This window comes from Cetorhinus maximus, chromosome 12, assembly GCF_964194155.1.
Source record: "Cetorhinus maximus chromosome 12, sCetMax3.hap1.1, whole genome shotgun sequence".
Lineage (NCBI taxonomy): Eukaryota > Metazoa > Chordata > Chondrichthyes > Lamniformes > Cetorhinidae > Cetorhinus > Cetorhinus maximus.
The window spans coordinates 68583770-68649922 of record NC_135890.1 but is presented as its reverse complement, the minus strand read 5'-3'; the positions used below and the strand labels follow the sequence as shown (position 1 = coordinate 68649922).

The following is a 66153-nucleotide window of genomic DNA, read 5'->3' as shown; positions in this document are numbered from 1 at the left end:
GTTTGTCCTGAAGGAACTTGTCTTCAAAGATCTGGATTGATTTTCGCAGATCCTCCAGGGCCTCGTCCATTCTGTCCTTGGGAATTGGCTTCCCAGTTAAAGCTGGCAACAGGCTCTAGGATAAAACACATGAGGAGAGGTCAGCAGTCCAAGGTGCAATCACAGGAGGTAAGACACAGCCTTGAGGAACCTTAACACAGCAAAAGGCTGAATTCGGGCATTGGAATTGTGTTCAGTGAGTCTTCTAGCTCACTCACATTTTGCAAGTGTCCTTTAGAATATAACTGCTAAAAATATCCCTTTACTGTTGGTGTCTGCATGTCACTCTCCCTGGTCTGATTCTCCTCTCTCACTGGCTGTGGTATCAACATCCAACAAACATTCCCTCCATCTTGATCTCCTTGAAGCCCAACGGAATAACTACTCCCTCTCTCTGTACCTCTGTTGGCCAGAAATGATCATCTCCAAAGGCCAACAAATATCTCCTCTTACTCTCTGAAACCCACTAAACAGTCCCTCTCCCACTAAACAGCCTCTTCCCCACTAAACATCCCATCCTCCAATAATCATCCCCTGATAAACAATCCCTCTTTCCCAATAAACATTCCCTTCTAATAAACATCCTGTCCTTTCCCCAATAAAAATCCCCTCCTCCCCAATAAAAATCCCGTGCTTTCCCCAATAATTATTCCTCCCCAGTGTACAGTCATTCCCTCCTACGAGTGATCCCTCCTCCAATAAATGGTCACTCCCCAAAATGCATTATGTTACCTGCAATGAGCAAAGTTCCCCGCAACGTGTGACCAGTCCAATTAATGATCCCTTCCATTAATAACATCAGTCTCCCAGTGAGAAGCTCCACCCCAACAATCAGCCCCTCCTTCATTGAACAGGGCCTCCCCTGATGACTGACCCCTCCTTCACTGAATGGCATCTCCCCAATGAATAGCCCCATCCACCAATTAACAGATCTTCCTCTATTAAATGACAACTCCCTCCAATAAACAGCTCCTCCTCTCAGTGAATGACACCTCCCTCAATGATGGGCCCTCCCTCAATGATGGCCCCTCCCTCAATGCTTGACCCCTCCTTCAATGATGGTCCCTCCCTCAATGCTTGACCCCTCCTTCAATGATGGTCCCTCCCTCAATGCTTGACCCCTCCTTCAATGATGGCCCCTCCCTCAATGCCTGACCTCTCCTTCAATGATGGCCCCTCCCTCAATGCCTGACCTCTCCTTCAATGATAGCCCCGTCCCTCAATGCCTGACCCCTCTTCTTTATACTGAGTGGTGAGGCAGTGTGATTCACTTCTAGGGTTAAAGGTTGAGAGGCTGTAGTAATTATGTTTTTATTTAATGTGCAATGTACCTTTAAGAATAATATGTGTTACGAGAGATCACATGATCTGTAGTAACCAGTAGGAGAGTAGTGTGGGCTGCCTCAGCAGTCCGTGTAGAGATGGAGTTGGAGTTGAAAGCACACATGTAGTTGCTGCTGAGTATATTATAAATAAACTTTAAGTTTCCACCCAAGAAGTGTCTGCAGATCAACACTATCACTAATAGTACAACTCGGCCACCCTACAACAAACTGGCAACAAGGATAAAAACAGGATTGAACAGAAGAAATCAAGTTAGAAAGAAATTGGCACTGTACATCACTCGGTGATTGGAAGTAGCAAGCTCCGTTAGAATTGAAGAAGTAATCCCCTCTCAAAATGCCACAACTTAGGAGAATTGATCCTTTTGAACCTGCCACAGGTGATTGGTCTCAATACATGGAATGCCTCGCATTCCTTTTTCAAACGAACGAGATTACGGGGGAAGAGAAGAGGTGAGCGATCCTCTTGAGCACTTGTGGGAGTAAAATCTACAGCTTGATTCAAAGTTTGATGGCACCCAGTGCCTCAGATTTGAAGATTTTCAATGAGTTGGTGGACCTCGTGAAGGGTCATTTTCAACCAAAGCCCTCAGTCACGATGCAAAGGTTCAGGTTTAATTTGTGAAAAAGAGCCCCAGGTGAGACAATTGCATGCTATGTGGTAAATTTGAAGCAGCTAATGGAACATTGTGAGTTTGCTACGACTCTGAACGACATGCTCAGAGATTGTTTAGTGTGTGGTGTGAAAGAGGACACTATTCAGAAAAGATTATTTTCCAAAGTGAATCTGAATTTCAAGAAGGTGCTAGAGAGAGTGCTGGCCATGGAAAGCACTGTAAGAGATTGAAAAGCAATACAGGGTGCGCAAAATGGCGCCGTCCTCCACATCGGGCAGGAAACCTCAGCCGAAAGTGGCGGGAAAAAGTGAGACTCTGCCGAGAAGCAGGAAGAATAAAGAAAAATAACTTTGCAGCAAAATCAAAGAATAATTTTAATAGAGGTGGAAACAAGCAGTCTTTTAGCGATTGGCAGTTTAAAAAAATCGAATGCTTCTATTGTCACAGAAATGGACATATGATGAGACAATGCAAAGAAAGATTCAAGCAGGCTTGTAAACAAAAGAAGAAGCCCAATGAAATCTACAATGTAGAAGAGCCTGAAACAATGCATTCTGACATTTACTCATTGTTTAATCTGAAAGTTGGAAAGACAGAACCAATATTTGTCACAGTGAAAGTAAATGGCAAACCAGTTAGAATGGAAGTAGACATGGGAGCTTCCACTACTGTAATTGGGGAACATACCTTTAGATATTTGAATAATGGTGAACATCAATTAAGTTTAGGAGAAACAGGCACCAAGCTAAAGGTGTATACAGGTGAAGACATTCAAGTAAAAAGCATAAGCTGAGTAACTGTCCATTATGGAAGCCAATCAGCAAAGCTACTGGTGTTAGCATTGACAGGCAGAGGACCAAGCCTTCTCGGGTGAAATTGGCTAAGGGAAATCAACCTTGACTGGCCACTGAGAAGCTGGAAGTGTTCCTGTTTTGAAAAAAGTGTATGTAAAGACTCAACAACCTGAAGAAATGCAGACTGTCTTAAACCTGGAAGAACAGCAGAAGAAACTCAGAGACCCTACTTGATGACAGAGTTTGAGACAAAATGAACAACCTTCAAAGGAAGAAAGAAAACCTGTGAAAGACCTTCACAAATACAAGATACCCTCAGGTCAAAGTTGTACCTCTGGAAAAGTGTGAAGAGAAACAGAAAGAATTCAGCACCTCCCTGAACAAACTGAAGAATCAGTTGGCAGAGAAGACACAACAATGTTCAATTTTCCAGAGGCAGCAAACAAATATAAAATAGAGACGGGAGAGCTGAAGAATCAGCTAAATGAAGCCAAAGAAACTTTGGAAGCAAAAGTCACAGAATTTCCCAAGAAGCAGACAGATAATGAAATTTTGGGAGACTCAGCCACTAAGCTCTGAGTTGGGCGTGCATCTGAGAGAAGTCTGGCCAGTAGTGAAGTCAAAAAGAAGGCCGAGATTAAAGTCTGTGCTAGAAAGAAAAGTGCATGTTCCAAGTGAGGAAAGTAATTTATTTGGGTCACCGGGTAGATTCACAGGGCCTCCACCTGGTGGAAGAGAAAGTGAGAGCCATAAGAGAGGCACCTGCGCCAAAGAATGCCTCAGAGTTCAAATCATTCCTAGGAATGATTGACTATTATGGGTGATTCTTATCCAATTTATCTACAGTGCTGGCCCCCCTGCATTCTCTACTCAAAAAGAACCAATGTTGTTGGTCTTGGGAGGCACCCCAGAAAGAAGTTTACATAAAGATGAAACAATTGTTGCACTCGTCCAATCCATTAGTGCATTATGACCAGACAAAAGAATTGGTGCTGACATGTGACGCATCTCCCTATGGAATGGGAGCAGCGCTCTCTCATCGGATGGACGATAGCACGGAACGGCCAATAGGTTATGTATCAAGGATGTTCACCCCAGCAGAAAAGAGATACTCGCAGATAGAAAAAGGCCTGTCCATCATCTTTGGTGTCAAGAAATTTCACCAAAATGTACACAGCCACCATTTTACAATCACTTCAGGCCACAAACCATTGCTAGGATTGTTTAGTGAGGACAAGGCCATACCACCCATAGCGTCAGCAAGAATACAATGATGGGCTTTAATTCTGGCAGCATACAAATACACTTTCGTACATAGGCCTGGCAACCAAATCACAATTCCAATGTACTTACTCGTTTGCCTTTACAAGAAAATGATGAGCACGTCCCAGTTCCTCAGGAACTTGCCTTATTGTTAAATTTCTTAGATTCCTCGCTGATATGCGCTCGACAGATCAGAGACTGGACGTCAGGACCCAGTCCTATCTCAGGTACGAGATTAAGTGCTACACGGTTGGCCTCAGGAGCCCGTACCTGACAAAATGAAACCGTACTTCAACAGAAGACATGAAATAACCAGCCAGGATGGCATCTTATTGTGGGGAGCATGAGTGATAGTTCCTCCAAAGAGAAGGGAGCCATTGCTAATTGAACTACACAGCGCACATCCAGGAATTTCCCGAATGAAGACCATAGCACGCAGCTATCTATGGTGGCCTGGGATGGATGGCAAAATAGAGAGTTTAGTAAAGCCCTGTGTGCAATGTCAGCAACTGCAAAAGTTGCCAGTGACAGCTCCATTACACCTATGGGAGTGGCCAGGTAGACCCTGGGTGCGGTTACACATTTGCTACGTTGGACCTTTCCTGGGAACAATGTTTCTGCTCATTGTTGATATCCAATCAAAATGGTTGGATGTATGTGAGGTGAAGCCACCAACGTCGGCCACTACAGTTGAGAAACAACATCAGAGTTTTGCCATTCACGGACAACCAGAAGTAGTCGTTTCCGATAATGGCACGGCATTTACAAGTGCTGAGTTTCAACAGTTTATCAGCCCCAACTGTATCACTCATGTGAAAACTACACCGTACTACCCTTCCTCAAACAGTCTGGCCGAAAGGGCAATTCAAACGTTCAAGGCAGGCAAGAAAACACTATCTGGTGAATCCTTGGCAACCAAGCCAGCACGCTTTCTATTTCATTACAGGACCACCCCTCACACAACAACACGCGTCCCACCTGCGGAGTTATTGTTGAAACGCTGTCTCAGGATGAGATTGAGTTTAATAATGCCGAATTTAGAGGGGAAGGTGGAAAGGAGTCAGGGAAGTGAGAAAACTAGACACGACTGGCGTAGTTGTGAGAGGAGATTTACCGTGTGAGAGCCGGTATACGTGAAGAATTTTGGGGAAGGGCCAAAGTGGTTACCGGGTGAAATAAGTGCGGTGACTGGATGTCTATCTTACCACATGGAGGTGGGAGGCCGGATCATCCATAAACATGTGGACCATTTAAGGAAGAGAGACACAAATCACCAAGTTTTGGTTCTACCAGTGAACATGACCAGGTCTGCGTTTCCTGTTGAAGATACTCTACCCAGGACAGACATGTCTGATGTTCCTGTAAGAGTTGAGGATACAGAACTGCAAGTGCCACCGAAGCACCTGATGTTCAGGCAACTCCGGAAAAGGGGGTTCCTGACAAAGAATCTGAAGTTGTGGAGCTGCGACGTTCCACACATACCAGGAAACCACCTGAAAGACTGAACTTGTAAATTCCTCACCCAGTGTAAATATTATGTTGTCTTGAAAAATATGTTCTTGTAAATATATGTATATCCGAATTGTAGGGGGAGGAGTGTAATAATTATGGTTTTATTTAATGCACAATGTACCTTTTAAGAATAATGCTTGTTAGGGAAGATCACATGATCTGTAGTAACAAATAGGAGAGTAGTGTAGACTACCTCAGCAGTCAATGAGGAGATAGAGTTGGAGTTGAAAGCACAGGTGTAGTTGCTGCTGAGTATATTATAAATAAACTTAATGTTTCCACCCAAGAAGTGTCTGCGGATCAACTCTAAAATTAATAATACAACTTGGCCATCCTATGACAGAGGGAATCTATATTAAGATTCAAAATCAGATTGAAGAGTTGGATAAGGAAAATGTTGTCGATGAGACACAGGAGCAGTGAGTAAATATGATTAGAAACGTTTGCTCGTGAGGAGGATAAATGCCAACAACACTACAACAACTTCCATTCACAGAGCTCCATTAATGTAATAAAACAGCCCAAGGTGTTTTATAGTGAACATTATGGGACAAAGATTGACACCAAATCATGCAAGGCAGCATGTGTCGAAAATCTGGATCAAAGAAGAATGTTTTAAGGAGAGTTGTTGAGAGATGTTGAGACTCGGAGAGGTTTAGGGAAGGAATTTGAGAGCTTGGGGCTCGGCAGCTGAAGGTACAGCCACCAATGCTGGGTGAAGGAAATGAGGAATTCACAAAATGCCAAACAGGGCAGGGAGTCGTTTCAGAGAATAATGGAGGCCGGGAATAATTCCTGAGAGAGGAATTTAAAACTGGCTGCTTTGTGGATGAGGATTGAATCGATACTTTTCTAGAAATGTAGCAAGAAAATTGCTGACTTTACCCTGAACTTGAAAATCCTGGCTGCCTGATACCGAATGGTGGTGTGCTGCCAGGCTAGATATTCATCCACTCGAGCCCGTTTCTGGAGGTCAGCCGGGTACCAGTGGTCAGGGGCCTGGTATTTAAATGCCAGATATTTCAGAATCGCCACACTGTAAGAGAAAGAATTAGAGTCACTCTCCCTTTGACTCACCCTGCGTCAGACTCACCCTCCTTCAGTGCCACCCTCCTTCAGTGCCACCCTCCTTCAGTGCCACCCTCCTTCAGTGCCACCCTCCTTCAGTGCCACCCTCCTTCAGTGCCACCCTCCTTCAGTGCCACCCTCCTTCAGTGCCACCCTCCTTCAGTGCCACCCTCCTTCAGTGCCACCCTCCTTCAGTGCCACGCTCCATCCAGTGACTCCCCTGCACACCACCCCCCCCCCCTCCCCCCCCGCCCAAAGCACCCAGTACCAGCCCAGGTCATTGTCTCTATTCACTCACTCTCACTATGCTGTGTTAGCTCTGCAGTTGGATCTCTTTCTTCTGACCTTGTTTCTCTCTCATGCCTAAGGGTGGATAGGAGGTTGTGAATAATGTTTGTATGGTGCTGAGGGTTCTTATTTTCTGATTATCCTCAGTGTTTCCCTCTGCTTTTGGTTCTTAAAGTCCCAATCCACACCACACATCTCCCAACCCTATTCCATTAATCTTGAACACTTCTATGAAATCTCCCCTCAACCTTCATTTCTCCATGGAGGACGATACAGATTATCTAAACTCTCAACATTACTGAGGTCCCCAATCCCATGTACTATTCTGGTACATCTCCCCCACTTGCTCTCTAAGACACTGACATCCTTCCTTTCGCATAGAACATTAAACTAAGCCCTGTCTGCCCTCTCAGGTAGGTGTAAAAGTATTGAAGTATTTTGAAGAAGAGGAAGGGAGTTCTGCCTGGTATCCCAGCCAATAATTATCCTTCAACCAACATCGTTAAAGCAAATTGTCTGATCATTTCTCTCCTTGAATTTGAGGGATCTTGCTGTGTACAGATTCAGTGCCACGTTTCCTACATTACAACACGACTACACTTCTCACAAACTTTTCATTGGCGGCAAAATGCTTTGGGATATCCTGAGGCTCTGAAATGAGCTGTTGAAATGCTGCTCTTTCTTTCTTTCTTTCTGGCACAGAGGGCTGACCCACTCGAGCATGAAATAGCACCTGAGGTCAGTGCCTGTGTGAGGGCTTGCAGGTCCAAGCACAACCCCAGGAACCCCTGATTCTGTCCCTGGAACTGCCTGTCCATGAGAGTCGCCACTCTCACAATGGAGGAGGCAGTGCACTCAGCCATGATGGTCAATGCTGTGCTCACGCTCCACATGGACTCCTCGATCACGGAGACCATGGCACACAGACCCTCATGGATCTCCGCCAGATCCTCCCGCACATCCCACTGGACATCTGACATCTGCCACCTAATGGGTGAGTCCAGAGGCACATCATCTGCTTTTGACTCAGCATCGTCCTGGTCTCCAGCAGCCCTCCGACTGCTGGCGCCCTGGGCACTCTCTGCCTCCGCCTGCACCTGAAGTGAGTATGGAGTGCCCTCGCCGATGTACACCAACGTTCTAGCTGCCGATCCAACATCCCCTGAGGTGCTGGCATCTGTGCTGATGCCTGGTTCAGAGAGCGGGTGTGACGCAGGTGCATATGGAGCCTGGTGGTCCTCTGGCATCAGGGGTGGCCCCTCGGGGTCCAGAGAGTGAGTGCAAGCTGGTGAATCTAAGGGAGAAGAAGGACATGTCACTAGTTAAAGTTATCACACTGTCACTGTACATGCCAGGCACCCTGGTGAGACAATGAGATCTGCATCATGGTGCCATTGTACATTCCAATGATCAACATAGACTCCAGGTTTGAGGCTCCCATCAGTGAAGGGACTACACTAGAATGGTTGCACAATCCGAAACTCTCACCTCTGTGCACTGCACTCTTACCTTCATCTGGCACCCCCTCCTCTCCACACCTGGCTGCACGTGGAATGTGCGGGCTCTCTAGCTCTAGGGCGTCCTGCTCAAACCTGGTCAGCAGCAGCAGGTTGGGCGTGGCCTCCAACTGCATGTGACCTCTCTGATTGGTTATGGTTTGTCTTCTCCTGAAAGGGCAGAGGAGCATTGAATCGTCCACTCTCTACTTGCAGCGCCATCGCAGCCTGGCCAACCCCAGCTGAGGAACACCTCGCAGGGCACATCCAAGTCATGGCCCTCGAGCTGCAAGGCACTCAGTCCAAGCAGCCAGGGCTCACCCCCTTGGCCAGCTCCAGCGTGGTTGACAGTTGGCGCTCAGACTCTAACACCCCTGAGGTCCATGAGGGGATGGCCAGACCTTAACACATCTGCACACTGACCCATGCCAACATGGTACTCACCCTTCCTGAGTGCAGCAGGTCATTGAAGCACTTCCAGCGCTGCACCATGTCATGATTGCTGACTGGCACTGCCACCTCCTTGTGAACCGCGTTGGCCTCCTCCTCCCATCTCTGGGGACAAGGGTGTCCCTCCTGGCAGCCACCTCCTCCAGGATGATCGCGAGGCACTCATCAGAAAAGCGGGGGTCCAAGTGCCCACCCACCCTGCCCTCCTGCCTGGCATCTCCAGCCACACTCAACTCCATCACTTGAGTTTGCTAACACACAACAGACGTTTTTCCGTGGCAGCCTCCCAGGGGCTGCCTGTGACATGTTTAAACTGGCTGCCATTGGTCCCGGGGGCCGACAAGCCCCCGCCCCTGCTTAGCTCTTCCCAGCCAGTGGGGAGCGCTGTTTCACGCTGGGCTCGCCGGTGTGAAATGTGGTTGGGGGTGGAATGTGGGTAGCGGCTATTTTCCTGGCCAATCCCAGGCCCCCGCCAACTGCGCCTGCCCACCAAACTCAAAATTCTGCCCATAATGTCTATCCAAGGCAGCTTCACTTCCTCAGTTGCTCTGGTACAATAACCTTCATTAATTGACAAAAAAAAAACTTCCCCTTTTTCTCATCACCCACAAAGCCCTCTCCTTGGTCTGCACAGACTCTGTTTAGAGTTTGAGATTATCAGCATGCGCTCACCTCTCGCCCAGGGTGAAGTCTCCATCCTTTATCGCTGGCACCAGTCTCAGAGCATTAACTTTTCCAAATTCCTCACTGAACTGCTGACCTGCAGACAACACAAGAACATAAGAAACAGGACTTAGCATTGATCAGATATCACACTATGGTCACAGAATGGCACCACATATATCTAATTAAAGGCCTGATAGGTGGCAGAGGAAAGAGGAACGGTAAGAGGAGGAAAGGGCGAGAGGAAGAGGGAGAAAGGGAGAGAGGGAGAGGGAGAAAGGGCGAGAGGGAGAGGCGAGAGGGGGAAGGGAGAGAGGGATGTGGGAGAGAGGGTGACAGGGAGAGAAGGTGACTGGGAGAGAGGGAGAGGTGAGGAGAGGGACAGATGGAGAGAGGGTGACATGACAGGGGGAAGGAGAGACGAGAGGCAGGAGCTAAGGAAAGGGAAGAGGGAGAGGGGAGGGGGAGAGGGAGAGGGGAGAGGGAGAGGGGAGAGGGAGAGGGGAGAGGGGAAGGGGAGAGGAAGAAAAATGAATAATTATAAGTTCAAAGTGCAAACAAACTTTAGCAGACAGCAGACAGCCGTCTGATGGTGCCCAGTGGGGAATGTCCATTTGGCTGGCAGGGAGGCACCTGGAGCTGGTGACAGCTCAGCCCAGCTCAGCCTCCTGGACAGACACAGGTTCCTGGGACTACATGAGCCTGAAGGAAGCCACATGTTAATAATGTTTCTGCTTTTATTTCAAGTGTTATTAAATGGCAGACGGTAGACAGTAGTGTAAACTGAGTCCTGACATTCCACTGACCCTTACCTGCTAACAGATCAATAAACTTAAACTCAAACACAATGTTGTTCTTCTTGGCAAAAATGTAGACAGCTCGGCAGGGCTGAGAGAGGAGATCCAAGTACAGCTCCAGGCCCATTTTGTTCTTTAGACTTTTCAGAGTAACAGGACTAGAGGTATCGGTGGCACAGCCTTTGCTTATGTAAGGTCAATCCCTCCCCCTATTCCCAGGGAAACAATGGTTAGAGTCCAAAGATCAAGTGATATTAATCAATGAGGGAGTGTGTGTGTGTGTTCACTAAAGGAGTTCAAGTTGCTGTGGCAACATACACTTTGACACACCTGTTGTAGTCTGGGGTTATGGATTGTGACACTAATCAGCTACTGATTTATGTCTGCACTCTAATCAACTACAGAAGCTATCACAGCTGCTGAACACAGCCCTTCACTTCTGACAACCAACACTTCAACTACAAGCTACGGGCCTGCGATGATATCTTAAAGGACTAAACTGAATCTCACCTTTATCTGGTTTTAATCTTTGTGTCTGTATTTCAGTTAATATCTGTATTACTTTTACTTAAATAACTTACAGCAGTAGTTTGGTAATAAACTAATATTTATCTTGTTTAAGGATAAAGCTTCTCTGCTGGGCTTTTAAAAATTCAACCACACACATTAAAAAGAGGCGACACACACACATACTCACAGACACACACACAGTCATAGACACAGATACACATACACTCACAGACACACACACACACACACTCACAGACATACACACAGGCACACACAGACGCAGACATACACACACTCGCAGACACACAAATACACACGCACTCACAGACACACACACACACACACACACTCACAGACACACACACACACACAGACATACACACACTCAGACACAGTCACACACACACTCACACACACACACACACACGCGCACACAGACACACACAGGCACTCACAGACACACACAGACACAGACACACTCGCAGACACACACAGACACAGACACACACACTCACAGACACACACTCACACACACAAACACACACACTTACACTCACACACACACATACGCAAATTCTTAGCTCACAGACCACTTTGAGAGAACGTCTTTTATGTGGCCATGACACATTTAATAACAAAGACCCTCTGTTGATATCTGCCTGCTCAGCTATAGAGGTGAGGGCACAGTTCTGGACTTAGTTTTAGGGAATGGCGTTGGACAGGTGGAAGCAGTATCAGTTGGAGAGCACTTCGGTGGAAGTGATCATAATTCAGTTAGATTTAGGATTGTTATGGAAAAGGATAAAAGTAGACCAGGAATAAAAGTCCTCAGTTGTGGAAAAGCTAATTTTACTAGGCCAGGATGTGAGTTAGCTAAAGTGAACTGGAAACAGCTACTTGAAGGTAAATCAGTGTGAGATCAGTGGGAGGCATTCAAGGAAGAAATAGTAAGGGTTCAGAGCCAATATTTTCCCTTAAAAAGGGGGGTCAGACTAACAAATCCAGAGCCACCTGGATGTCGAGGGGCTTAAGGGAAAAAGGGAAGCTTATGATCAATACAGAGGGCTTAATCCTGAAGAAAACTTAGAGAAGAATAAACAATGTAGGGAAGAAATTAAAAATTAACATTTCAAAGAGGAGAAAGTGATAGACCAAGTAATTAGAGACCAGTCAGTCACTGGGGGAACTTTATTAGAAAAATTCTGAGGGACAGGATAAATCTTGATATGGAGAGACACAGATTGATCAAGGACAATCAGCATGGATTTGTTAAGGTAAGGTCGTGTCTGACTAACAATTGAATTTTTTGAGAAGATAACAGGAAGGGTTAATGAGGGTCATGTATTTGATGCAGTCTGTGTGGGTTTTAGCAAGGCTTTTGATAAGGTCCCACATGGCAGACTGATCAGAACAGCAAAGCCCATAGGATCGAAGGGCAAATGGCAAGTTGGACCCAAAATTAGATCAGAGACGGGAGGTAATGGTCAATGGGTGTTTTTGTGACTGAATTTTGTGTTTTTGTGGCTGTTTCCAGTGGTAATCCACAGGGCTCAGTGCTAGGTCCCTTGCTTTTTGTGATATACAGGTGCAGTGCCTCAAATCTGGCTATCCAAGAACTGGCAATGGCAAAAACCAGACATTTTTTCAAGCTGAAATGCATAAATTTTAATTATTATTAGAGGAATAAAATATTGGGCTAGGTGCTGCGTTGTTGCAGTGTTACGCTGACTAGTTATTCGCTTTGCACATCTGCTTTTCCTATGCTTCAAGTGGTTGGAGTGACCCTTGACCTGACCCGACCCAAACTGACCAACTCGAAAACTGGCAAGATCCAAAATCTGGCATCAACTCAACCTGATGTCGTCGATTTTGAGACACTGTATATCACCGATTTGGACCTGAATGTAAGGGGTATGCTTAAGAAGTTTGCAGATGATACAAAAATTGGCCGTGTGATTGATAACAATAGCAAAACTGGAATCAATGGAATCAGGGGGAAAACTTTCCACTGGTTGGAGCCATACTTAGCACAAAGGAAGATGGTTGTGGTTGTTGGAGGTCAATCATCTCAGCTCCAGGACATCACTGCAGGAGTTCCTCAGGGTAGTGTCCTCGGCCCAGCCATCCTCAGCTGCTTCATCAATGACCTTCCTTCCATCATAAGGAAAGAAGTGGGGATATTCACTGATGATTGCACAATGTTCAGCACTATTCACAACTCCTCAGATACTGAAGCAGTCCATGTCCAAATGTAGCAAGACCTGGACAAGGTCCAGGCTTGGGCTGACAAGTGGCAAGTAACATTTGTGCCCCATGAGTGACAGGCAATGACCATCTCCAACAAGAGAGAGTTCAACCATCACCCCTTGATGTTCAATGGCATTATCATCACTGAATCCCCCACTATCAATATCCAGGGGTTAGCATTGACCAGAAACTGAACTGGACTAGCCATATAAATACTGTGGCTACAATAGCAGGTCAGAGGCTAGGAATCGTGCGACAAGTAACTCACCTCCTGACTCCCCAAAGCCTGTCCACCATCCACAAGGCACACGTCAGGAATGTGATGGAATACTCCCCACTTGCCTGGATGATTGCAGCTCCAACAACACTCAAGAAGCTTGACATCGTCCAGGACAAAGCAGCCCGCTTGTTTGATACCCCATCCACCAATATTCACTTCCTCCACCACCGACGCACAGTAGCAGCAGTGTGTACCATCTACAACTCACAAAGTCTCCTTAGACAGCACCTTCCAAACCCACGACCATTACGATCTAGAAGGACAAGGGCAGCAGGCACATGGGAACACCACCACCTGGAAGTTCCCTCCAAGCCACTCACCATCCTGACTTGGAAATATATCACCGTTCCTTTACAGTCACTGGGTCAAAATCCTGGAACTCCGTCCCTAACAGCACTGTGGGTGTACCTACACCACATGGACTGCAGCAGTTCAAGAAGGCAGCTCACCATCACCTTCTCAAAGGCAATTGGTGATGGGCAATAAATGCTGGCCCAGCCAGCGATGCCCACATCACATTAATGAATAAATCAAAATAATGAGTTGCAAGGAGGGACTCATTCCCCTTGGTTGGCACCGTCCATAACCAAAGGATATAGATTTTGGGTAAGAGGTAGGAGGTTTAGAAGGAATTCAAGGAGAAATCTTTTTCACCAAGAGGGTGATGGAGGTCTGGGCATGCACTTGGATATGCCATACTCTATAATGCTACAGAGGAAGATCTGAAATGTGGAATAAGGATGACTACTTGTTGGCCGACATGGGCTCAATGGGTCAAATGGCCTCCTTGCGTGTTGTTAGCTGCTATGGTTCTATGGTTTCCTTGACACAGAAGTATCTATCGCTGAAATTTTGTGATAACAGAGAGTGATGGGGAGGTCAGAGTTCACTCTCTGTGTCGCCAACTCTGCTCGACTTGTGCCCGGGCACCTCACTGAAGAGAAACTCAAGGGCTTGTCGCCAGCGGGAGTGGAACTCCTACATCGAGGGAGTTGTTTTTGAATGCTCCTCGCCTGGAAATAACAGCCTCTTAATGGGGTCTGTTTCCTTATGACATAACTATTGTTCTCAGTTTTGAAATTTTCAATTGACACCAACCCCCCCCACCCCAACAGCCTTAACAGCTGCTTGGGGGAGGGAGCTTATGTGGACAGGAGCTTCCGGGCACCACCCTGAACAGCTTAGCTTAAATCTGAGTTCATTTCCCTTTTTTCTGGACACCCCCCAACCGAGGAACAATGAGGGTCAGAAAGCGCTAGTGGGAGTAGGAGTAGGACAATGTCACACGAGAAGGGACATGTTAATAAGAGCACTGAAACTTTATTAAACTTTTTTAAAACAGACATGAAACCTCATCCGGCCAGTGGATGAGGTTTCATGTTTTTTCAGAAGCCCGCTGGGGCTCCTGGCCTGCTCACCAGCCTTAAGGTTGGACGGGCAGGGCCTTTAATTGGTTTAACTACCCTGTCAATGGCCTCAATTGGCTATTGACAGGTCGGCGGGCGGACAGCTGATTTCGCTGTCCGCCCGCCTTCCTGAATATTTAAATGGGGCGGGATGACATCAGGGGTTCTTCCCGAAGTCACCCCATGTCATTTTCACGTTGGCGAGTGGGCCCCACCCCCAAATCGCCGACAGAAAAATTCTGCCCTAGGTTTCTATTTTATCTTCTCTATTCAAGGGAGTACAGGCTAAGTCTATGCAACATGTACTCATAATTTAACCCTTTAATACCAGTATAATTCTGGTCAATATGCACTGCACCCTAGGATTGCCAACCCTCCTTAAATGGCCGGGAATCTACCAGAATCAGCTTCAATCTCCCAGTAGACCCGACAAAAAGTATTTTAAAATGATATTTTAAACAAATCAGTCTGATAATTCATCATCAGCAACCACCAAGAAGGGGAAGAAGCTACAATTCTCATCATCATGAGGCAGTGCCACACAGTGATATCACATCCGGCACAGTGCCACCCAATCAAATTCAAACATAAAACAAAATAAAGTCAGGAGGACTCCAATTGGCTGGGATTTTAGTGGGCCATGATGGGATTGGTGGGGTTTGAATTTCATTGAGGAAACAATCAGGTCCTGGAGATGCATCTATCTTCAGTCTCATTATTTTCTCCATTCCAATTTAAAAGCGAGTGTTGAACGATTGCTATGGACCTTGGAGAAGGAGGAAAGTCTCCCTCACAACCCATGGGCCCTACAGTAATAATCCGGGCCACAGCTGGCACAGTGTTCCACTCTTAGTATGGGCGTGGTGAATGTGTAAGTTTGGGGGGTGGGGAGTTTGTGGAGCTGGGGAGTGTGTGTATCGGGGTAAGGAATGTCACTGTGGGAGTGGTGAGTATGTGTATGTGTGTGTAGGAGTGGGGAGTGTGTTCATGGGAGTGGGGAGCGTATGTGTGAGGGTGGGAGTGTGCGTGTTGGAGTGGGGAGTGTGTATGTGAAGGTGGGGAGTGTGAGTGTGTGTGTAGGAGTTGGGAGTGTGTTCATGGGAATGGGGAGTGTGGGTGTAAGGGTGGGGAAAGTGTGTGTGGGAGTGGGGATGTGTGTTTATTTATTCATGGGATGTGGGTGTCACTGGCTGGGCCAGCATTTATTGCCCATCCCTAATTGCCCTTGAGAAGGTGGTGATGAGCTGCCTTCTTGAACCGCTGCAGTCCATGTGGTGTAGGTAGACCCACAGTGCTATTAGGGAGGGAGTTCCAGGGTTTTGACCCAGCGACAGTGAAGGAACAGCGATATATTTCCAAGTCAGGATGGTGAGTGGCTTGGAGGGAACTTGCAGGTGGTGGTGTTCCCATGCATCTGCTTCCCTTGTCTTAGATGGTAGGGATCGTGGGTTTGGAAGTTGCTGTCTAAGAATCCTTGGTGAGTTGCTGCAGTGGAACTTGTAGATGGTGTGTGGGAGCGGGGTTTGTGTGTAGGGGCGGGGAGTGTGAGTGGGAATGGGGAGTGTGTATGTGGGAGTGGGTTGTGCGTGTGGGGGTGGTGAGTGTGTGTCTGAGGGTGGGGAGTGGGGTATGTGTGTGGTGCGGGGAGTGTGTTGGATTTAACCCCTTGGACTGATTTCTTGAGACCAGCCCCTGGTCCAATGGACCCTCACAGTTTCCCCCAATCCCAGCATGTGCTCCCCTGTGAGTGACCAGGGTTGTCTCCTCTTTAATCTATTAAATGACATGAATATGTGAGGCCCTGAGTCTCACACCCTGTGATCTGGGATCAAGTGTCTGTTCCGCAGTCGGTGTTTCTGAGATTGTGGAATCTAAATTCCAGGATAGGAATTTCAGCAATTAATGGGAATGTGAAGTCTGCACCTCCCTCTAGTGACCAGATCTGCTTTCCTGCTCCTGCCAGTTCCTGCAGATTCCAGTCTTTGAGCTCGGGGTAACCCTGCTCCCTCAGATAGTGAGGAATTTAAATTGACAAGTGAGTGGGCTTGGGAGCAGGCTGGGGGTAGAGGGAGATAGGGTGGGGGTTAAGTTCATGGAAAAGTCGGTGCCTTCAAAAATCAACCATAACCTCCTCAGGAGAGGTGTGTTTGTGTTTAGAATAATTACATCAAGATGCTGTTTTAATATAAAAGCAAAAAACTGCAGATGCTGGAAATCCAAAACAGGTTTGGCAGCGTCTGCGGAGAGGAATACAGTTAACGTTTCGAGTCTGTATGACTCTTCAACAGAACTAAGTAAAAATAGAAGAGAGGTGAAATATAAGCTGGTTTAAGGGGGAGCGGGGGGGAGGGGGGGGTGCAGGTGGGACAGGTAGAGCTGGATAGGGGGCCAGTGATAGGTGGAGATAACCAAAAGATGTCATAGACAAAAGGTCAAAGAGGTGTTGAAGGTGGTGATATTATCTAAGGAATGTGCTAATTAAGGGTAGAAAGCAGGACAAGCAAGGTACAGATAGCCCTAGTGGGGGTGGGGTGGGGTGAAGGAATCGAAATAGGCTAAAAGGTAGAGATAAAACAATGGATGGAAATACAATTAAAAATAATGGAAATAGGTGGGAAAAGAAAAATCTATATAAATTATTGGAAAAGAAAGGGGGGATCGGAAAGGGGGTGGGGATGGAGGAGAGAGCTTATGATTTAAAATTGTTGAACTCAATATTCAGTCCAGAAGGCTGTAAAGTGCCTAGTCAGAAGGTGAGGTGCTGTTCCTCCAGTTTGCGTTGAGCTTCACTGGAACAATGCAGCAGACCAAGGACGGACATGTGGGCATGAGAGCAGGGTGGAGTGTTGAAATGACAAGCGACAGGGAGGTCTGGGTAATACTTGCGGACAGACCGAAGGTGTTCTGCAAAGCGGTCACCCAGTCTGGTTTGGTCTCTCCAATGTAGAGGAAACTGCATTGGGAGCAACGAATGCAGTAGACTAAATTGAGGGAAGTGCAAGTGAAATGCTGCTTCACTTGAAAGGAGTGTTTGGGCCCTTGGACGGTGAGGAGAGGGGAAGTAAAGGTGCAGATGTTGCACCTTCTGCGGTTGCATGGGAAGGTGCCGTGGGAGGGGGTTGAGATGTAGGGTGTGACGGAGGAGTGGACCAGGGTGTCCCGGAGGGAATGATCCCTGTGGAATGCCGCCAGGGCGGGTGAAGGGGAGATGTGTTTGGTGGTGGCATCATGCTGGAGTTGGCGGAAATGGCGGAGGATGATCCTTTGAATGCGGAGGCTGGTGGGGTGATAAGTGAGGACAAGGGGGACCCTATCATGTTTCTGGGAGGGAGACGAAGGTGTGAGGGTGGATGCATGGGAGATGGGCCGGACACAGTTGAGGGCCCTGTCAACCACCGTGGGTGGCAAACCTCGGTGTGTTTTGTCTTGGGTTCAGGTCTTGGTTGAGGTTTCTTTAGGGTTTGCCTGTTACCCTAAGAATGCTACCATAGGCTGTTATTCCTAAAAAACATTCTTGTTATTTACAGATCTACATACATCTCAGTAACTCCACATAAGATTGTACTTCTGATTCCCACCAGATCTCAGTTTCTTAATCATGTGACATTGCACCATGGTTACATCAGTATCAGGTGCTCCTGATGTTAACCCTTTACTCTACATCTCCCCCAACTCTTTATACTAATTTTATACATTGTCCTCCAGATACTTCATTGTATTTTAACCAGCACTGAAATTTAACAGCACACCACATGGGAAACCACAGAGGGATCTATGTGTCCTTGTAGCCGATGCACAAAGAATTAGCATGCAGGTCCAGCAGGTAATTAGGAAGCTGAATACAATGCTGACCTTTTTTTGCAAGGGCTTGGAATAGGGAATTCTTGCTACAACTGTACAGAACACTGCAAACAGTTTTGGTCTCCTTACTTATGGGGGGGATACACTTGCATTGGAAGCAGTTCAGAAAAGGTTCACTAGGCTGATTCCTGGGATGAAGAGATTGTCATATCAGGAAAAGTTTGGCGGGGCGGGCCTATATCCATTGGAGTTTAAAAGAATGAGAGGTAATCTTTTGAAACATATAAGATTCTGAGAGGTCTTGATAGGGTAGATTCTGAAGTGTTGTATGATGTGCCTACATGCCACTGTAATGTAAAGGTGCTTGGTAAAGAAAGGGTTAATGTGGAACTGAGAATAGCACTGCCCATTGTATGATGTATAGAGTCACATGGTAATAAACTCAAAGAGAACAGTCTAGAGCGAACACTCTGGAACCAGCCTGCATGGAGGTAATAGCACCATGCATGACAGTAACCTGGGATCTGTAAATAGTTAAAGGTTAACAATAAAGGGTTCATGCTTAAATATACAGTCTCAGGATCTCATCATTGAGACACCACTGCGCACCATATTACAACATGGTTGGCAGCAGTGAGAGCTCCTGAAAGATATCACATCAGAGATAGTACCATAATCTGACATGGTGATAAAAAAGGTGGCAGCTAAATGCATGAGCTCAGAACAGTATCCAAAAGTATGAGAAATTACAAACAGCTAAAGCCAAATGACAGAGGCGTGCACCTAAGAAGGAAACTTGAGTGAGTGGAGGTTTATTGCAAGACCCCCTGAGGTGACACAGAGTAAAAAGAAAAAAATCCTGGTCAGATCACAAAGGCAGGTGAGGAAAATACATAAAATTGCTAAACCCTGAGTAAGGCAGAGTCAAAGAACCAAGACGGTTTACAAGAGGGAGAGCAAAGTTATAAGAAAGAAGCTGTACTTACGTTATAGAATGGGTGGCAGTCCCAGGGCTCAGCAGGTTGCAGCAGTGGTGGCCATGCTGCACTGAAATCAAAAAACAAAAGAAGTTAAATAAAAATCAGCTGGCGGAGGCAAAAGTTTAAGAAGAAAAACTGCAGAGTAAAGAAGAAGCTGCTGAAAAAAAGAGAAAGTTACCTGAAAGAAAGAAACAAAGGGCAGGCAGTGCAGAGGAGAAAAGTGTTGTCGCTTTAAGTTAAAACTAAGGGCCCTGATCGGACCAAAAGCCTGTCAAAACACCAAAGACGAAGACCTGAAGAACAAATAAAGGAAAGAATCATAGAGAAAAACAATACTCCTACCTTGAAAGTTTAGAAGTTCAGAAACAAAAGCAGCCATGATCACCGGAGAGCCTGCCAAAACCCAAAAAAGCACGGTAAATTCATGGCACAGAAAGCTGAGGGCTGCAGACAGCTCAAGTGGAAACACCAGTTACTGCACTGACAGTCTTAAAAGGCTAACAACATTTAAAGCAGTAACTACAAAAGGAAAAACCAGCCATGAATAGAAAATTATAAGAGCCAGATGCATTTGTGCTATGGAAAGGGCTAAAGCAGACCAAAGGGTGGGAGTCTTGGAGAAGACAGCTTTCAATGTACAGGAGAATTACAGGATTCAATAAGGAATCAGAAGAAGTACAAGTTGATAAGCTTTTATTCATCTTTGGTTCATTTGCTGGTGAAGTACTCCACAGCCACCATATAGATCAATACTGGACAACAACTGATGAGATATTAAAAGGCTTCGACAGATATTTTAAACTCTAAGTTTTGGAGAGTGCAGACCCTAGAAGAAGAATAAAGCATCGAGAGCAACAAGAGACTCTAGAGAGAGAGATAGAAAAGCCCAGAGAGAGGGAGCCAATAGACCCCAGAAAGAGGGAGACAGATGGCAGTGAATGAAGGAAAGCTATCTGAGGTAACTCAAAAGAAACAAAACCTAGAAATGTAAATGAAGCTGTTCTACAGGAAAATGTTTGCATCAGAGCTGAAATGAAAGATTTGAAGTGCCAGATTCAAGCTGAGTGTATACCTTTGAAAACGCACGATAAACTGAAGTTTTCAATAAGCTATGCTGTTCGAGATCTAAAAAAACAAATTCCGGAGATGACATTAAGGTATCAAGAGGAAATAATGGCCCTCAATTCCACAGTTAGCAAGTCAAAACAGGAGTTGGAGATTGAACCACCTTGCTGTGGGGCTGGAGTCATATGTTGGCCAAACCAGGTAAAGACGGTAAATTTCCTTCCTTAAAGGACATTAGTGAACCAGATGGGTTTTTACAACAATCAACAATGGTTTCTTGGTCATTGTTAGACTTTCAATTCCAGGTTTTTACTGAATTCAAATTTCACAATCTGCTGTGGTGGGATTCAAACCCCGGTCCCCAGAGCATTACCCTGGGTCTCTGGAATATTAGTCCAGTAACAATGCCATCGCCTCCCTGTTGGTACCTGAGGGACCATCCCTGACTCCTTGCGGGAAGAGGTTCCTGGAGGGATATCGAGATGCCCCGTCCACCTCTTCTATAGCCACTGATCATGGCCATAGGGATGGTGTGCAGGTCCGAACTCATATCTGGTTCAAGCTGCTGGATCAGGGGCTCCATGGTGGACCCCACTCTTCCAATGGTGACCTTGACGCTCTGGCAAGTCAGTGCCATGACATCAGACAGAAGGTGGACGGACTCCTCCATCGTCCCGCTGTACCCCTGTCTGGCTTTGGAGCTCCAACATCTCTCTGAGGGCTGATTGCAGAGGCTCGCCACTGGACTGGGACTCAGCAGGAGCCTGGCCGCCAGCCGTCCTCCGAGTGTCACTGACTTTGGGTGTCACTGCCTCAGCCTGCGGTGGACCCGAATGTGCACTTTACTCACCTAATGGTGACCCCAACCCTGCTCTAGAGCTACCAAGGTGTGTGGCTTTGCGCTGGTGGAGGGTGCAGGATGCATCCTTATCCAATGTGGTCTGGGGGCCGGGGTTGATGGAGGTGTCCCTCCAACTTTTCTTCCTGGTGGCTGTAATAGAGAGAAGAGATCATTAGTGATTGGCTGGATAGTCACCGACATTAACGAGCACTCACAGTTTTGGAGGGTGAGTGAAGACGAGTGGATGGGGCCTCACTGACTCGTTGGGAGATGTCGATCTCACCTTCGGCGCAGGAATGGTTTCTGCCCTTGCTGGCCCGCTATGCTGCCTGCACTTTAAAGGGGCTGAGTGCCCTGAGATCAGGCATCCCCCCTCCTGTCTGGGATCTCTCCCTGTTGTTCTGGGTGATCTTGTCCTGCATAAAGACAGATGGACAGATTGTGAACAGGACGGATGCAAAAGCAGATGATAAGCATGCCTGACTTCTGTGTGTGCTGAATGGACCTGTGAGGGCTGAGGACATGACTTGTGCAGGACGTGAGAAGAGGTGAAGCTTTTACAGTGTGTGTGAGCGTGTCAGCGATGATTCCCTTCTGCTGGTAGTGTGTGGGATCCCTGTGGATTGTAACCCTGCGAATGCCTGATGGCCTTATGAGAGTGTGAGTTGAGATTGAGGAGAAGGTTGACTTACCCTGACGGAACGGATGAGATCATTCATCCTCTTCCTGCACTGGAGAGCGGTCCTCTCCTGAGGAGCATGGGTGCTGACCGCCCTGGCTGTTAATGTTGAAATTGTGCTGCAATGGAGTACATGTTGGTAAGTTGGCTATTAAGTCGGTGAATAAGAGCAGCTGCCCTCAGTTGGGGAAAGATTAGGGAATCATTGCCAGAATCATTGCAGTAAAAACCAGTTCACACTGGTGTCAGGGGGAAGAAGAGGAATCTGTGCCTTTACTTTGTAATCATGGGAATAAACCTGGCTAAAGGAAAAAGATTGGCTTCAGATTCATCCTTTCCTCAGCGTATGAGGTGTGCAACAAGCCAGGATGTCTTCCTGGTGGATTTGGAGTGATGCCTTTTCCTTTGTTAGGAGCTGTGTTCAGCTACTGGAGACGAGGTATTGATGATTAAGATTGGGTGATGGCAGTCAAAGGGTATGGGGCATGGCTGACTGAGGGATGGAGGGAGGTGGCAGCCCTACGAAGCCTCGTGGGAAAAAGAGAGGGAGGAAGCTGAACTATATAGGGAAGGCCAATGTCAAAAGATAGTAGGTCAAGCATGATTATGGGAAGATCTTGGGATATTCAGGGAAGGTCAATGGTGAGGTCCTGAGAGCCCTGAAGGTAACAGAGGGAAGGTCATGGATGATAGTGGGAGTGCCGAGGATAATGGCTGGCAAGTTGAGAGTAATGGGGGGCAGTTCCACTCTGCCAAGGGGAAGCCCAGGAGTTAAAGGTAGCTGGTCAAGGGTGATAGGGGCAGAAGAAGGTCACCAAAGGCAGTGATGGAGTGACGGTCATGGGTGATGGAGGGGAGGTCAAAGGTGATTGATGGAGGGTGCAGAGTGATGGCTTCCAATTCCAGGGTCACTGTGCGAGTGTCCACAGACATGACTGCGTCAACTTGAAGAACCCCTGAGGAAGGAGTTGCCCATGGTGGGAGGTGGGGACCAGGGTGTGGCTGATGTTATGTGTACTGCTCCCCATTGGACAAAAGTGCTCAGGACAGGGTGGAGGGTCTCCTGCTGCCATCCCTGGGAAACAGGATCTCCCAGGTGGCCTGGTGTAGAACCTGCAGAATCACTGTTCCATGGGGCACTCTTTGTCTGTGCTCAGACATTTGCCACTTTTGTATGGGGTGGCAGCAGCTCCAGGGTTCCAGGTGGCAGGTGGAGAGGGGGTGGTAGCATTTGCAGTTCCCAAAACCTCCTCTCAGGCAGCAAGAATAATGTTCCTGGCTTGGAGGGAATGAATGCCTGTCTGGGTACCATTTAAGTGTGGTGCCAGACCTTGAACCCTGGGGGGTAATGGCAGGTTTGTTAACTTCCTGTCCACACTGCTGCACAATTCACTGCACTCCTCATGCGTGAATATCTAATTGGCTGGCTGGCATGGGTGTGACTAGCCAGTCCTGCTGCCGAGAACCTCGCCACTACCGGACGATTCCGGCCATGGTGCTCATATATTTCAACAGAAATATTATTTCCCACATGGGCTGGGTTCTCATGATGGGCTATTTCCTGACTTCAGAAACCTGAACCTGTCACCTCTGCCCATACCCACCATATTTTCATCTCCTGGAGACATGGGTTTGGGTTTTCTGAGGCAGTTTTTTTTAATACATTTGTGGGATGTGGGTGTCACTGGCTAGGCCAGCATCTATTGTCCATCCCTAATTGCTCTTGTTCAGAGCTGTGGGGCTGGAGTCACATGTAGGCCAGACCAGGTAAAGACACCAGATCCTTCCCTAAAGGACGTTAGTGAACCAGATGAGTTTTTACGACAATCGGCAATGGTTTTGTGGTCATCATTAGACTTTTAATTCCAGATATTTATTGAATTCAAATTCTACCACCTGCCTTGACCTGGGATTTGAACCCAGGTCCCCAGAGGATTACCCTGGGTCTCTGGGTTACCAGTCCAGTGACAATACCACTATGCCACCACTTCCCCCAGTATCAGAGGAGTGTGCTGCCAAGGCACTTGGTTAGAAGACCTGCCTCAATTAACTGGGACATTGGCCCAGCTCTCCAATATAGTTTCTATGCCACCTACCCTCATCTCTCACTCCTCACTTCATCCGCCCACTCCCCATACACCCTCCATGCCACCTCATATTCCCCATACCTCCTCCATGACCCCCTATCCTCTATAACCACTCATCCAATAGCCTCTATGTAAATCCTCAGAAGCCATGTAATAGCAATTGGACATTTTTGAAATGGACATGAAAAATGTGCAGCTCTAATAATCTAATAGAGTTGTCACTCAAAAACATAACCATTCATACTGAAGAAAAAACTCCCTACCCAATGAAAAAATGTTAAATCCCTCAAGTGCTCATTCAGCTGTAAAAACAATTGTACATCTACCCAGTAACCACATAAAAGACAAATAATCCTTTAATGACATCTTAAAACTGTCAATCAAATTGTGTACACAACCCCTTGCTGAGATAAGTGCTTCTTTAGGTTTTGAAACTTAGCCAAGCATTCATAATGGGCTCAGCTGTTAAAACAAACTCTTGCAATGGTATAAAATGGAGCCTATTTAAACTGGAGGCTAGGATTTTTCTAAGCTACACCAGGTGGCCTGCCAAGCAGAGCAAGTGGCTGTTTCTTTTATTTAAGAGAAAACTGCAGACGGTTTTTGTTTTTTAAATTTAAAACACTGTGAACATTTAAATCACTTCAGCTTATGACACTAAAGATCCCAAGCAATGTTTACTACTCTTTTGAATGCATAATATCACTTTGCCAATGGGAAAAGTATTCCAATGCATCTCAACACTTACACAATGCTGGTCAATGTAATGACAAACTTACCTTCGTGGGTCAGAGCCCTGTGATCAATCATTGCGGTAAAAGCACACCTAACTTGCAATAAAACATCTAATAGTGACATTTGAAGTTGTCAAAACAGTTAATACTTTCCTGTCAGAACATTCCTGACTCCTCAGTAGGTTTCCCCAAGGTTCCTGAGCTCTCAAACAAGGCAGGTTTTCAGACGTCTTCCAAAACCTGCCTAACCCAATAAAAATACTGGACAACATGAAAATCAAACTTTCCCCATGACTGCCAATTGCGACCCCAACATCAGAGGATGTATCACAGAGGATAATAATAATGGATGCGAGCCCTGTCTGAGAGCTTTGGGTAACTGAGGATTTGGTCAGAGATATTTTTTAATAGGCTTTTGACAGTGATGGGAGAGGTAGGAAGGTGAAGGGAGTCAAGGGAGGATGTTCCAAAGGATAGGATTAAGGCAATTTAAGAATCTGCTTCTCAGGATGGAGATGGACTGCACAGGAGGCTGGAGTCAGAAGTCCAGAGAGGACAGGAGGGGACAGGATATGCCGCAAATAAGAAAAGAAAGACTTCACAGAATCATTTTGCATTTATATGGAACTTTTCACGAACATCAGAAGTCTCAAAGTGCTTTACAAGCAATGAAGTACATTTTGATGAGTAGCCACTGTTGTAATGTAGGAAATGCAGTGACCAATTTGGCATAACAAGCTCTCACAACCAGCAATGTGATAATGACCAGATAAATCTGTTTTTGTGATGTTGATTGAGGGTAAATATTGACCAGGAGACCAGCGATAACTCCCCTGCCCTTCTTCAAAGCAGTGCCGTGAGATCTTTCCCATCCATCCAAGCAGGCAGACAGGTTTGGTGCAAAAATAAAACAGGAAAGGTGGCTCAACCATGGCTTACAAAAGCAATTAGGGATAGTATTGGGTCCAAAGAGGGGACATATAAAATTGCCAGAAAAAGCAGCAAACCTGAGGATTGGGAGCAGTTTAGAATTCGGCATAAGTGGACAAAAAGATTGATCAAGAAGGGGGAAATGGAATATGAGAGTAAACTTGCAGGGAGCATGAAAACTGACTGTAAAAGTTTCTATAAATAAAAGAAGAGAAAAAGATTAGCAAAGACAAATGTAGGCCCCATACAGTCAGAAACGGGGGGAATTATAATGGGGAACAAAGAAATGGCAGGAGAATTGAACACATATTTTGGTTCTGTCTTCACAAAAGAGGACAGAGATAATTTCCCAGAAATGTTAGGGAACCAAGGGTCTAGTGAGAGGGAGGAATTGAAGATAATCAGTATTAGTAAAGAAATGGTGCGAGAGAAATTAATGGGGTTAAAGGCTGAAAAATCCCCAGAGCCTGATAATCTACCTCCCAGAGTACTTAAGGAAGTGGCCCTGGAAATATTGGATGCACTGGTGGTCATCTTACAAAATTCTATAGACTCTGGAGCAGCTCTCTGCCCAGTGGAGCTGGATTCTCCCATGCTCCTTGACAGTGCCAAGAGGTTGTCTGACAGACCAGCCAATACACCCAGCATCTCGTCCTGCTTCCTCATCAGCATTCTGTAGCACGCTGTCCCATTGAGGTTCTCCTCTGAGTCCCTGGCAGCAGAACCCGTCTGGCACCTCGCCCTCCGGGGAGCTGGCAAATGAACCACATTTTCACCCTGGCCTGGTTACAGGTCATTCAGGGCCAGTGACGCCATGTGCCCATCCCGACTCTATACCAGCCTTGAAGGTATGATCCCTGTGATTATCTGAGCTGGTAGCTGTGAGGTTCAGATCACTGATGGGGTCTCTTCACCCTCACTGCGCTGTTGCTCCCTTTCCTCCTCTTCGGCTCCTGTGGCTGGGCAGGTGGCAGTTCTTGAGTGTTTGAAAGCAGGAACTCAGAAAGGGAAGATGTGGGCTGAGGGATTTGAGGTGGGGAAAACAAGAGGTCCATGGTCACATCATCAGCTGCCAGATGGCAGTATGAGGGTGAGCTCAGAGTTGAGAATGGTCATAAGACAGGAAGATGTCATCATCCTCAATATCTCAGCCAGCACCCAGATATCGAGAAGCATTTTCATTTAATTTTCATTTCATTCATTTTAAGCATTTTAGGGCTCGGAAGATCCAGGCATCCTTGGTCCCCTCCAGTTTGGCTCGTTCTCTTCCCTTGTGTCCCATCTTGTCCTGATGGAGAGAGGGAAGAATGTCAGTGATTGTGTAGCACTGTGTTTTGTTGATGTGCCTGCCGTAGATGAATAGCTGGAGGTATGTGGATGAAGCGAGGAGTGGGTGTGAGGTTGGCAGCAGCAGTAGCTGTGTGAGGGTGAGATGGAGTACCTAGGTGCTAATCGTGGGACCTGAGTGTCAGGGTGGTTGGGTGAGTGATAGGTGTGTGGTTCACAGAGCAGTATAAGAGGTCGGTGTTGTGGTGGCTTGGGGATGTCATGTGAAGATGCATTCACTGACCTTGACCTCCTGCATGAGGTCAGTAGGTATCTTGTGGCATTGGTGCCAGATCCTCAGGCCCGAACATATAAACATATAACTTAGGAGCAGGAGTAGGCCACTCAGCCCCTTGAGCCTGCTCCGCCATTCAATAAGATCATGGCTGATCGGATTGTTACCTCAGCCCCACATTCCTGCCTACCCCCAATAATCTTTCATCCCCTTACTTATCAAGAATTTATCTAGTTCTGCCTTAAAAACATTCTAAGACTCCATCACCTTTTGATGAAGAGAATTCCAAAGACTCACGACCCTCTGAGTGAAATAATTTCACCTCATCTCTGTCTTAAATGGGCGACTCCTTAATTTTAAACAGTGACCCCTAGTTCTAGATTCTCCCATAAGAGGAAACATCTTCTCCACATCCACCCTGTCAAGTCCCCTCAGGATCTTATATGTTTCAATCAAGTTGCCTCTTACTCTTCAAAACTCCAGTGGATACAAGGCTAGCCCGTCCAACCTTTCCTCATAAGACAATCCGCCCATTCCTGGCATTAATCTAATAAGCCTTCTCTGAACTGCTTCCAATGCATTTACATCCTTCCTTAAATAAGGAGACCAATGCTGTACACAGTACTCCAGATGTGGTCTCACCAATGTCCTGTATAACTGAAGCATAACCTCTCTACTTTGTATTCAATTCCCCTCGCAATAAATGATAACATTCTATTAGCTTTCCTAATAACTTGCTGTACCTGCGCTGTACTGTGCCTTTTGTGATTCACGCACTAGGACACCCGGATCCCTCTGCATCTCAGAGCTCTGCAATCTCTCACCATTTAGATAATAAGCTTCTTTTTTATTCTTTCTGTCAAAATGGATGATTTCACATTTTCCCACATTATAATCCATCTGCCAGGTCTTTGCCCACTCATTAGCGGTGCAGTTGACTGCTATTTCTCATGGCCCGTCCAATCTTACAGTTGGCAGATGGGAGAATCGGCCTGGCAGCCTTTACAATTTTCATGAAACCTCATCCCAGGGCGGGATGAAATCTCCGTTAGACTGATGCAAAATACCTGTTCAACTCATCTGCCATCTCCTTATTTTCCATTATTAATTCCCTAGACTTTCTATAGGATCAATGCTCACTTTGTTAACTCGTTTCTTTTAAAAATATCTACAAAAGCTCTTACTATCTGTTTTTATATTACTAGCTAGCTTTCTCTCGTGCTCTAAATTTTCCCTCCTTATTAATCTTTTTGTCGTTCCTTGCTGTTCTTTATATTCTTTCCAATCTTCTGACCTGCCACCTGCCTTTGTGTAATTATAAGCTTTTTCTTTAAATTTAATACTGTCTTTAACTTTTTCAGTTAACCACAGATAGTGGGTCCTCCCCTTGGAATTTTTCGTTCTCGTAGGAATGTTTCTATTCTGTGCACTCTCAACTATTCCTTAAAATACCTGCCACTATATCTCTATTGACCTGTCCCTTAATCTAATTTGGCAGTTCACTTTAGCTAGCTGTGATGTCATGCCCTTGTAATTGCCTTATTGAAGTTTAAAATACTAGTCTTGGACCCACTCTTCTCTCCCCCAGACTGAATGTAAAATTCAGTCATAATATAGTTGCTGCTACCTAGGGATGCCTTCATTATGAGATCATTAATTAGTTCTAACTTATTACACAATACCAGGTCTAGTATAGCCTGTTCTCTGGTTGGCTGCAGAACGTGCTGTTCTAAGAAACTATCCCGGAATCATTCTATGAACTCCTCATCAATGCTACTTTTGCCCATCTGATTTTTCCAGTCTATATGTAGATTAAAACCCCCCAATGATTATTGCCGTACCTTTTTGACAAGCTCCCATTAGTTCTTCCTTTTTGCCCCGTCCAACCATATGATTGGTGTTAGGGGGCCTGTACACCACTCCCACAAGTGACTTTTTGCCTTTATAATTTCTTGTCTCTATCCAAACCACTCCTATATCCTGATTTCCTGAGCTTAGGCCATCCCTCTCTATTGTGCTAACACCATCATTAATTAACAGAGCCACCCCTCCATCCTTTCCTAGCTTCTTGTCCTTCCTAAATGTCATGTACCTTCCAATATTCAGGCCCCAATTCATGTCATCCTGCAGCCATGTCTCTAGACCTTGGAAACTAACCTTCTTGGCTACCTACACTGACTCCCTTCTGTGGGTTGTCCTTGAGGGCCTCCTGCAGGACCATGGCATCTCTCTTCCTGCCCACCTCCAGCACTAATTCCTCTAGTACCATCCTGGTGTTCACTTTGCAAAACTTTACATTGCAGCAATCTCTGATGCAGTTTCTATTTAAGATGTGTCAGGAAGATATAATAATTTCCATAATGTTATTGGAATTTATTGTAAAATAGAGTAATAGTTGGATGTGTCCATGTGTGTGTCTATGTGTGTGTGTGTCTGTGTATATATATATGTGTGTGTGTGTGTGTATGTGAGACTTAATTGAATTAGAGGCAGCTAGTCTGGGTGCTTTGATGTAAGAAGAGAAATTAGGTTTGAAATGTTAATTAGGTAAACATGGAGAAGTTTAGAAACATAGGTGGCAAGGGAACATTTGCATTGTTAAATAAATCAGGCTAGATTGTTTTCAAAAGAAGGAGTGAAATGTGTCACCTAGCCAGGTGAAGTTTAGATAGAGTGTGTTTATTTTTCCCAAAGATTACTGGTAATCCTAGTGCTATGAGAGGTTTTTATTATCAGGAAGATTAAGCCCAAAGACATAGTGAAACAACGGATATTTGCATTAAAAGGGGAAAATATGTATAAAGGAGTGAAGACTGTGTGTAAGAGTAGGTATTTTAAGATCTTACAAATGTGAAAAGCCTTCAGCATCTATGCCTCAAGTCGCTGTCCTTAAAGGACTGAAGTTAAGAAAACTCACTTTGAATTCGACTTGTTCATGTTTCTTTGCCTGGGTCTTTTAAACCTATGTGCCTAACTGTTGCCTAACAAAAGCGTAACTGGGAGTTAGATTGATTAGAGGATTTAGAAGTTATCATAGTAGTAATTTGTAGATCTATGTATGTATTTAAAATCATTTCTCATATTAATAAATGTTTAATTTAGTTTTGTAAAACCTATAAGACTTGATGGTCTTATTACTACTGACTTCAAGGCACACATCTCGAAATTTATACAAACTGCAAAACAAGTTGTGGCAGCTGTTTCAAGTTTCCCTTTGGGATTTGAACAACTCAACATTTACTATCAGCTGTGCCATAACAGATGCAGCCTGCCTTTAAGAAGAGCAGGCTACCCATATCACATTCTCCGCAAACAATGTTTCTGGGGCCTCCTGCTGTGTTTTGAGCTCGTTGACAGCGTTCAAGAGGAGCGAGCAGCGCTGGAAGCACACCAGCTGGTGCCACAATCATTCAGGTGCACCAAATACGTGAATTTTTGCATGTTACCCATCTCAATCTGAATGGGCACAGAGAGATCATGAATTGCCACCCCCACACACAAAAAACAGGCTGTCCAATTTCTAGCCTTACTCTTACTTTAATTCTGTGTGAGATAATGAAATCAGTCACCAGGTATAAATGTGAAAGTTATCTGTAAAATAATGTCTTAATAAACAGCAGTCAACACAGATTCAGAAAGAGGAAACTCTTCCCTGACCAAGATCCTTGTGACTTTTTTAAGGAAGTAACAACTCAAGTGGCCTGTTGTCAGTCCTATGATGACAAAGAACTTTATTTCCGTATAAGTCACCGGTTGACCTCAAAGCAGTGGGTCATTATAGTAAACCCTGCGAATTGACAAAAAGCATGTTGGTGGCTACTAAGCAATAAGTCATCAGAAGAAGAGTTTAGGTTGAGAGGATGGGAGAAGGTTTTCTGTTGGGTGTCTCAAGAATTAATGCAGAGACTACTAGGGATTTTAATTATCAGCAATAATTTGGGTTTAGAAACCGTAAGCAAATTAATCCCATTTACAGATGATATCAAACTGGGAGGGTCAGTGGAAGCAGCTCAGAAAATCCAATTGGCAAAATACATAAGGGAGAAGATCAGTGGCAAATGTGGTTTAATACAGGCAACTCCAAAGTATTGTACATAAGGACAAAGTTGACCAAAAATCTAAGGGCACAAAATTCATCTCCGCAGCATCACTGAAGGTGGTGCCATGAATGCCAGGGATCTTTTCCTGGGGCACCTTGTGCCACAAGCTGCTTTCGGCATGGCTCATGTGGTGCACCTTCTTGAGAAGGGCACCTGCCCAGGCGTCCCCGGGCATGTGCCAGAAGCCTGTAACGGAATACTATCTTGACATCACAGAGCCCAATTGGCTGATGGAATGCCAGGATACCTCATTTGGGCCACGCAGGTCCAAGCCTCAAATTTGTAGCACTGAACTTGACCATTCGTGTGAGCTCATTGAACTTTTCCTGGCACTCCAGTTAGTTCCTTGGGCCAGTCTTTGGGAATTGATATACCTATAGCCTCAGGAAGATGTGAATTAGCCACTCTAATGAAAATACTCAGTGGCTGAGAGTTGTCATGTCAGCCCTGAGGAAATTGGGCCCAACTGTGCTCAGGGTAATTTTTTAATTCATTCTCAGAATGTGAGTGTCGCTGGCTGGGCCAGCCTTTGTTATTTATCCCTAATTGCCCTTGAGAAGGTGATGGTGAGCTGCCTTCATGAACTGCTGCAGTCCATATGGTGTAGGTACACCCACAGCGCTGTTAGGGAGGGAGTTCCAGGATTTTGACCCAGTGAAGGAACAGCGATATATTCCCAAGTCAGGATGGTGAGTGACTTGGAGGGGAACTTGCAGGTGGCGGTGTTCCCATCTATCTGCTGCCCTTGTCCTTCTAGGAATGGATACTAAGATTTGGAATGGGTAATAATACTTTTGTCATGACAGCTGATCGTAGCCCTGAATTACTTATGGACATATTGAACTATTTAAGTAAGACTTGTGTTTTTTAAAAAGGACGCACAAGTAAAAGCTGGCTGGGACTGTAAAGTACCCACTTGCTGGAAAATTTCCATGTGGATTAAACTTGATTGACTAGTCCAGAGAGCATGGAATGCCACACCTAATAGGTGTCAAGGCTTTCTTCTGACAGAGACACTACAAAGGAAGAGATGCAATGCAAAAAAATTGGTTACATCTCATCAGAAAGCATCTCCTGTTGAGTTATATCCCAGACAGTGAACATGATGCGAGTTGAAAGAAAGCAGATTCAGGATGAAAGACATGTTTGTTTTTCCCTTCCCAGAATACACAAGAAAATTGGTTAAAAATCCAACTGCAACCCTGGTCCCTGTGTGCTAGTTCTGGTGTTCGAGTGTGTGCTGTGCTAGTGTGTGCTGTGAAGGTCACAGCTGAAGAACATTATCTAAGCATCCCTGCAGCTTGCAGGTAAGAAAGTCTTTCTCTGTTGATGGAGGCAAGTCACAAGTCAGCAAAGCCAGTCAAAAAGGAAACAGGACAACTCCTTCAGCCATGGTGTTAGAGGCAAGGTACTAGCATGGATAGAAGATTGGCTGTCTGGCAGGAGGCAGAGAGTGGGGATAAGGGGGTCCTTCTCAGGATGGCAGCCGGTGATTAGTGGTGTTCCACAGGGGTCAGTGTTGGGACCACAACTTTTCACTTTATACATTAATGATCTAGATGAAGGAACTGAGGGCATCCTGGCTAAGTTTGCAGATGATACAAAGATAGGTGGAGGGACAGGTAGTATTGAGGAGGTGGGGAGGCTGCAGAAGGATTTGGACAGGTTAGGAGAATGGGCAAAGAAGTGGCAGATGGAATACAACTTGGGGAAGTGTGAGGTCATGCACCTTGGTAAGAAGAATAGAGTCATAGACTATTTTCTAAATGGGGAGATAATTCAGAAATCTGGAGTGCAAAGGGGCTTGGGAGTCCTAGTCCAGGATTCTCTTAAGGTTAACTTGCAGGTTGAGTCGGTAGTTAGGAAGGCAAATGCAATGTTGGCATTTATGTTGAGAGGACTAGAATATAAAAGCAGGGATGTGCTGCTGAGGCTTTATAAGGCTCTGGTCAGACCACATTTAGAATATTGTGAGCAATTTTGGGCCCCGTATCTCAGGAAGGATGTGCTGGCCCTGGAGAGGGTCCAGAGGAGGTTCACGAGAACGATCTCAGGAATGAAAGGCTTAACATATGAGGAACGTTTGAGGACTCTGGGTCCATACTCGATGGAGTTTAAAAGGATGAGGGGGGATCTGATTGAAACTTACAGAATACTGAAAGGCCTGGATAGAGTGGACGTGGGGAAGATGTTTCCATTAGTAGGAGAGACTAGGACCCGAGGGCACAGCCTCAGAGTAAAGGGAAGACCTTTTAGAACAGAGATGAAGAGAAACTTCTTTAGCCAGAGAGTGGTGAATCTATGGAATTCATTGCCACAGAAGGCTGTGGAGGCCAGGTCATTGAGTGTATTTAAGACCGAGATAGATAGGTTCTTGATTGGTAAGGGGAACAGAGGTTAAGGGGAGAAGGCGGGAGAATGGGGTTGAGAAACTTATCAGCCATGATTGAATGGCGAAGCAGACTCGATGGGCTGAATGGCCTAATTTCTGCTCCTATGTCTTATGGTCTTATGGTCTAACCTGCATAACCAAGTGCCCCTAAACCAACTGCTCATCTACCAAAGTCAGCTCTACCGGAATCACCCAACTTCACGGCTGCAACATTTCACCATCTATCCCTCATGGACAAGCCAAAGTCTGATTTGTATATCTTTTTGTAACTTTGATTTTTGGACTCACTTCTCAGTTCCAATCTGTGTGTACGTGTGTTGCATTTTTATTATTTTTTTCGCACATTTTAGTAACTAATAAGCTCACTCTTTATTTGATGCAAGAAAGCCTGGTTAAATTGGCTCCTTTTAAAACATTAATACATTTGGACTAGGAAAAGTATCTATGAGGGAAGGGACACTTTTTAAATTAACTTTGTTGTGACCAACCGAGGAGATTGAATAAAGAAGAGGAGCAAGTTTCTCATCCAGGAGCATAACAATTTGGTATTTCTCATTTGGGATCATAACAAATTGAGGGATCTCCCCAGGGGACCGGTCATAACACTTGAGGTAGGGAATATAAATAGAGGTCTTGTGGTGCTGTGGGTAGTGTCCCTGCCTCTAAGCCAGAAGCCCCAGGTTCAAGTCCCACTCCAGGATATGATGGCCAAGGAAGGTGGATTCATAATACAGACAAACAGATCAATTATCAACCTGTAAACCCTTCCAACATATGCCAATGATAAGTGCAGGAGAGATTCATGGTCAGCCATGTGATGGAAAGACAATTGGAGCCTCTACCTTGACCATTGGACTACATTCTGGACCATTCTGAACTACAACATGCATGTAAAAGTGCATGCTGCCACAGAAACACGGGTCTTGCGAGGTAGGGGTGTGCACATGGCCAGATAGACAGCCGGTGTGTGGACTTGGCCCACACTGCAGCTGCTAGCACATGTGCAACTGCTCCTGGTGCCTTCTCTCTGGTCGACAGCAGCTGTTTGGATCTATCAAAGGCTGTGTTGTCTCGCACTGTTTTGGAACCTGCAATGTAAATGTTTCAATTAAAAATTCCAATGTTACAATTGAAATACATGTGTGTGTGTTGCCAGTAATACCATCCAGTGGCATTATACTGGGAATTCCATTGTAATGTAGTACATAGAAAAACATAATTTGCCAGCAACAATGCATCCCAGATCCCAATCTGTGATGGGATCACAATCTCAATGAGGTTATATGAGAGTGCTTAGGCTGCCTGCTTAGGCTAGATCCAGTGTGTTAAGGCTTTGTGCATAGAGATTCTACACAGCCTGCTTAATTCAACTAGATAATGGGTGTCTTAATTCCAGGGTCATCATTTTAAGTCCCACATTGGGTTATTAATATTTTCTTAAATATTTTAGTCAAAATACTTTTTATTGATTTTTACCAAAATGTCTCCTTAAAATAAACATTACAATCAATTCTCCACATTGGAAGTTGAGAATCTCATTTACTAAAATTTCCTGATTACGTATCTTCATCATTAACTGAATCATCGGAAGCATGTTTTACAGAGAGAACTGATACTAAATGATGGGTGGACAAGATACAAGAACTTGCAGCCCTTCGACCGCACCTTCCAAACCCATGGCTGGTATGGCAGGATTGCCCTATGAGGAAAGATTGAGGAGACTGGGCCTGTATTTTCTAGAGTTTAGGAGAATGAGCAGTGACCTCACTGAGACATACAACATTCTTACAGGGCTTGACAGGGTAGGTGTAGAAAGGGTTTTTCCCCTGGTTGGGGGGGTGGGGTCTGGAACCAGAGGACACAGGTTTGGCTAAGCGGTAGACCATTGAGGAGTGAGATGAGGAGGAATTTCTTCACTCGGAGTGTGGTGGATCTTTGGAATTCTCTACCCCAGAGGGCTATGGAGGTTCAGTCATTGATCATGTTCAAAGCAGACGTTGATAGATTTTTAGATACCAATGACATTAAGAGATATGTGGATAGTGCAGGAAATGGTTCTGAGGTAGAAGATCAGCCGTGATCTAGTTAAATGGCAGAGCAGGCTCGAGGGGCTGAATGGCCTACTCCTGTTCCTATGTTCTTATGTTCCTCCACCACCTCATAGGACAAGGGCCGCAGATGGACGGGAACTGGGGTTGCCAACTCTCGAAGTGACGTCATGGAAAGCTCCAGGAAGTGACATCATGGTAAGCTGAAGGTGTGGCATGAAAGCTGTTTAAAAACAAGTTGCATCACGTTTCAAAGTGGCTTCCTTGGAATCTTTCCGATATTTCAATGCAAGTAATGGAGTGAAGTGTAGAAGTGTCCAGGACAGGTACAATGAAATCAATATGCTCTATATTCAGGGAAATAAATATTCCTCTCAAACCTGTGAGTTCCTCTTCTACTCGAGAGTGGAGCATCTTCCCGGAATGAGTCAGTGCATCATAAGGTGGAACACAAACTCCATGCAGTAAAAGGCGGTGGGTTAATTTCAGCAGAGTGGCTGCTTGCTAACCCGGCTTCCTCTTTGTGTATGTGAGTGACAAATACCACAGGATGGGCAGCACCCTGGCATGCAGCTGTACACTGCTCCAGCCAGTGTCGACACCAGAACCTCCCCTGGAACGCGAATCCAGGGCTGGGGTGTTCCACTGCAGCACGTGGCCGAGGCTAGATTCCATTCCACTGGGGGGATGTCACTGCCACTCAAAACATAATGCATCATCTTGGAAATATTGTGCAAAACCCATAAACTATTTGGAAAACAGGGAATAAACCTATTCATTGTGACTTTATTTTCAAAGCACTCCACCCATTGCCTCAATGAATGAAACTGGAGGGACATCCCCCCCAGTCAGAAGCTTTTTCCCCCCAGCATCAAGCAAAGCACTGAGGACAGAGGCCCCACACTGCAGCGTCAGCTGCCTGCATTAAAGGTGGTGCAGACCAAACAAACACAGTGTTACGACTGGTCCCCAGAGGAGGTCCGCCAATTTGTTATGATCCCGGACGAGATACCCCAAATTGTTATGCTCCTGGGTGAGAAGGGATGAACTGGCTCCCCTCCTTTATTCAACCCCCTCGGGGTTGGTTGCAGCAAGGTTAATTTTGAAGGAATCCCTTCCCTCGTAGGTATCGTTTCCCAGTCCAAATGTATTTATGTTTTAAAAGGAGCCAATTTAACCAGGCTTTCTTGAGTCAAAGAAAGAGTGAGTTTATTGATTACTAAAACTTGAGGAAAAAATAATAAAAATGCAACATACACACACACACACACACACATTAGAAATGAGAAGTGAGCCCAGAAATAAAAGTTAGAAAGATGTAGAAATCTTTCTAGATGGAGTAGATGGCAAAACACTGTGGCTGTTAGCTTGGATGATTCCAGTAGAGCTGACTTTGGCAGTTGAGCAGTTGGTTTGGAGACACTTAGTTCTGCAGGTCAGCTGAAAGAAGTTGTCCTGTTTCCTTTCAACTGTGGCTTCACTGACTTGTGACTTGCTTCCAGCAGTCAGAGAGACTTTTTTTACCTGCAAGCACAAGGATGTCTAGTTGATGTTCTTCAGCTATGACCTTCACAGCACACCCTCGCACACTAGGCCTTGAATACCCAAACTAGCACACAGAACTATAGTGGCCATTGGCTTTTTAACCCCTTTTCTTGTGTATTCCTAGAAGGGAAAAAAAACAAACATGTCTTTCACCCAGATCTGCTTTCTTTTCAACCCAGATCATGTCCACAGTCTGGGAAATAACTCACAGTAGATGGTTCCTGTTAAAATGGTAATCAGCCTTCATTATCTTCACAAGGAGATTACAGTTCAGTTTTTATATTACATCTTTCCCTTTGACATGCCTCTGTCTGAAGTAGGCCTTGACACCTTTTTAGGTGCGACATTCCATTCTCTGGGCTAGTTTGTCAAGTGTAATCCACATAGGAATTTTCCAGCAATTGGTTACTTTACAGTCTCAGCCAGCTTTTGCTTGTATGTCCTTTTCTAAAAAACTCATATCTATTTAAAAGTTCCATATGTCCATCAGTAATTCTTGGCTCTGATCTGCTGACAACAGAAGAGCACTTGCCCTCGCTTCTCCTCACTTTCCCAGTTTCCCTCCATTTTCCCCACTTCCACCCACTTCCCCCATTTCCACCTGCTTCCCCTGTTACCCCCCACTTCCTTGAAATCTCCCATTTCCCCCCATTTCACCTGGTTTCTGCTAGTCCCTTCACCGCTGATATTGTGGCACATGATGACATCACTGTGCACCTGTGGATGCTGGACACTGACAAACAAGGAAACAGACATGTTCCAATCTCCTGGAATGCTTTCTTTGGCCACCAGGAGATTGATGTTGATTCCGGTAGATTGCTGGAGAGTTCCAGGAGAGTTGACAACCCAAATGAGAAGGTCACCACCTGTAAGTTCCCCTCCATGTCACACACCAACCTGACTTGGAAATATATTATCATTCCTGCACTGTCGCTGGGTCAAAATCTTGGAACTCCCTCCCTAACAGCACTGTTGGTGGACCTACACCACATGGACTGTAGTGGTTCAAGAAAGCAGCTCACCACCACCTTCTCAAGGTGGACCAGAGGTGGACTATAAATGCCAGTGATACTCACACCCCGTGAAAGAATAAATATAAAAAATGGTTAAGGATTGCACAGATGTAAAAATGGGTAACTTGAACTTTATTGTTAGTCTGCATCAAGCCAACTTGTTGGTTTTGATGCTGCCAGTTGCATATGCAGGAAGTGCTGCCCGTCCTGTTGCGGCACAAAGAAACACAGTATCTAACATAATAAAGTAGGCGGTGTTAAAATACCAGAGGGGCGGGGTTTGTCAATGTCTGTCCCGGATCCGTGCCTACCCGGTGTGTTCAGCGTTCAGTGCTCTCATGGCTCTCCAGCTATATGTTGATCTCGCTTCCCAGCCCTGTCGCTCTGTTTACATCTTCGTTGAGAAGAACAACATTCCATTCGAGCTCAAAGAGGTGCGGCTTATGATCGGTAAGAAACAGACACCGGAGAGAGGAGAGAGAAACTAGAGAGGAGACAGGGTGACAAACCAGAGAGAGCGTGAGAAACGAGAGAGAGAGAGACAAACAACAGAGGGAGGCTGAGAAACTAGAGAGAGAGAGAGGTTGAGAAACTAGAGAGAGACTGAGGAACCAGAGAGAGAGGACGAGAAACCAGGAGGGAGAAAGCAGAGAGAGAATGAGTGAGAAACCAAAATGAGAGAGAACCCAGAGAGAGAGACGCCAGGCAGAGAGAGTGAGAAACCAGCGAGAGATGGAAACCAGAAAGTGTGAGAAAAACCAGAAAAAGAGTGAGAAACCAGAGAGAGATTGTGAGAGTGTGTGTGAGAAACCAGAGAGAGATTGTGAGAGTGTGTGTGAGAAACCAGAGAGAGATTGTGAGAGTGTGTGTGAGAAACCAGGGAGAGATTGTGAGAGAGAGTGTGTGTGAGAAACCAGGGAGAGATTGTGAGAGAGTGTGTGTGAGAAACCAGAGAGAGATTGTGAGAGAGAGTGTGTGTGAGAAACCAGAGAGAGATTGTGAGAGAGAGTGTGTGTGAGAAACCAGAGAGAGATTGTGAGAGAGAGTGTGTGTGAGAAACCAGAGAGAGATTGTGAGAGAGTGTGTGTGAGAAACCAGAGAGAGATTGTGAGAGTGTGTGAGAAACCAGAGAGAGATTGTGAGAGAGTGTGTGTGTGAGAAACCAGAGAGAGATTGTGAGAGAGAGTGTGTGTGAGAAACCAGAGAGAGATTGTGAGAGAGTGTGTGTGAGAAACCAGAGAGAGATTGTGAGAGAGTGTGTATGAGAAACCAGAGAGAGATTGTGAGAGAGTGTGTGTGTGAGAAACCAGAGAGAGATTGTGAGAGAGAGTGTGTGTGAGAAACCAGAGAGAGATTGTGAGAGAGTGTGTGTGAGAAACCAGAGAGAGATTGTGAGAGAGTGTGTGTGAGAAACCAGAGAGAGATTGTGAGAGAGTGTGTGTGTGAGAAACCAAAGAGAGATTGTGAGAGAGAGTGTGTGTGAGAAACCAGAGAGAGATTGTGAGAGAGTGTGTGTGAGAAACCAGAGATTGTGAGAGAGTGTGTGTGAGAAACCAGAGAGAGATTGTGAGAGAGAGTGTGTGTGAGAAACCAGAGAGAGATTGTGAGAGAGTGTGTGTGAGAAACCAGAGAGAGATTGTGAGAGAGAGTGTGTGTGAGAAACCAGAGAGAGATTGTGAGAGAGAGTGTGTGTGAGAAACCAGAGAGAGATTGTGAGAGAGAGTGTGTGTGAGAAACCAGAGAGAGATTGTGAGAGAGAGTGTGTGTGAGAAACCAGAGAGAGATTGTGAGAGAGAGTGTGTGAGAAACCAGAGAGAGATTGTGAGAGAGAGTGTGTGAGAGAAACCAGAGAGAGATTGTGAGAGAGAGTGTGTGTGAGAAACCAGAGAGAGATTGTGAGAGAGAGTGTGTGTGAGAAACCAGAGAGAGATTGTGAGAGTGTGTGTGAGAAACCAGAGAGAGATTGTGAGAGAGAGTGTGTGTGAGAAACCAGAGAGAGATTGTGAGAGAGTGTGTGTGAGAAACCAGAGAGAGATTGTGAGAGAGAGTGTGTGTGAGAAACCAGAGAGAGATTGTGAGAGAGAGTGTGTGTGAGAAACCAGAGAGAGATTGTGAGAGAGAGTGTGTGTGAGAAACCAGAGAGAGATTGTGAGAGAGAGTGTGTGTGAGAAACCAGAGAGAGATTGTGAGAGAGAGTGTGTGTGAGAAACCAGAGAGATTGTGAGAGAGAGTGTGTGTGAGAAACCAGAGAGAGATTGTGAGAGAGTGTGTGTGTGAGAAACCAGAGAGAGATTGTGAGAGAGAGTGTGTGTGAGAAACCAGAGAGAGATTGTGAGAGTGTGTGTGAGAAACCAGAGAGAGATTGTGAGAGAGAGTGTGTGTGAGAAACCAGAGAGATTGTGAGAGAGTGTGTGTGAGAAACCAGAGAGAGATTGTGAGAGAGTGTGTGTGTGAGAAACCAGAGAGAGATTGTGAGAGAGAGTGTGTGTGAGAAACCAGAGAGAGATTGTGAGAGAGAGTGTGTGTGAGAAACCAGAGAGATTGTGAGAGAGTGTGTGAGAAACCAGAGAGAGATTGTGAGAGAGAGTGTGTGTGAGAAACCAGGGAGAGAGAGAGTGTGTGCATGTGAGAAACCAGGGAGAGAGAGGGAGAGAAAGTGTGTGTGAGAAACCAGGGAGAGAGAGAGAGTGAGTGTGAGAAACCAGAGAGAGAGAGTGTGTGTGTGTATGTGTGTGTGAGAAACCAGGGAGAGAGAAAGTAAGAAACCAAAGAGAGAGTGTGAGAAACCAGAGAGAAGAGAGAAAGTGTGAGAAACCAGAGAGAGTGAGAAACCAGAGAGTGTGTGAGAAACCAGAGAGAGTGTGTGTGTGAGAAACTAGAGAGAGAGAGAGAGAGAGTGAGAAACCAGAGAGAGTGTGTGTAAGAAACCAGAGAGAAGAGAGAAAGTGTGAGAAACCAGAGAGAGTGAGAAACCAGAGAGTGTGTGAGAAACCAGAGAGAGTGTGTGTGTGAGAAACTAGAGAGAGAGAGGGAGAGAGAGAGTGTGAGAAACCAGAGAGAGAGAGACCAGAGAGAGAAAAACCAGAAAGACAGTATGAGAAACCAGAGTGAGAACCAGAGAGAGAGGGAAACCAGAGAGAGAGAGAGTATGAGAATCCAGAGAGAGAGAAAGAGAGTGAGAAACCAGAGAGAGAGAGAGGGAAACCAGAGAGAGAGAAAGAGAGAGAGAGAATGAGAAACCAGAGAGAGAGAGTGAGAAACCAGAGAGAACAAGAGTGAAAGTGAGAAACCAGAGAGAGAAACCAGAGGAGGAGAGATGGAGAGCTTTCCAGAGGTGCTGTTGTTGTTTTCCTGATCAATGTGTCACTCCGTGCAGGAGAGCAACATTCCGAGGAATTTCAGAAAGTGAACCCACTGAGAAAGGTGCCAGCGATAAAGGATGGGGACTTTGCCCTGGCAGAGAGGTAAGCTGCACACGGGCACTAAGATCTTCATAGTAATGTCAGAAACCAGGTTGGCAGCTGGAGGCACAGTGGCATGAGAGTGGTGGAGCAGGGGCAATGGACTGACATTGTACCCTTCCTGCTGTGTCTGATTGCTGACCATCTGCTTTAAAATGGATGCAGTGCAACCATTACTGATCAGTTCAAAAAGCACAGCCTTTACTGAACCAAACAGACACAGCAGGAGCAACTCCCTTGTGGGTCTCTGTGCAATGAAAGACAGAAAGACTTGCATTTCTACAGCACTTGCCATGAGCTCAAGATGTCCCAAAATGCTTTACACCCAAGTGAGTATTTTTGAAGTGTAGTCACTGTTGTGATACAGGAAGCCAATTTGCTCTATTAACTATACTTCAAATAGTTTTAGGTTCCTTCACATTTACTTGAAAGCGCAGGTGGATCCACAGTTTAATACCACATTTGAGAGACAGCAGCTCCAACAGTGCAGCACTCCCTCAGTACTGACCCTCCGACAGTGCAGCACTCCCTCAGTGCTGACCCTCCGACAGTGCAGCACTCCCTCAGTACTGGCCCTCCGACAGTGCACTCTCCCACAGAAATGACCCTTCAACTGTGCAGCACACCCTAAGTACTGACCCTCCAACAAATGCAGCACACATTCAGCACTGAACCTCTGACAGTGCAGCACTCCCTCAGTACTGACCCTCCAATAGTTCAGTACTGACTCTGCAACAGTGCAGCACACCCTGAGTACTGACCCTCCGACAGTGCAGCACTCCCACATTTTTGCCCCTTCAACTGTGCAGCACTCTTTTAGTTCTGACCCACCGAGACAGCAACGCTCCCTCAGTACTGACTTGCCAACAATGCAGCACTCCCTCAGTGCTGACCCTCCCACTGTGCAATGCATCCTCAGGACCGACCTTCTGACAGAGCAGCACTCCCTCAGTAGTGACCCTCTGACAGTGTGGCACTCCCTCTGTACTCACCCACCAACACTGCAGCATTCCAACAGTATTAATCCTTCAACTGTGCGGCATTACCTCAGTACTAACTCTCTGACAGTGCAGCACTCCCTCAGTACTGACCCTCCGACAGTGCAGCACTCAGTACCGACCCTCCTACAGTGCAGCACTCCCTCAGTACGGACCCTCCAAAAGTGCAGCACTCCCTCAGTACTGATCCTCCAGCTGTGCTGCACTCCCTCAGTACTGACCCTCTGACAGTGTGGTACTCCCTCAGTACTGACCCTCTGACAGTGCGGCACTCCCTCAGTACTGACCCTCTGACAGTGCGGCACTCCCTCAGTACTGACCCTCTGACAGTGCAGCACTCCCTCAGTACTGACCCTCTGACAGTGCGGCACTCCCTCAATACTGATGTTCTGACAGCATGGTGCTCCCTCAGTACTGACCTTTCAAGCAGTGTGGCACTCCCTCGTGCTGACACTCCTATACTTCAGCGCTCCCTTAGTACTGATGCTCTGACACTGTGGCACTTCCTGAGTACTGACCCTCTGAAAGTGCGGTGCTCCCTCAGTACTGACCCTCTGACAGTGCGGTTCTCCCTCAGTACTGACCCTCTGACAGTGCAGTGCTCCCTCAGTACTGTACCTCTGATAGTGCGGTGCTCCCTCAATACTGTACCTCTGATAGTGCGGTGCTCCCTCAGTACTGTACCTCTGACAGCGAGGTGCTTCCTAAGTACTGACCCTCTGATAGTGTGGCGCTCCCTCAGTACTGACCCTTTGACAATGTGGCTCTCCCTCAGTACTGACCCTCTGACTGTGGACGTTCTCCCTCAGTACTGTACCTCTGACAGTGAGGTGCTCCCTCAGTACTGACCCTCTGACAGTATGGCGCTCCCTCAGTACTGACCCTCTGACAGTGCGGTGCTCCCTCAGTACTGACCCTCTGACAGTATGGCGCTCCCTCAGTACTGACCCTCTGACAGTGTGGTGCACCCTCAGTACTGACCCTCTGACAGTATGACACTCCCTCAGTACTGACCCTCTGACAGTATGGCACTCCCTCAGTACTGACCCTCTGACAGTATGGCACTCCCTCAGTACTGACCCTCTGACAGTATGGCACTCCCTCAGTACTGACCCTCTGACAGTATGGCACTCCCTCAGTACTGACCCTCTGACAGCGAGGTGCTCCCTCAGTACTGACCCTCTGACAGCGAGGTGCTCCCTCAGTATTGAGCTGGAGAACTAGCCTGGACTTTATCTCCATTTTCCAGAGTCAGGCTTGAACTCACAACCTGCTGATCCAGAGGCAAGAGTGGTACCAACTAAGGCAAACTAAAGATTCAGTTTGGGGCCCTTACATCTTACAAAACAAAGATACTAAATCCTCCTAGTCTGGTGTCAAATCCACTCCAGTTCAATGGGGAAAAATTTTACTTACAGTAGGTAATAGAAAAATGGTGAACACAATGGATGCGGTACCTGTTTGCAGGTGACCTTTCTCTGTATCTGCTCATGGGAATTCAGCCAGGGTACCTGCTCCAGTTCGCTATTCAATCAACAAGTCCTGAAGCTAGCTGTCCAGTCTGAAAGTGAGGCAAGGCAATCTTCAGGCTTGACCACAATGCATTGCCTGTTGAAGATCCCAACTCCATTAATTGTGCTGAAAATGGCCATTCGGGCTGCTCAGGAGAACAGAGAAGTAAGTTGGGAACAGAGAGAGTGCATTAATGTGAACATTGGGAGGCAATGGCTTGGATTTTGTAGTCAGCGGTGAATGATCAGTGCCAGCCATTCATTACACACACACTCACCCACAGATTTCCTGTGCACCTTTACATGGAAAGCCATTTCGGCGCTGAGTCATCTACCAGGGAATCGGGACCTGTGTGTATCTCCCTAACCAACAGATTAAAGGATGGTAACCAAGCAGCACAGAGTGTGAGCCAGGAATTTTCTGTAAGAATATTGAATTCAATGTTAAATCCAGTCCAGAAAGTGAAATAAAGAGAGGGAAAGAATGATGGGATTAAGAGGGAGATAAAAGAGCCAAAAAGTTTTTTTAAAATCATATTTTTTCAAATCTGCAATAATAGTTAAAATCTGAAGGAATAACTCTTCAGACTTAAAATTTGATTAACAGTGTCAGAGAGGTTGTTTGGCTATATTTAAGACAATCACAATCACTGTTAAAAGGGTGCTTACATTGGAATGGACAAGTTCTAACTACTTCCGGTGAGTTTAGTTGGTTAATTGGTTTTAGAAATGATATGTTTTCTTTATTCTTTCATTGGATGTGGGCATCGCTGGCAAAGCCAAGATTTGTTACCCACCCTTAATTGCCCTTGAACTGAACATTTTAGAGGACAGTTAAGAGTCAACCACATTGCTGTGGGTCTGGAGTGACCTGTAGGCCAGACTGGTTTACGGATGGCACATTTCCTCTGCTAAAGGACATTAGTGAACCAGATGTGTCTTTACAACAATGAATGCTAGTTTCGTGGTCACCATTCCTGAGACGAGCTTTTATATTCCAGATTTATTAGGTGAATGTAAACTGCACCAGCTGCAATGGTGGGATTTGAACCCATCTCCCCAGAACATAGCCTGGGCTTCTGGATTGCTAGTTCAGTGACATTACCAGTATTTCAGTGACTTATATCATGTGTGCCAGAGGATGGGAGAGGCTATTGACGTTCAATAGTATGAGGAAAGACTTGCAAAAGAACATTGTTCTTTTTACAACACAGTTTCTAGATCTATAGGATCAAATTCTGAATGCATGTGACAGGGTGTAGATGGAAGCAAACTGCTTCCGTTAGCTGAGGCGTTTAAAACAAGAGCCAAAGATACACGATTGAATGTTAGAGATTTCAGGCAGAGGGGCCTTGGATTAGGGACAAGAATGATGCAATGGAAAGTGACACTAACAGACCGTGATTCAGGCGGAGAGTGTCATTGACGGAGGGTGATGCTAATGGAGTAACTCTGTAATTCTTGCAGTGTGGCGATTCTGAAATATCTGGCATGTAAATATCAGACCCCTGACCACTGGTACCCGGCCAACCTCCAGAAACGGGCTCGAGTGGATGAATATCTAGCCTGGCAGCACACTGCACTGAGACTTCAAGCTGGGAAAATCTTCCTGATGAAGGTGAGGCGTTTTCAGCATCTTTTCGTAATGGGCAGAGCACAGATCATACTTAACCAGCCCGCACTTGCAAAACCTGAAACAAAACATCTATTAGATGGGATTCCGCAATTGGGCAGCACTTACTGAATAATCCTGAGTGCGCTAATCGCTCCCTCAACAACTAATTTAAGATAATCAGTCGAGCTCATAATGTGGCTCATTTATGCTTGCTAGAAGCAATATGCATTCGTATGCAGTGACCCACTCGCTGCAAAAGGAATATGTTCAAGCCTTGCATCTCATTTGAATTACCCAGAAGCTTGGGAATCCTATAGTTCCCTGTTGCTTTTTCCATGACAACACCTCAGCCAATCAGAGTCAACTTGTCAACCAATCAGCTCCCTTTTCTCCTGTAATATTATTATTGTGATTATTTGAAATTTGGTATTTTTGTGCTTGTCGTGATGAGTGCAAGATGAAAAGCCTCAGCAACATGTCTCTGCTTTTAGCATTATTCAAGTTCTGTATTACAAAATGCTTATCCTCATCTCTCGGGTTAAACACTCTACATGGTTTGTGTGTGAACGTAGGCCTGGGGATTATTCTCTCTTGGTCACTCCTGTGAGGTCTCGATGTCTCTTTGCTCTCTGAAAGAGTCAGTGTTTGATGAGTGTTGAACAACTGCTCTGAGACTGGTTTTCAGTGGAAGCTGCTCCATTATTTGGCCCAATTGGCTCTATTTTAAAACCAGGGCTAATGTCAAACACCAGGAGCCCTTTATGAGGACCTCACACGGTGTTGAAGTCACAGATGTAAGAGAACTCAAGCCTTCCCTTCCCTTTCAGACCTGACCTCGTGCCACCCAATTGCTGTCACCCAGCAATGGTGCCCATACAGTGCTCACCTCTGGAGGATTTGCCTCCTCCAATAGCACTCGCAATGGCTGAGCAACTTTGGACAGCTTTTTTGCTGTTGGACGACGCCTCACACTCAGCCCAACCCCAGCCTACCCCACCCACTCAGTTGGTAGCACCCTCACCTCTGGTCACAAAGTCAAGGGTTCAAATTCAACCCCAGGGACCCGAGCACAAAATCAAGGCTGACACTCCAGGAAGTGCTACACTGCCAGGAATGCCGTCTTTCATTAAACTGAGGTCTCATAATTACCAGACAATCTGTTTTAGTGATAATGATTTAAGTGGCAGTTATGGGCCAGGACAATGGGGACAATTCCCCTGTATGACTGCAAATAGTGTCACAGGATCTGCTACACCCACCAGAGAGAACAGACGAGGCCTCGATTTAACATCTCATCTGAAAGATGGCACATATGACAGTGCTGCACTAACCTCAGGACTCCACTGGAGTGTCAGTGTAGATTATGAGCTCAAGACTTTGGAATGGGATTTGAACTCAGAGGTGAGAGTGTCACCTGCTAAGATCCAGCTGTCAATGAAACCAGTGCTTGAAACCTCCTCCTCCTTCAGGTCCCATCCCCGAAGAGGGTATTGGCAGCCATGGACTTCTATTGGATTGGTCCATGTTTATGCTTGCAGTATGGCTGACCAGGAAACTCTCCTGCTCTTACTACCTGCCATCAAGCATATTGGAAGGTTTTACAGGCTGATAATCAACCTGTTTGGCCACGTTATGAACAAACCTTCCATGGTCATCAAGCCCTGAAGTGGGACTTGAACCTAGAGCTTCTGGTCCAGAGGTAGGGAGACTACCCACTGCATCACAGTCTCTGGAACAAAGATGGGAAATTTGAAGGAGGGGTGTCAGTTCGAAATGGCAGCATTTCTGTTTTATTTCTGTGAGACATGAAACATTTGGGGCAGAAAATGTGGAAAGCAGTGAAGGCACAAGAACAAAATTGGAATTTGGGGACAGAAACAAACTGAATTCAGGCTCAGACAACAAGAATTTGCTTTATCTAGCGCCATTAATGGAGTAGCATCCTAAGATGTCTCACGGGAGGGTTATCAAACAACATCAGACTGAGCAGAAGGAGATATGAGGGCAGATAACCCTCTTGGTCAAAGAGGCAGGTTTTAAGGGTTGCCTTAAGGAGCAGGGGGAGGTAGAGAGGCGGAAAGGTTCAGGAAGGGAATTCCAGAACTTAGGGCCGAGGCAGCTGAAGGCACGGCCACCAACAGTGGGACATTTGAAATTGAGGACCAGAATTTGAGGAATGCAAGGATTTTGAAGGGTTGTTGCAGGAGATTCCAGAGATAGGGAGGGGTGAGGCCATTGAGTGTTTCTGAGCTGGAGATATTAAACTGAGGCCTGCGGACAGGGCAGGGAGCAAGGTTCGTTTTGGAGTGGGAGGTAACTGATGGGGGGCTGTTAACCATATGCCAGGCTGCCACAGTGTGAATTGGAAAAACGATCCCTCAGGATGGGAAGGCCAGGTATGGATTGGTATTGGTCCCATGGTGGCAGATTCCACACAGGACCTTTGACTGCCAACTCACAAGATCAGCCCATAGTTTCTCCTCTCTCTCTCACTCTTTAACCAGCTCCTGTTTATGAGCTGATTGTTAGGAGCTTTAGTAGGAACTTGCCTGCACTTGCCCTTTCCCCGCCCTCTCCCAAAGGAATGCAGATATCTAATTTCCATCAGGAGCCTGTTGATTCGCCCAGATGAAAATCTCAGCCTCAAAACAAACTCTTGTGTTGCCCAGGGGAAATGAGCAGGCACACAGCTCAGAATCCTCCCTGTTATTTGTTTCCTTTCAAAAGGTTTCCAGTTACAGGGATAGTGTTGTAATCCATGAATAGCTCTGAAACACACATACGTCTTCTACTCACCGCGCTCAGCCCAGTGTCCGGGGCCCCGCCGTGCTCGGCCCAGTAACCGAGGCCCCACCGTGCTCGGCCCAGTGACTGGGGCCCCGCCGCGCTCGGCCCAGTGACCGAGGCCCCACCGCGTTCCGCCGAGTGACCGAGGCCCCACCGCGTTCGGCCAGTAACCGGGGCCCCACCGCGCTCGGCCCAGTGACCGAGGCCCTACCACGCTCGGCCCAGTGACCGAAGCCCCACCGCGCTCAGCCCAGTGACCAAGGCCCCGCCGCGCTCAGCCCAGTGACCGGGGGCCCAGTGACCGAGGCCCCGCCGCGCTCGGCCCAGTGACCGAGGGCCCATCTAGACTAACCCTCTGCCTTGGGCTCCACTGTGCTGCCTGCACTTGGGCATGTGACTGGATGCTTCTATATTGCCTGTGATCATGCTCGCTGTGCTGATGTCCTGGAGTGGGACTTCAACCCACAACTTTCGGACTCTGCAAGAACAAGATACAAAAAGGAGGTAACATCTCTGCCAGTGGCACAGCATTATGATTGAAAGATTAACAATTTTCAGGCTTGTGCCAGCTACAGCTGTCAGGGCCAACAGTATCCAGGGCACCTCCCATTAAATGAATTGTCACCAAGTTCACTCGCTGAGTTGCTGCCTCTGATTCTGGTACCTTGTTGCTGATGCTGTTGGGCTCTTGTGTCTACAGGCCATGTTCCCACTCGTGACTGGAGGACCAGTCCCCGAAGACAAAATGAAAGAGGCTCAGGATGAACTGGCACAAGGACTTAAGAGTTTTCAGGAAAAATTCCTTCAGGATAAGCCCTACATTGCTGGGATGGAGATCTCTCTGGCGGATCTGGTTGCGATTGTTGAGCTGATGCAGGTGAGTGTCAGTGATAGGTGTTACTGCACAGGAGTAGCCTCTTCAGCCCTTTGTGCCTGTACTGGCTCTTCACCTAGCGCTGTCTGCCTTAACCCTGGATCCTTCTATATTACATTCATCTAATTCCTTTTTAAATGGTTCCGGTCTCTCCCTCAGTGAGCCCCTTGTGGTGAAGCATCTGTGTAGTAAGAACCCTCTGTGTGAACACATTGCTCCCAGCCTCACACATTTCATTCTTTCAGTGAAAACTCTTTCTGGCTCACCTTGTTACCCGATCACCAGTGGAAACAATCTTTGTACTTGTTACCCTCCTGTGAACTTACATTATTTTGAAAACTGCTGTTCGTTGGGGGAGAAACTTTCTCTATTGCAAAGAGTTTTGCAAAATTGAGATTTTTTTTATTGCATTAATAACATTCATTTCCAGCATTCTGCTGCAATTACAAGAGCAGGTCAGAGGCTGCGGCGAGTAACTCACCACCTGACTCCCCAAAGCCTGTCCACAAACTAAAAAGCACTGGTCAGACTGGAATACTCCCCACTTGCCTGGATGAGTGCAGCTCCAACAACATTTAAGAACCTCAACACCGACCAGGACAAAGCAGCCCACTTGATTGGCACCCCATCCACAAACATTCACTCCTTCCACCATCGATGCAGTGGCAGCAGTGTGTACCATCTACAAGATGCACTGCAGCAACTCACCAAGGCTCCTTCCAAACCCACGACCACTACCAGCTAGAAGGACAAGGACAGCAGATACATGGGAACACCACCACCTGCAAGTTCCCCTCCAAGTCACTCACCATCCTGACACCATATCGCCGTTCCTTCACTGTCGCTGGGTCAAAATCCTGGAATCCCCTTCCTAACAGCACTGTGGGTGTACCTACAGGACATGGACTGCAGCTGTTCAAGAAGGCAGCTCACCACCACCTTCTCAAGGGCAATTAGGGATGGGCAATAAATGCTGGCCTAGCCAGTGATGCCCACAGCCTGTGAATGAATTTTTAAAAACCCTACCCCGTGTACTGTACCAACGGCACCATGGTTACTTCATGAACAGTTCCAATTTGGTGACCTACCACCAAGAGGGATGAGACGCAGCATCATGGGAACACCACTATTTTCAAGCTCCACTCAAGTCATGCACTATCCTGACTTGGAACTACATCACTGTTCCTTCATCATTGCTGCTACAAAGCCCTGGAACTCCCACCATCCTGGGAGCACCTTTACTTCCTGTTAATGCAGAGGTTCAAGGAGAAGGTCCACACAGCTTCTCAGAGCAAATAGTGTTGGACAATTAACGTGGTCTTACCAGCATTTCCCCCACTCTTAAGTGTGCTTTAATTAGCTCTAACATCCCTCTTAATAAGAAGTGCCCAGCACTGCACACAGTAATCCAACACTGGACATGTACAAAATCACCATTACTCTTATGTCCAATGAACAAAACACAGAAAACCATTGCCCAGTCCATCTCCGGTTCCATCTTTTTTAAAGTAGACCATTTAGCTGTCCCATCACAGCTGATCTTCCGGTTTGGCTATATCTCCCTGCACTACCCCTATATCTCTGGATTCCCTTAATATCCCAAAAAGGCCAGGTGTGGCTTCACCAATACCCTGTAGAATTGTAATAAGGCTTCTTTCTAATCTTAAGATAAAGGCAAAATACAGCGGATGCTGGAAATCTGAAACAAAAACAAAAAATGCTGGAAAAACTCAGCAGGTCTGACAGCATCTGTGGAGAGAAAGACAGAGTTAACATTGAGTCTGTATGACTCTTCTTCAGAGCTAAAGGGAAGTAGAAATTTTGTGAAATATATACTGTTTAAGGGGGGTGGGACAGGTGAAGCTGGATAGAAGGTCAGCGATAGGTGGAGGCAAAGGAGAGATTGCAAAAGATGTCGTAAACAAAAGGTCAAAGGGGTATTAATAGTGGTGGTACTGGCTAAAGGAGGTGCTAATGGGGACAGTAAGAGTGAAAAGCAGAATGTGATAATGGCCGGACCAGGGGAAGCACTCTGGAAAGTGACAGATGGCTCTAGTGGGGGTGGGGAGGGGGAGGGGACGGTGGTTGGAAAAAAGATTAAAAATAGACTAAAAGCTGGGGATAAAACAATGAATAAAATGGAAATAAATTTTTAAAATAATAATAATGAAAATAAGTGGGAAAAATAAATAAAAATAAAAAAATAAAAATGTGTATAGGAAAAGGGGAGATCAGAAAGGAGTGGCTCTACCCCATCACGGCTGATCTTCCGGTTCGGCTATATCTCCCTGCACTACCCCCATATCTCTGGATTTCCTTAATATCTCAAAAAGGCCAGGTGTGGCTTCAATATTAACTCTGTCCACAAGCATGAGCCAGACCTTCCTGTCATTTGCCATTTCAACACTCCATCCTGCTCTCATGTCCACATGTCCGTCCTTGGCCTGCTGCATTGTTCCAGTGAAGCTCAATGCAAACTGGAGGAACAGCACCTCATCTTCCGACTAGGAACTTTACAACCTTCCGGACATAACATTGAGTTCAATAACTTCAGGCCATGAACTCTCTCCTCTATCTTCACCGCTTTTTGATCCTCTTTTTTCAATGTTCATTTTTATTTTTTAATTTTTGTTTATTTTTTCCACATTTTTATTATTATTATTTAAATTTATTTCCATTTTTATTCATTGTTTTATCCCCAGCTTTTAGCCTATTTTCGATCTTTTTTCCCACCATGTCCCACCCCCACTAGAGCCATCTGTTACTTTCCAGAGTGCTTACCCTGGTCCGGCCATTATCACATTCTGCTTTCTACTCTTAATGTCACCATCAGCACCACCTTTAGCCAGTACCACCACTATTAACAGCCCTTTGACCTTTTGTTTATGACATCTTTGTCAATCTCTCCTTTGCCTCCACCTATCGCTGGCGCTCTATCCAGCTTCACTTGTTCCACCCCCTTAAACAGTATATATTTCACCACATTCCTACTTCCCTTAAGCACTGAAGAAGAGTCATACGGACTCGAAACATTAACTCTGTCTTTCTCTCCACAGATGCTGTCAGACCTGCTTTTCCAGCATTTTTTGTTTTTGTTTCTTTCTGACCTTGTTTTCCTCACACATCACAGAAAGTTAATATGTGGTTTCAGCAAGCAATTAGGGATGTTAGCTTTAGTCACAAAGGGATTGCAATATAAGAGATTAGGTCGATTCCCTAGAGTTTAGAGGGAGGAGGGTTGATGTAATTCAAAAGTATAAAATTATTAAGGGACTAGACAGGTTAGATGCTGAAAAAATATTTCCACTGTTGAGGTATCTAGAACAGGGATACATGGGGATCCTCATGTTCGTGTTGGGTGTGCAAAATGCAAGTCGGGCCCTTTCCCAGTTTCCAAAACGCGCACTCAGCTCACGACTGACTTCTCCTGGGAGTTCTGTTTTTTCACGTAGGACTCAGGTTTGCAGTGCAGTTTGAGAGCCATGATGGAGTGTGCGAGGAGCAAGATTAAAAGGTCGGTCTCAGAACTCAGAGATAGCAACTCATCTCCCAACATCATTTAAAGGCCTCCTAAACCTCACCCCTCACACTCCTACCCACTCCTGTACCCCCTACATGTCTCTCAGGTCCCCCATACCCCCTCCATACCCCCTTATTGTCCCCTCAGATCCCCCATGCCCCTCCATGCCTCCTCAGATCCTACATACCCCCTCCACATAGATCCTTTAAAGCCACTCACCTAGTATCCACTAAGTACAGTCCTCAGGGGCCAGGATTTTGTTTAATTGCAGGTGCATAATAAAACTCTCATTCAGAATTCTACCATTGATACTGTTTAAAAAAAAAAGCTGTGCTCCCGTAGAAAAAGAAAAAAATCACTTAAGTGGCCATTAATTCATGTAAATAAACAGCCATGTACTCAGAAACCGCATTAAAGGCAGAATATGTTATTACAGCTTGTTAAACTGCCAGTCATTCCCCGAGCAGTTGTGTGAATAGAACTGTTGAGCTCAGACCATTCATAAATTTTGAAACTCAGCCAAGCATTCATAATAGCCACAGCTATCAAAACAAACCATTACAGCTATTAGACCCTGAAATTGAAAGAATAGATGGTTACATTTCTATTTCAAATTAATGTCAATCAATGGTGCTTAGATTTTGTTAATAGCAGTGGATTTGTTTTCAAAATCAGAGCTATCAGCACATTTAAGTCACTGAACTAAACATGGCAGGAGGATTTACCAACATATTTTTCTACATTTTTAAATGCGTATTGCTGAAAAAGAGAGAGACTTTTTTTGGGCTGAAGCTTTTTGTCTTGCACTCATCAGGACAATTTATAAGAACACCAAATATAAAGGGAACAACAATTTATACTGTATGAGAAGAGAGTGCTGATTGGTTGGCAAGTCAAATCTGATTGGTACCCATGGAGAATGCACCAGTTTATGGTGACTGACAGTTAACTGCCAAGCATTATTTGAAATTTAAATAAGGCAGCTCGACTCTGATTGGTCAAGGCATTGCCCTGAGGAATGAACTAGTGAATCATTGTCACTTATTTTGTTTAGCTGAAACAGGTGTATACATGTTCTTTTTGTCTGCAAAGGACAGGGTCGCTGTGTACTAATATATGTAGCTTCCAGTACACACAAATGCACCACATTGTGAGCCCGACTGACAATCTTAAATTGGTTGTCAGCGTAATTCTTAGCACATTGGACAACATTTGCTAAATGATCCTCAATTATGGAATTACATCTAATGTTGTACTCTGTTTTGAGTTTTGCAAGCACAGGCTGGTTAGATATGGTCTGTACACTGTCCATTGCAAACAGTGGCTGGGTCATGCTGTTTGATGTGATCCGCCAGTCTTTGGGACGTACAGCCTACATACCAAGCATCACTGGCACTGAAATATATACCACATTATTCATTTGTGTGATAGACAGAACGTCTTTTTGGCTTGACGGCAGCATTCTGTTACTGACGAATACTACTTGTGTTGATACTGCATAGTAGCAAAGTGAAACAGCTGGCTTCACCTGTTGCTCAAATTATTGAGATACCTTGCTCTTCCAGAGTAATCTGAGGTAGACTGGGCAATTTTCAGAGCCAAAGGTGACAGCCTTACACCCATTCATGAGTTTGCGTGATAAACAGCGTGAAATGATCGGATCAGCGTAGCTATTATCCTGCAGGGTGCCTTTGATGCCCCTATTTCAGCATCAAGCTTGCATGGTGAGCAAATGGCTCAGGCCCTATTTACAAGGTTGCCAATAAGCTCAATCTTATAGTGTGTGGAACTGTAAGAATCCCAACGTGTATATTGACCAGTAAAGGTAGGCTTGCGATAAACTGTGATACAGAGAACCCCCGGCAGATTTCTCAACTTGTATGTCAAGGAAAGGGAGTTAATTTGACTGCTCCATTTCAAAGGTGAATTTAAGCGCAGGATGGAGTCCATTAAGACATGTAAGGAAATTATTACATGCAGCTGCGGATTTAAATACATTGAACGTATCATCCACATATCGGAAATATGCGAGGGGTAGGAGGTTAGGTATCATTCCATCGAAGACACATTTTTCATGGAACCCAAAACAAAGATGTTTGAGAGAGCTGGGCGTGGAGGGAATCCCATGGCAACGCCGTCTATTTGGGCATACATGGTGTCGTTAAAACTGAACTCAACTGTGCGAGTTGCCGAGTTTATAAGTTCAATGGTGGTGGGTCTAGATCACCATGATATAGTGCTGCAGCACAAATAGCTACGGTTTCCTTAAATAGAACATTGGTGAATAGGCTAGCAATGTCAAATGAGCACATGGGACACAGCATTGCTATCGACATGCAAGTCCTGTATGGCCTTTGCAAGTGTGAAGGAGTCCTTCACCGTGTATGTGGAAAACTTGGTCAAAACTGGTTGTAACAATATCCCCAACCATTTTGACTATTTGTATACCTGAGACAGAGATACAACATTACACCATCCCCAACACTGCGCTTGGTCTAAGGTACGTAAAATTTCTTTCATTTTGATTTGATCCGTTTATGCTGCTACATTGCTTCAATGGATGACCACACCATAAACCGGACCCGTGTGAAACACACCTGCACTGTAAACTCACTGCAGCGGAAACACTTTGACAAGGCAACTAACAACATCACTAAACATGTAACTAATCTTTCTGTCCATGCTTTGAGAGTACGAGGTTTCAATTTCATCCCAAACCAAAGGGAAGAGGTATTTGCTGAGTTCGAACTCCTCTCTCCCAACTATGCCGCCACAAATCAGCATCCACTGAAAATGCTGAATCCTTGAAAACAGGCCTAGCTGATCTAGCAAGTGCATATTGTAGGATATTGAACAACCTGTCTGATTTTCACATGCAACGCAAATGTTTTAGTGTTAAATAGAAACATAGAAACTAGGAGCAGGAGTAGGCCATTCAGCCCTTCGAGCCTGCTCCGCCATTCATTATTATCATGGCTGATCATCCAACTCGATAGCCTGCTCCCACTTTCTCCCCATATCCTTTGATCCCTTTCACCCCAAGAGCTATATCTAACTCCTTCCTGAAAGCATACAATGTTTTGGTCTCAACTACTTTCTGTGGTAACGAATTCCACAGGCTCACCACTCTCTGGGTGAATAAATTTCTCCTCATCTCAGTTCTAAATGGTCTACCTCAAATCCTCAGACTGTGACCCCTGGTTCTGGACTCCCCCACCATCCTGCATCTACCCTGTCTAGTCCTGTTAGAATTTTATAGGTTTCTATGAGATCCCCCCTCATTCTTCTGAACTCCAGCGAATATAATCATAATCGACTCAATCTCTCCTCATATGTCAGTCCCGCCATCCCAGGAATCAGTTGGGTAAACCTTCGCTGCACTCCCTCTATAGCAAGTACATCGTTCCTCAGATAAGGAGACCAAAACTGCACACAATATTCCAGGTGTGGTCTCACCAAGGCCCTGTATAATTGCAGCAATACATTCCTGTTCCTGTACTCAAATCCTCTGGCTATGAAGGCCAACATACCATCTGCCTTCTTTACCGCCTGCTGCACCTGCATGCTTACCTTCAGCAACTAGTGTACAAGGACACCCAGGTCTCGTTGCACATTCTCCTCTCTCAATTTATAGCCATTCAGATAATAATCTGCCTTCCTGTTTTTGCTACCAAAATGGATAACCTCACATTTATCCACATTATACTGCATCTGCCATGCATTTGCCCACTCACTCAGCTTGTCCAAATCACACTGAAGCATCTCTGCATCCTCCTCACAGCTCACCCTCCCACCCAGCTTTGTGTCATCTGCAAATTTGGAGATATTACATTTAATTCCCTCATCTAAATCACTAATATATATTGTGAATAACTGGGGTCCCAGTACCAATCCCTGCGGTACCCCACTAGTCACTGCCTGCCATTCAGAAAAAGACTCGTTTATTCCTACTCTTTGTTTCCTGTCTGCCAACCAGTTTTCTTTCCATCTCAATACACTACCCCCAATCCCATGCTCTTTAATTTTACACGCCAATCTCTTATGTGGGACTTTGTTGAAAGCCTTCTGAAAGTCCAAATAAACCATATCCACTGGCTCCCCTTCATCAACTCTACTAGTTACATTCTTGAATAATTCCAGTAGATTTGTCAAGCGTGATTTCCCTTTCATAAATCCATGCTGACTCTGTCCGATTCTGCCACTGTTTTCCACGTGCTCAGCTATCAAATCTTTTATAATGGACTCTAGAATTTTCCCCACTACCAACGTCAGGCTGACTGGTCGAAAATTCCCTGTTTTCTCTCTGCCTCCCTTTTTAAATAGTGGGGTTACATTAGCTACCCTCCAATCTGTAGGAACTGTTCCAGAGTCTATAGAATCTTGGAAGATGACCACCAATGCATCCACTATTTCTAGGGCCACTTCCTTAAGTACTCTGGGATGTAGATTATCAGGCCCCAGGGATTTATCGGCCTTCAATCCCATCAATTTCCCCAACACCATTTCCCTACTAATACCAATTTCTTTCAGTTCCTCCCTCTCACTAAACCCTGTGTTCCCCAACATTTCTGGTATGTTATTAGTGTCCTCCTTTGTGAAGACAGGACCAAAGTATGTATTTAGTTGGTCAGCCATTTCTTTGTTCCCCATTATAAATTCCCCTGTTTCTGACTGTAAGGGACCTACATTTGTCTTCACCAATCTTTTTCTCTTCACATACCGATAGAAACTTTTACAGTCAGTTTTTATGTTCCCCGCAAGCTTACTCTCGTACTCTTTTCCCCTTCTTAATCAATCCCTTGGTCCTCCTTTGCCGAATTCTAAACTGCTCCCAGTCCTCAGGTCTGTTGTTTTTTCTGGCCAATTTGTATGCCTCTTCCTTGCATCTAATACTTTCTCTAATTTCCCTTGTAAGCCATGGTTTGGCCACTTTTCCTGTTTTACTTTTGTGCCAGACAGGAATAAACAATTGTTGCAGTTCACCCATGCGCTCTTTGAATGTTTGCCATTGCCTTTCCACCGTCATCCCTTTAAGTAACGTTTCCCAATCCATCATAGCCAACTCGCGCCTCATACCATCGTAGTTTCCTTTATTAAGATTCAGGACCCAAGTCTCAGAATCAACTACGTCACTCTCCATCTTGATGAAGAATTCTATCATATTATGGTCGCTCATCCCCAAGGGGCCTCGCACAACTAGATTGCCAACTATTCCTTTCTCATTACACAATACCCAGTCGAGGATGGCCTGTTCTCTCGTTGGTTCCTCAATGTATTGATCCAGAAAAACATCCCGTATATGCTCCAGGAATTCCTCCTCTACAGTATTGTTACTAATTTGATTTGCCCAATCTATATGCATATTAAAGTCACCCATAATTACAGATGTTCCTTTATTACATGTGTCTCTAATTTCCTGTTTAATGCCATTCCCAACATCACCACTACAGTTTGGAGGTCTATATACATCCCCCACTAACGTTTTTTGCCCCTTAGTGTTTCTCAGCTCTACCCATACAGATTCTACATTGTCAGAGTTAATATCTTTCCTCACTATTGCATTAATTTCCTCTTTAACCAGCAATGCAACTCCACCCACTTTCCTTTTTGTCTGTCCTGCCTAAATACTGAATACCCCTGGATGTTCAGTTCCCATCCCTGGTCACCCTGCAGCCATGTCTCTGTAATCCCGACTATATCATACCTGTTTGCGTCTATTTGCGCAGTTAATTCATCCACTTTATTGCGAATGTTCTTGCGTTAAGGCTTAAAGCCTTAAGGCTTACTTGTTCCGTTCCCACTATTTTTCACTGAGGCCCTGTTTGATTCTTGCCCTTGATTTCTCTGACTATCATTTTTCTTATTCCGCTTTCTGTCTTTTGTTCTTGTCTTTGATTCCCCCTCCTCTGACTCCTTGCATAGGTTCCCATCCCCCTGCCATTTTAGTTTAAGCCCTCCCCAACCACTCTAGCAAATATTTCCCCTAGGACATCAGTCCCGGTCCTGCCCAGGTGTAACCCGTCCAGTTTGTATTGGTCTCACCTCCCCCAGAACCGGTCCCAATGCCCCAGGAATCTGAAACTCTCCCCTTCACACCATCTCTTCAACCACATATTCATCTGATATATCCTGATATTTCTACTCTGACTAACACGTGGCACTGGTAGTAATCCTGAGATCACTACCTTTGAGGTCCTACTTTTCAACTTAGTTCCTAACTCCCTATATTCTGCTTCTTGGACCTCATCCCTTTTTTTTACCTATGTCATTTGTACCTATGTGTACCACGATCACTGGCTGTTCTCCCTCCCCCTTCAGAATGTCCTCTAGCCGCTCTGAGACATCCTTGACCGTAGCACCAGGGAGGCAACATACCATCCTGGAGTCTCGTTTGCGGCCACAGAAACGTCTATTTATTCCCCTTACAATTGAATCCCCTTTAACTATTGCATTCCCACACTTTTTACTCCTCCCCTGTACAGCAGAGCCAACTGCGATGCAATGAATTTGGCTGTTGCTGCTTTCCCCTGAGAGGCCATTTCCCCTAACAGTATCCAAAGCGGTATATCTGTTTTGCAGGGAAATAGCCACAGGAGATTCCTGTACTGCCTGCCTAGTCCTCTTGCTTTGCCTGGTGGTCACCCATTCCCTTCCTGCCTGTGGACTCTTAGCCTGCGGTGTGACCACCTCTCCATACGTGCTATCCACAATACTCTCCACCTTGCGGATGCTCCACAGTGTCACCAGCCGCCACTCCAGCTCCAAAACCCAGGCGTCTAGGAGCTGCAGCTGGAGACACTTCCTGCACACATGCTGGCCCCGGGCACTGGAAATGTGCCCAGCTTCTCACATAGAGCAAGAGGAGCACACCACGGCTTTGAGTTCTCCTGCCATGACTTACACCTTTAAATTAAATTAAACCTTTTGGAAGATACTTAATATCAATTACTCTCGGGCCCTTCTTCCCTGCTCCTCGTTGTTACAGAATATAACCCTTACAAATGATGAACCACAAAATAAGAACTTAAAAACTATAAGCAATAAAAGTAGTAAATGCTTACCCAACCATACTCACGGTACTCAAAGGATCACCTTGTTCCCTCCTCACCGAACTCCCTCAGTCACCCCTGCTCTCCCAGCTTCTCTTCAATTCCCAACTCCTCTCATACTCCTCTTCAACTCCTGACTCCTCTCGCGCTCCTTTTCAACTCCTGCTCCTCCTGTGCTCCTTTTCAACTCCCAACTCCTCTAGGTGCTGCTGACTGCCTGTCCCAGAGAACTCTTCTCGCCCTCTCCCCTAGCAAGGCCTTAAGACCAACCCAGACTTACACATCCGTAAACCTGAAAGGGACAGGAATAGTCAGTCTTAACATGCGTGATTATGTCAACAAAACGCATGCCATTCTTAATGACTGTTCCAAATTCGTATCCATCGACCTGAGCAACAGGTTGGACTGTTTATTGGGTGGATATCAGTTTACCGAATCAGGCAGCAGTGGACATTCTGTGACTCACAACTGTTTTATTGTTAAACTATAGTTCAGTATAAATACCAGTTTCCACTCTTCCCTTCAGGATCCTTTGCCTGTCCAGAAGCAAAAACCTGTCTACTGGGGAAAAACCCAGCTCTTAAGTACAGGCTTCACTGAGCATCACCTGCTCTCAGATCCCTCTGAAGCTTGTCCTGGTTTACTCTTTCTAACATTGTCAGATTCCCTTTCTTTTAAGAAAATTTTAAAAAAACAATTATATTTAGACAAAAGTACATAGATATAAATATGGATAAAAATAATTACAGATTCCCCACTGTTAAATAGCGAGACATCCTTCTCCTAGAACTTAGAACAATTTTTCTGCAGAGGCATTGCTCTTAGTGAAACAATCCGATAGTTGCTGATTAATATCTACCCACCTTAGCTTAGGGATTTCTTTCCTGTCCAAGATCTGCTATGTCTATCCTAAGCCTTTTCTCATTGACACTTTTTGTAGAATGTATATTATCCCACATTCTGTTGGTATTGTTCTTTCAGTTTCTTTTTATATAGCATTTCCTCCAAGATCTTGGACAAATAGAACACCATGTCAACAAGCATCAGTGAGACCAAGAGTTTTAGCAGCTAGTGTGCTCTTCACCACTCTTCTTATTTTCTTTGCTCCCATGCCAAGGGGCAACTTTTCCCATTCTCTCTCCCACAAGAAATATCATGAACCCTCCTGCACTGGAAAATCCATCGCCAAGGTTTGCATGTGAGGCGTCGCTAAAAATGATTCATTTCATGTTACTGGGATCACCCAAAGCCGGGAACTTCAGCATACACTCCTCTATTTTAAAAGTTTTATTCGCTCTCATGATGTCCTCCACCTTTGGATTTTTCACGACAGGACTAAGTTCCAGCACTTGCGTCTAGCCTTGCCTGTGTGCCTAACCAATTGAGCTCTCCAATGAGACTCCTCAGCTGTTCCTTCTCATCCTTGGTAGCAGCTGCATATTTCTGTCTGGATCTGGTACGACTAATTGTGATGGGATTGACATTGTCCAAAAAACACTGTTGATGTAAAATTACATTTGACTCACCTTGTTTAATCTCCAAACCCACATATTTGAAAGCCCCAGAAGCTTGACTGCCAATTTTAAATTCCTTCCTAATTTGATTAATAACATTTTCTTCAAAGTCATTCGTGCCCTCCCCCCAACAAAAAATCATCCACACGCATTATAAAGATGCCCAAAGGTTTTTCGTTACAGTGCTAATAGAACATGGTTGGGTCCGCCTTCAGTTGTGAACATCCTGACTTTAACAGAACTGCCCTTACCAAAAAATACCACACCCAAGAAGCATCATTTAACCCATAAACACATTTATTCAATTTCCAGAGCTTCCCCTCTATTCATGGTGCTTCCTTTGGAGGTTGTAAGCATGCTTCCCTCTTGAGCAGGTTAGCCTGAAGGAAAGCCGCTTTGATATTTATGGAGTTACATTGGAGGCAGTTCAAAGTAGGTTTACTAGATTGATACCTGGAATGAGTGGGTTGTCTTATGAGGAAAGGTTGGACAGGCTGGGCTTGTTTCCACTGGAGTTTAGAAGAGTGAGGGGTGATTTGATTGAAGTGTACTAGATCCTGAATGGCCTTGATAAGGTGGTCATCAAAAGGATGTTTCCTCTTGTGGGTGAGTTCAGAACTAGGGGGCACTGTTTTAAAATTAGGGATCTTCCTTTTAGGATAGAGATGAGGAGAAATTTTTTCTGAGGGTTGCGCGACTTTGGAACTCTCTGCCTCAGAAGGTGGTGGAGGCGGGGTCATTGAATATTTTGAAGGCAGAGGCGGATAGATTCTTGTTAGGCAAGGGAATCAAAGGTTATTGTGGATAGATGGGAATGTGGAAATTGAAACACAAGAAGATCAGCCATGATCTTATTGAATGGCGGAGCAGGCTCAAAGGCCAAATGGTCTACTCCTGGTCAATAAACATGTTGGGATTCTTACAGTTCCACACACTATAAGATTGGTCTTATCGGCAACCTTGTAAATAGGGCCCGAGCCATTTGCTCACCATGCAAGCTTGATGCTGAACTAGGGGCATCAAAGGCACCCTGTAGGATAACAGCTACCCTGATCAGATTATTTCGTGCTCTATATCACGCAAACTCATGAATGGACCTAAGGCCATCGCTTTCAGCCCTGAAAAGTGTCCAGTCTACCTCAGATTACCCTGGAAGGGCAAGGTATCTCAAAAACAGGTGAAGCCAGCTGTTTCACGTTGCTACTATGCAGTAGCAACACGAGTGGCATTCGTAAGTAACAGCATGCTGCCGTCAAGCCAGAAAGACTTTCTGCCTATCACACAAATGAGTAATGTGGTATATGAATTTCAGAGCCAGTGTGATGCTAGGCACGTAGGCCGTACATCCCAAAGACTGGCGGATTGTATCAAACAGCATGTCCCTTCCGCTGTTCGCAATGGGCAAGGCACAGACCATACCCAACCCGCCCGTGCTTGCAAAACTCAAAACACAAAATACAACATTAGATGTGATTCTGCGATTGGACAATATTTGCTAAATAATCCTCAATGTGCTAAGAATTACACTGACACCAATTTAAGAATGTCACTTGGGCTCGCAGTGTGGCGCACTGGAAGCTACATATATTAATACATAGGGACCTGTTCTTTGCAGACAGAAAGAATATGTACATATATTGCGCCTGTTTCAGCTAAACAAAATAATTGACAACCAATCGCTAGTTCATTCCTCGGGGCAATGCCTTGACCATTCAGGGTCACGCTGCCTGGTTTAAATTTCAAACAATGCTTGGCAGTTAACTGTCAGTTACCATGAAATGGTGCATTCTCCATGGGTACGCCTATACCAATCACAGCCCACTTGCCAACCAATCAGCCCTCTCTTCTTATACAGTATAAATTGTTGTTGCTTTTACATTTGGTATTCTAGCGAATTGTCCTGATGAGTGCAAGACAAAAAGCTTCAATAAAAAAGGTCTCTTTTCTTCAGCAATACTCAAGTCCTGTACTACCAAAAGGCTATTTTTAAATGTATTATGGCAATTTCATCAATGGATAAAGTACTGTAATATATGTCAACACTTCACAATGTTGGTTGATGTAATAGTTAACTAACCTTTGCACGACAGAGCCCTGTAATGAATCACTGCATTAAAAATACATCAACATGACAAAGCAGCATCTAACAGTGTCATTTGAAGGTTTCAAAAACTATTACACTTACTTGCCAGAATGTTCTTGACTCCCGAGCAGCCTTCCACTAGAGGTCATGAACTCTCCAAGAAGGTGCATATTTGTTTTGGTCACTGGCACTCGAGAATAGTGTGCAGGAGGAAATACAATTTCCCTGTGCTCTTCACAATGGGGACCCCGCTCTTGGAAGAGGTGCGTGTGCATTTTGCACCCAGGGCCACGAGAGGCCACACGAAAATGGCGTGAGGTCAGGAAGGCACAGGACAATTGCTTGTCCTGCAAAATAAAAAGTATGTTCAGCATTTTGCAAGCTGATTCTCACCTCCATGAGGAGATTAAAATCTGTCTCACAGTCACAGAATAAGGGGTTGGCCATTGAGACTGAGATGAGGAGAAACTTCTTCACTGAAAGGTGATCAATCTTTAATTCACTGTCCCAGCGAGTATATTCAAGACAGAGATCGATAAATTTTTGAATACTAAGGGAGTTAAGGAAAATGGGGATTTTGATGGTAGGTGCAGGAGGTTATAATAAAAGGTGGAGCAAGCTCAAGGGGTCAAAGGGCCTACTCCAGCTCCTATTTCTTATGTTTCCTTGTGGTTCATATTGCAAGGCTCCCACATGCTGCAAAACCTGCATTCCCATCCCAGTATGACCCCTAAAATCACACCCCACATCCACTGACACCCCCCACCCCACACCCACTCCCACCCCATCCCCACCTCCCACAGACACTCCCACCCCTACACCCTACAACCCCCTCACACCCACAGCCACCCTCACAACCCCAGCCCACACCCAGACCAACACCCACCCACCTCACAACCCCACATCCACCCCACTCACATCCCAAACAAAGCTCACCCCCAGTCCTGGCCTCCAGGAAGATGGAAAACCTATGCAAAGTAGACTACTCCCCCTACCTCCAACTCTGCCCCACTCATTTGGAATGAGTTAGTTGGAGTAGTGGTAGGTGACCTACAACTGACCTAGAACTCATTGGGGATAGGGAGGTGTGGGTGGTGGTGGAGGGGGGGTGTTGTGTGTGGAATCAGCCATCATGCCCTCTCCCCTGTAGCTTGTGCTAGGAAATGCACAAGCAAGGTTTTGCTGTTTCATTCGCAACGTGCAGGAGACATCACCTGGAGTAGGGGAGTGTGTGTGAAGTGAATGTTAGACAAGGATAAGATTGGACTGAACTGTGATGCTCCCATGGTTGAATAACTCACCAACACTCGTGACTTTGGCTCACACAAGGACAAAGTAGGGAAAGGGGAAGGGCATTTTATGTGATGCTCCATATAAAACCCCAGAATATTACAAATGGTGCTATGGTCCTGAGGCAGACCCTAATTTAACAATATTCTCTGGGTGCCCAACAGTGCAGGTGGGTACAGTGGGTACCTAACAGTAAACCTAATACAACATAGCAATAGGTGCACTTCTGGCAGTGGATTGATGGGTGAGGCAGTGACCCAAATTGTGGGGTTTTAACACTCATATTTTCCGTGGGAAGTGTGTGCTGACAATTGCCCTGTTTGTTTCTGATGTTTCCCTGTGTTTCTCTCTCTCTCCTGCTCCCTAAACCTTGCACCATGTTAACTGACTCTTTCCCCCTCTGACTGCAGCCCCTTGGTGTTGGATATGACCCACTGGAAGGTTCGGCAACACTCATCTCTTGGCGTGACCGAGTGAAGATGGCAATCGGCAAAGATTTATTTGACAAGGCTCATGAAGCAATCCTCAACACCATGGAGTCACTAAAATCACTGCCCGAGAGCCAGCCCGAGATATTAGCAGCTTTCAAAGCCAGCATCATGAAATATTTAAAATAAAATGATGAAGGGTATTAAAATCACAATTCACAACTACACAGTGCAGTGAATGTGGTAAAACTACTAATACCGCATAGATCTTTTTTTCATTTATTCGTTCATGGGATGTGGGCTCCGCTGGCTGGGCCAGCATTTATTACCCATCCCTAATTGCCCCTTAAGAAGGTGGTGGTGAGCTGCCTTCTTGAGCCGCTGCAGTCCATGTGGTGTAGGTACACCCACAGTGCTGTTAGGGAGGGAGGTCCAGGATTTTGACCCAGTAACAGTGAAGGAACAGCGATATAT

At 45.6% G+C, this 66153-nt stretch overlaps 2 protein-coding genes across 2 annotated transcripts in view; one reads left to right on the top strand and one right to left on the bottom strand.

The window, feature by feature from the left end:
* LOC144687983 (glutathione S-transferase theta-1-like) overlaps nt 1-10487 on the bottom strand; it is a 14049-nt gene extending 3562 nt beyond the window's left edge. Inside the window, exons 1-4 of the mRNA XM_078554643.1 lie at nt 10346-10487; nt 9543-9630; nt 6454-6604; nt 2-115 (exon numbers count right to left, since the gene is read on the bottom strand). Of these exons, the coding sequence (XP_078410769.1) occupies nt 2-115; nt 6454-6604; nt 9543-9630; nt 10346-10457 (465 nt within the window). The 5' untranslated portion in view covers nt 10458-10487. The remainder of the gene's footprint in view (nt 1; nt 116-6453; nt 6605-9542; nt 9631-10345) is intronic.
* Nucleotides 10488-37186: 26699 nt separating this feature from the next.
* LOC144687540 (glutathione S-transferase theta-1-like) lies at nt 37187-65894 on the top strand. Its single transcript, XM_078553824.1, has 5 exons — nt 37187-38999; nt 41926-42013; nt 45987-46137; nt 49622-49798; nt 65662-65894. The coding sequence occupies exons 1-5, from the start codon at nt 38888-38890 to the stop codon at nt 65866-65868; spliced, it is 735 nt and encodes a 244-aa protein (XP_078409950.1). The 5' UTR covers nt 37187-38887; the 3' UTR covers nt 65869-65894.
* The last annotated feature ends 259 nt before the right edge of the window (nt 65895-66153 follow it).

Coding starts and splice junctions, on each gene's coding strand:
- LOC144687540 (XM_078553824.1), top strand. CDS start 38,888: ATGGCTCTCCAGCTATATGTTGATCTCGCTTCCCAGCCCTGTCGCTCT. Junction 39,000..41,925: donor AGAGGTGCGGCTTATGATCG/GTAAGAAACAGA, acceptor CACTCCGTGCAG/GAGAGCAACATTCCGAGGAA. Junction 49,799..65,661: donor CGATTGTTGAGCTGATGCAG/GTGAGTGTCAGT, acceptor CTCTGACTGCAG/CCCCTTGGTGTTGGATATGA.